The 72089-nt window shown below is 32.9% G+C and overlaps 2 long non-coding RNA genes across 3 annotated transcripts; both read right to left on the bottom strand.

Annotated features, from left to right (window-relative positions):
• Positions 1-31857: 31857 nt before the first annotated feature.
• Positions 31858-47574, bottom strand: LOC133200629 (uncharacterized). Its single transcript, XR_009722973.1, has 6 exons — positions 47437-47574; positions 43063-43132; positions 39544-39686; positions 34715-34824; positions 34332-34497; positions 31858-32225 (listed from the first exon to the last, which is right to left on the bottom strand). It is a non-coding gene; the product is annotated as an uncharacterized LOC133200629 (long non-coding RNA).
• An 8732-nt stretch (positions 47575-56306) lies between these two features.
• LOC133200628 (uncharacterized) lies at positions 56307-60804 on the bottom strand. 2 transcript variants are annotated; one of them, XR_009722972.1, is made up of 7 exons: positions 60108-60804; positions 59805-59919; positions 59603-59701; positions 59322-59504; positions 58576-58659; positions 58349-58483; positions 56307-56739 (listed from the first exon to the last, which is right to left on the bottom strand). It is a non-coding gene; the product is annotated as an uncharacterized LOC133200628 (long non-coding RNA). The 2 variants fall into 2 exon arrangements; XR_009722971.1 differs by having other exon boundaries at positions 59805-59924; positions 60108-60803.
• Between the last annotated feature and the right edge of the window lie 11285 nt (positions 60805-72089).

Below are 72089 nucleotides of genomic sequence, written 5' to 3'. Positions count from 1 at the left end.
TTACTTGGATATTCAATGTATAATAAAGGGATATTGATTAACTTTGAATTATTTTCAACTAGTTAAATATGTATTTAAGCAATGAATCATTATTTTTTGAAAGATATAGTCTCATAACTGCAGCGGTGTGTGCAAACAAATTGAGTAACGCGCGTTAGCGTGTTATGAAAATTTGTTTGCACACACCGTTGCAGTTATGAGTCTTTATCTTTCAAAAAATAATGATTCATTGCTTATATTTACATTTTGTAACTCTCTGTCTTGACTGCAAGTGTGATTTATATTTCAAAACCCACGTTTTACCCTTTGTGTAAGCTACATTAAATGGAAGAGCCAATAGAACAGCTTCTTGTCAAAGTAAGCGTGATTTTTGATTTTCGCTTATGACGTTACACTTCCTCGGCGATCAACGATTGTGTCGTGAAAATAATACGCATGCTTTAACCTTTTGACCCCCCTCCCGTGTTATGGTGTTTTGAATGCCATAGATTTCCACACATTTACATGCAAAATACATATGTAATGTAAATATTGCCAGATAACAATAGAAGTGAAATGAACCAAATTCACATGACTGATAACATACACGAAGCCTGTCATTTTGTACCAACGTCTGTGATGAATAATCTGTCCTTAATGAAGTGAAGAAAATTTTGCCAAACTAATTTGGGTAAATAATTCATTTTAATTTCATATATTTTTTTAGAGAGAGAGAGAGAGAGAGTTTATGCATATCTTAACCAAGAGATTTGAATGAAGTTCATATTATTTTTTACATTATCATAATAAAACAGGCGCTGCCCAAGACTTCAATGTAAAATTCAAGGTGTAATAAATTGGACAATAATAAAAATTTTGTAAATCCCTTATGTGGAGTATTTTAATATATTATACTTCCATATAAATAAGTTAAATCTGATTCGTCAAGAAACATTTGTTAGAAAACACTATTACATTGTACCCGCTGAGTAATAAAGCCACGCCCTCCACGAAGCAACAGTTAACATTGCTTGACGACGGGTGATATTCCAAAAAAATATTGACTTGACAGAATTTATGCGCGCAAGGTATTTGTATAAAACATTCAGTATAATATAACTAATATTGCATGTAGATGAGTGTAACATTAAAAATTTTCACCCAAAGAAAACCATTGTCAATCGAGGCTGCCCCGGTTGATAATGGTTTTGAAAATTGAAAATTTTCAATGTTACACTCAAGTACTGTTTATATATTGATAATACCTTCAAATTGCTACCATGATTAAAAATGACGGTCCATTCATTTATAAGTACAAAATAGGGTCGATATATTTTGAATACCTTAAATGAATAATTATATAGACGAAAAAACCTTCTATCTGAATGCTCATATAAAACGTATTTAATTCAATAGAAATAGGTAAAGTTAATTCCAAACTTCTCTGATGATGAAGTAATGAGAGTTGATAATGTTTCTTTCCTTCCTTTTTCCTTTCAATAAATACAAAGAGATAAATAATCTTGAGGGATGTAAAATTTAAGCCCAAAGATTGATTGATTGATTGGTTGTTGTTTAACGTCCCTCTCGAGAATTTTTCACTCATATATGGAGACGCCACCACTTGCAGGTGAAGAGCTGCAAATTTTGTCCTACACTCGGCACTTACGGCCAATTGAGCCGTGAGAGATCTTTTTCGTGCCAACACCTACTGCGACACGGTACCTCGGTTTATACGGTCTCATCCGAAGGACCGGTCTCCACGTCCCACAGTGGGATTCGAACCCGCGACGTAAGGATCAACTTCCTACTCAACTCTAAAGCAGACGCTCTAACCACTGCGCCACGCGAGCGAATAAGCACAAAGAAATCCAACAGATAAATTCACGATATTAATTATCTACACTTATTTCATAATTAGCTGAAAAACGATTTTTTTTTCTATAAAATATAACAATTTCAAAAAGTATTCATTTTTTAAAAAAAAAAATTCCCTGACATAATCTTTTTCTAAAATAATTTCGAAGACAACCTTTAAAAATACATTTCATTGATTTTTCATGCTGACAAAGTGTATACACAATAAAGAGAGATAGAAGAGGGCATTAAAGCACGAAGATTTTATTGCTGATAAAACGAAAAATAGGATAAAACTAGAAACTCATTGCGAGCAATGAGAGGTCTTCCATCCTATTTTGAAAAAAAAGAAGAAAATTCAAGCTGAAAAAGTGACAAAAAAAATCAGACACTCTGGAGATTTTACCCTGGTCGTCAGCGTGAAAATCCAACGTGCTAACCATTGCGCCATTTCAACTCCCGCTTCAAAGTGAAAATGACGAATATCAAGATTTTGGATTTATCAATTCGAAAACAAATTATATATTTAGTATTTTGAAAAGAGGCCCTCTTAACTCTACAAATATTACAAAAAAATATTGAAGTTGAAAAAATCGATTTTTTTATATTCGCTTCCGGAAGTGACCGGAACTAACGACGACGCATGAAAGGGTCCCTTCGCCAATCTAGAAATCATGTTCTATCATCTCTAACAAAAAGAAAACACTCAACATCACTTATAATGTTGAAAACGTAAATTTAAGCAAACAAATTCGGGATTAAACCCAGATCGCCTTCTTGAAAATTCAATATGGGAGCCACTACACCAGCGCAATTTTACCAGCCATCATCAATGTTTACTTTGTATCATTGCCTTAAGTGACGAGCTTCAGGGATGTTAAAAATTTTATTTATATAGTGAGGAATTATAGAATGAGAGCTAGCTAGCCAAATTTTGTGCAAGCAGATTCACATCGGAATTCGTTTCTTGAGTTTAAACAATAACAGATAATCTATTGCTGATGAACTGATGAAACTGTTTACTTCCTTTATTCTTTGTGTATTCAACTTTTTATTCCATGCAATTCCATATACCTGTTTTTCATACAAACGTGTCCGTGTAATCTTTTTCTGCACTTCTGCATCAGACCATTTTTCTACTATGAAAGAAGATTCACAATACATTACGTCACGATAAATCTTCGCGCCTTTTCTTTGAAATGTATGTTCTATTGAATGGTCTCCATTTTCATATATATATTATTGTATGTACCGTACAAATTACTCATTTTATTGCATTTGGAGGTCAGAGTATTTATGTTTTCAAAGACAGATTATCCATTTCATAATCTGAAAGATCCAACAATTTCTTCATATTTCATTGATCCTTATGGTAGTTTCGTTCAACAAGATGCTCGGCTGTCTCCGTAAACTCCAACCTGCCAATCGGCAATCCTCGACTGACTCCGCTACGCTCCATACAAACCTCGGAAATGATTGGTGGAGAAATATGCATCAAATCGATTACATTTCTCCGCCGGAAATTGCCTTGTAACTCATTTCATATTTTACTCAGCATAAAGTTCTTCAAACATTTTTTTCTCTTGTCTAATTCTCCCTTGGATATTGGTTTTGATCACAACATCATGTAAGTAGTCTTTGAAAGCGAAACATAGTGTTGGGCGTACTTCAAAGTAACTCAGACTTCAAAGGTATAACATTGGAGGAATTTCAAATAAAATCACATGACTGTATCAGCAACATGGTAGAATACCATCTACGTTCGAGGTTAGTGTGCGAGGAAAGAGCCACCCGAGGAGCTCCGAGTGCTGACCTGCTCATCGGAGTTTACGAAGACAGCCGCCATTTTGGACCCGCTTCAAATTTTAAAATGCAAATATCTAGAGTTTAGATTTATCAATTTGAAAACAAATTATATATTAAGCATTTTCAGATGTGCCTCTATTAACACTATTACTATCAAAGAAAAATAATGAAAATCAAAAAAAGTTTAAAAAATCAACTTTTTAAATTCGATGAACGAAAAGTAACATCCCGGCTAGTATTTATCATGATCTATAATCCCTGAAAGTTTCACATTGATATCTTTTATCGTTCTTGAGATTATCCGTGGACAAAATGTCTTTTTAAATTCAGAAAATGGTCCGTAACTTGGCACCGGAAAAGAATTTCCAAAAATTCTCTCGGATAAAATAACTTCAGTTTACAACACATTGTTCCTGCAAATTTCATTAAAATCCATCCAGTAGTATTCGAGAAATCGCTTGCACAAAACTAGATGGTCAGAAAAATAATAATAAGAAGAAGAAACAGTAGAATCACTATAAGGTCTTCCGTGAAAACGGAAGACCTTAAAAAACAGTGGAATCACTGTAAGATCTTCCGTGAAGACGGAAGACCTTAAAAAATCCTGATATTCTAAAAAGTTTTTTTTTTCGATGTGAAGAAGCAAGAGACTGTTTGAAATTTATCCAAAAAATAACTTGTAAAATACTTTAGAAGTTATGTTTTCAAAGATGGCGTGGCCAAAATCAGGAAAGCTGTGTCAATTTAGTCTTTTTCAAAATGATTTTTTTTAAATATTTCTAAGTACAAAGCACTCAATATATTTCCATAGTCTGGTACATTCTCGGTAGAACATTCTTTTTTTAGAAAATTAAAACAAGAAACATTGAAATACACTGTCCATAATACTTCAAATAGGTGTGTATTGGTTGAGCAATTAAAAGGTATTTGGGACTTAAAAGATTTCAGCTCATGCCTCCAACAATTATGATTATAACAATTTTGTTTCTTTTCGCACATTCATGTTTTTCTGCGGAAGGACCATGTATAAAGTAAGTTAAATATTTTGATAACGAAAACGATAATCTTTTTTCAAATAATTTCGGATTCAAATTTCATTGATAAGTTACCATATTCATGTAGGAATGCCTACAAAGGATGTTGTCCCAACACATTTTGGGATTCGGAACTTCAAGAGTGTGTCATTAAAGTTTTTTTAGCATGTTAAGTGCACATTTTCAACACAAAAATGCATTTTGTCATTTTTCCTCTATCCGATAAAACACATTTGTATCGGGTGCAGCATTTTACTATATCTGGTTTAAGTAGGGACTGGTAAATATTCGAAAAATTCTTCTTTGTTGTTTGTTTTCTTGGAGAATGCTTGCCTGGTTTTCTTGGAGAAAATTGTAGTGTCCAGTGTCCATATCCTCACTTCGGAGATAGATGTTAAAGCATCTGTAACTGCAATATTAGTTTGTGCAATTACAATATAGGATGTGTAGGTACGAAAGATTAATTATAAGACGAAGTTCGTTGATATTTTACAACATAAATGTAATTATTTAAAGAACGGGTAGTGCCACTTTTTTTTTTTACTACATTGACACTTCATATGCTTTTGTATGGATTTGTTCTCATAATTAAACATGCAGGTTATAAAGAGCTAAAATAAAAGATATTAATCTGTTAACTACAATGTACACGGTACTTTTCAAAAAAAAAAAAAAAAAGGAATTTCTGAACGCTGAAAACACTTATTTGTTCTTGTCTAACGTACATTACAACTCTTCTTTTTACGGAGATTTCCAAACAAACGCGAGATTTTATTATATTAAACGCGTTCAATTCATACTTATAAACATGGCATAGTCTGACATAAAGTGTGTTGGCATGGTGAAAACTTAGCAGGACAGACATTGTAAGTCAGCAATTACACAATTGAATATTAATTAATATTGTACTATATCAAAATTAACCATTATAACCTAACTGCACATGTTTTCAGACTTTACAAAGCTGCGTAGTGAGATCTTTGAAATCATTTTAAAAAAGAATTGAGAAAAAAAAAAAAAACAAGTCAGTGATCAAAGCATAGAAAATTAAAGTTAGAAAAGGGAGATACAAGTTGTCAATTACTTTAAATGCTAATCAAGGAGAGCACAAGATACCATCTATTCAGAATTTATATTTCCCCTCTATATAAATGTATATTATTTTTTAAAAGTTTGATTATATGCTGTTTATAGCATGATTTCCAGGTAATCTCACTTCACTGACATTACATTGTAAGTTTTCTCGGAAATGAAAACAAAATCACGAGTTATGATAGGACACTTTTCAATTTACGATATATATACGTCCTTGTTTTTTTTTTTTCCTATAGTATTTCAAAGCATCGTGTTTCTAAAAAAAGATTTCTTAAAATGATCACATGTATGCGGTACTATTATATATATATATATATATATATATATATATATATATATATATATATATATATATATATATATATATATATATATATAATTTTAATTTCTGGTGAGAAATTCTACACGGAAAAGAAGTTTTCAGAAAATGATAGGGAAACGGACATTATTATTTAATCAAATAATAAAACAACCATCACGATTCTCAATTCCAATGAAAATTAGTTGATGCCAGTGATAAAGAAAACCTCATAAAATGGTCAGTAGATCAATTGCATTCAGGCTAGTTTTTGTGTTCTCTGTATTGTCGGCAGAAGGTCCATGTACAGGGTAAACCTTTTTTTAATGACAAAATGTCTGTAAAATGTCTGGTATCCTTTGTCTTTTTAAATGCTAGTATGAGACAATTCTATTGCAGAAAAGATTTTCTCAAAGGATGCTGTGTCCATACATTTTGGGATAGTGACAAAGAAGATTGTATTGGTAATTTCATTATTCTTGCTTACAAAAGCCTGAGAAAAAAGCAACGTTTTAAAAACAAGTATTTTATAATGTTTGCTTGTATCTTCTGCAGGATGCCCTCCTGGGTTCATAGGACTAAACTGTAGTATATCTTGTCAATATCCGTATTATGGAGATCTCTGTCGAAGCATATGCCAATGTAACAACAGCTTTTGTAATTTCATGAACGGATGCTTTCCTACAAACGGTAAGATATATTGATTGTGTGTTGTTTTACGTCCCATTTGAGAATTTTTCACTCACGTCACCATATACCGGTGAAGGGCTTCAAATTTTGACCTTTACCCGGCACTCAGGGCCATTGAGCAATAAGGGATATTTATCGTGCTAACGCCTGCAGTGACACGGGGCCTCGGTTTTTTTAGGTCTCATCCGAAGGACCCGCAACTTTCACTTCAAACTGCCGAGAGCATGGCGAAAGAAACAGTTGCTACCCATTTTTTATCGACTTAGGTCAGTCGCGGCCGAGATACGAACTAACGACCTCCCGATCACGCAAACGTAAATATCAACGGGTAAATATCAATCGATGTGTCGGGTTTCAATAGCTCAATATCTGGATGGCTGGTATGGCAGACAAGAGATCCTGGGTTGGAGTCAGTCCAATGCAATTGTAAAATATCTCTAAGTTATTTGGGATTTTTTATGTTTCTGATATCTCAAGCGTGTTTCATTTTCTTTTTTGTTGTATTTCCTACTGAAATTGAAATGAAATAAGGTTGTAATTAAACGTAAGCAGAATCTTTTATTTTTTTTTTTTTTTTATTTTTTTTTTTTATTTATTTATTATTTATTATTTTTTTGTAATAAGATAGTAGATCTTACTTCATAGAATCTTAAATGCCAAAAATGATATTTTTTTTTATTGATTTCTTTCAACATGGGTTATAAAAAAGTCCCATGGGAGGAAATATCCCTCACAGGTTTTTCTTCTCCTTTTGCATTTTGATGGGAGAATAGGTTGGACGATAAATATCAGCATTCTCCCATGGACTTTTTAGATTTGGAAAGAAATTTAAGAAAACTACTACGTTGTACAAGTTAAGGTGACTTGAAGCGATCATAATAAACAAAATGCTATCAATATCCGTTAAATTCATTAAAATTTGTCCTATTGAAAGGAAAGTTGAAAGTCCCGGACTTACGAGCTTAAATGCGGCAGTACGTGTTTATAGTATTTGGAAGAACTTCTGCCTATCTTGATATTCAATGATATAGATGGAAACTCACTATTGATTCTGAAAGTTGTTGTGTAAAACATGCTCTGCTTAGCAAGTTTTAACACGCTGTGCACATCTACATTTATCAGCAGAGCTGTCTGTATTGTGTATATTTCTTAGCACAGCTGTCTGAGATGTATATTAATTTAGTTATACATATTTTGTAGAACTGTTGGCAAAGTTATATACATTTTTATCACAGTTGTCCGAATTATTTATATTTCCTAGCACGGCTGCCCGAGTTATATATATTTCTTAGCACCGTTGCCCGAGTACCTTTGTTAAAGTACCTGTCTGAGTTATATTCTTATGTTAGCGCAGTTGTCTAAGTTTAGTTCATTTGAAAGCACGCCTGTCCGAGTTATTTAAACAATAAAATGTCCGGTACGAAAATTGATGTTGCAGCTGTTGTAGAAAAAAAAATACAGAACCCACGTAAGCGGATTATGATTTATTTCCTCAATAGCTAAAAGTTTAACACATGTATCTGTACTAACAAACAACGATACTTTATTATCTTTATTTATGTCTGTGAAATGAATAAAATAACAAGTAGGATTAAAGCTGAACACGACTCGTAAATAGGCATACGCCATTTTCGATATTACTATCTTAGATATCAGCAACAGGGTATACTCTTCCCATTCGTTACACCTGAATGCTTTATTGTCACGGGTATCGGCGTTGAATGGCGACCCGTGTTCGTGCTGGTTATCTTGCATTCCCTTTGTTTACATTTTATTGCAGTTACGTATATTTGTGTTTGTTTTATACTACACTGACCTGTGCAAGTGTTGTAAGTGTCTTTGGTATCTTACTCTCCTGTATTAGAAGAAGCACACAGTTATTTTTGTCGCTACCAAGTGCTGTATAGCGTACGTCCGTCTATACCGGTGACGATTGATTACACTGAACAGTGACTAAGTGAGCGGCTCTATATATAGGGGCCCTCAGATACAGCTCGAATTCAACCGAATATTGCGGACACATTCTTTTACGAAGCGTGTTCAGCTTTAAGTACGTAAAATATTGTATGGTTGTTATGTTTGTTATTGTATGTCCCATTGATGGAAGAGCTACTGCTCTAGAAATCTTTAAAGGTGGCTTGCTTAGCAGCGATAAAGCATTGATAATCGACCGTGGATTTCATTAGAAATATATGAAATAACAGTCAGTAGATATACATTTAAATAGGACACAAAAGAATGAAAGGAATGTATTTTCATATTTTAAGACTGATTAAGAGACAATACAAGGATAACTTATCTCCATCAATTTATTAAAAGTTATAACACTGCATGAAAAAAAAAAGGGAAAAAAACTCGTATTTTAAATCTGAATAGATTCATTTAATGTAGGTTGATTTACAACATTATGGTTTCAGAAACCGGTGATGAAGCCGATGAGATTAATGATGAAGGAAATACAAATCTCGTACATGTACGTACCCATGTATTGCTATACATATTAATAACTATGTTTGGACTAATGGTGGTGGTGATTTTAGTATCACATCTGGTGCTGCTTATCGTTGAGAAACAGAAGAACAGAAGTGGTGACAATAACGGCCTCATTAATCAAAATGACATGAACGAAATTGTTATACAAGACAATTTACTGGAATAGGATATGTAACTTCATTTGTATGAAATGAAATATACGCCAGAGTCTTATGGTATCGCGGTAGTTAACTAATTTGGTTAAAAAAAAAACAAAAAAAAAAAAAAACAAAAAAAAAAACAAACAAACAAACAAAAAAACACAGGGATATTTCAAGAAACTTTTTTTTTCAGTTTCTGCTAATATATACATGTATCTATATATCTTGTTCTGTTGTTGAATTTCTATTCATTTGTTTATTTACTAGGAGCTATTGAAGTATATGGTGGCCTACCAGTGTTATATTTCATAAAAAAGAAATGGTGTAGTTAAACTATAATCGAACTATAATCTAATGACTCTCATGTAACTAAACTATTATAACATTGTATTTTTAAGGATAATCAGATTATCAACTACTGAAGTATATAGTTGTATACATATTCAACAATGGGGGCACTTAAAATTGTCTCCCCTTCTCAACACTTGCATAGTGAAATGGAGGGATAAATCTTTTCTTTTCTTTCTTTTAGACCAAAGGGATTTTATCCCTTGTTCTATCTCTAAGAGTGGAAGTTAGGAACAGAGAAGATTATAGCTGTTCTGTACACAGACATTCCTCATATACTAGCATTGAATGCCCTCTCCAGATTTGCTCAATCATACTGGAGTTTTTTCTCTTTTTTTTACACTCTAAAATTAAGAAAAGAATAGTAACTAGAAACTCATTGCGAGCAGTGAGAGGTCTTCCGTCCGATTCTGAAAATAAAAACGAAAATTCAAGCTGAAAAAGTAATAAAAGATATTCAGACACTCTGGAGATTTATGCCTGGTCATCAGCGTGAAAATCCAACGTGCTAACCATTAACCATTCACTTTTTTGCATCACTTCCTGTCACCACCGGAAGTAACGGCGACAAACGATTTTCATACGATGCAAATAAACTGATGACGGACTATCAGTCCTGAAAGTTTCAGACTTCAGTCGTTTATTGTTGCCGAGCAATTGTGAGAACAAATTCTAATGTTGAGGACAGGAAAACACGCGACCGGAAGTGAATTTTATAAAAAATCTCTAACGTGTCTCTAGACATTTGCAGTATCTACAACATGTATTAAAACATTTCAATTCTTTTTCTATAAGCGATATTTATGGGAAAGTTAAATATCGAAATAACGTATTTTATCTCCTAAAACCGGAAGTTGTCGTTTTTGTTTCCGGAGGAGTCTAACATATTTCAAAACAGCGAAAGAGATGCAATAAGGTGATGCAAGTTATTTAACAAGAAAGGTTGAATTTTTTGATTTCTTTGATCACTTCCTGTGACGACCGGAAGTGACGGCTGACAGTTTAACCCAAATGATTTTGCCTACTCTTCAATGTCTATTTCTCATATAAGTTTGTTGTCTTAGTCTCTTACCGTTTCTGAGATCTTGCTCAGATATTTTCTCAATTTGAGGACAGAAAAACACGCGACCGGAAGTGAATTTTGCAAAGATATTTGACGTTACTCTAGACATTTGCAATCTGAATAACATATCTAAAAATCTTTTCAAATACTTTACCTATAAAAGATATTTATGGGAAAGTAAAATACTTAAATTATGTAGTTTTTCTCTTATCACCCGAAGTTGTCGTTTTTGTTTCCGGTGGGACCAACATATTTCGAAACTGAGAAAGAATTGCAATAATGTGATGCAAGATTTCATTAAGAAAAAAAGAAAAGTTGAAATTTCGATTTCTTTGAACACTTCCAGTGACGACCGGAAGTATTGACGACGAAAACCAAGGTAATTTCGAACATCTAGAAGTCATGGTCTATCATCTCTAACAAGTCTCCAGTTCACATCTTTAGCCGTTTCAGAGATCCTTCGAGGACAAAATTTCATTTTAAAATCAGGAAATTGTCCATAACTGGAACCGAATTTACCCCCCCCCCCCCAAAAAAAAAAAAAAAAAAAAAAAAAAAAAACGGAATTTCATATAAAATTCATATAAAGACCTTTTATCCCTGAAAATTTCAAAGCAATTCATTGAATAGTTTTCGAGAAAATCGCGTGCACAAAATTTTGTCTAAAAAAAAAAAAAAGATTAATAATAACTAGAAACTCGTTGCGAGCAACGAGAGGTCTTACGTCCGAATAACCATCCTAATATTATTAAAAAATATTGAAAAACAAAAAAGTTGAAAGTTGACTTTTTATATTCTCTTCCGGTAGCAATCGGAATTAATTACGACGCACGAAAAAGTGATTCCGCACATGTAAAAGCCATCATCTATCATCTCTAACAAGTCTCCAGTTCATATCCTTTACCATTTTTGAAAAAAAAGGGCGACAAAATTTCATTTAAAAATCAGAAAACTGTCAATAACTTGGAACCGGAAGCGAATTGTTCAAAAAATCTTCCAAATGTAACAATTGCATTCAATAGCGCATTATCCTTGGAAGTTTTACAGAAAACTATTAAATAGTTCTCGAGATATCGCGTGCACAAAATTCTCTGTCATCAGAAAAGTTGTTTCCTCACTCATAACACTATCTTTATGACGTTGAGCATTCCTTTTATTTTCTTCATACATAATATACTATAACACGTAAATTGTATACAATAACTCGTAATTCAAACAGAAAATAATACCAGATATCATTTCAAAGATACAGTCTTATATTTCAGCTAAAAAAGTATAAACAAATTCAGACATTCTGGGGATTGAGTCCAGGTCGCCCTCGTGAAATTTGAACACGCTAACCATTACGCTAGCGGGACCATTTCTTATGGAGTCTCTATTATCCCTAGTAAAATCATTAAAAAATATTGAGAGACAAAAGTTGAAAAATTAGAATTTTTTAATTCGCTTTTGGTGGCGACCGGAACTATTGACGATGCACAGAAAGGCGATTCCGCAAATCTAGAAGTGATGTTCTATCATCTCTAATAAGTCTCCAGTTCATATCTTTAGCCGTTCTTTATAACTGCCGTGGAAAAAAATTCCATTTAAAAATCAGAAAATTACCCGTAACTTAGAAACCGGAAGTGAATTTTCCAAAATTCTTTCAAATGTAACAATGCCTTTTCAAACCCAGATCACCTTCGTGAAAAATCAATATGGAAACCACTACACCAGTGCAATTTTACCATCCATCATCGATGTTTACTTTGTATCATTCCCTGAAGTAACGAGCGTCGGTGAGGTGAAAAGTTCTTTTATATAGTGCGGAATTATAGAATGAGAGCTAGCTAGCCAAATTTTGTGCAAGCAGAATCACATCGGAATTCGTTACTTGAGTTTAAACAATAACAAAAAAATCTAGTACTGATAAACTGATGATACTGTTTACTTCTTTTATTCTTTTTGTATTCACATTTTTATTCCATGCAATTCCATATACCTGTATTTCCTACAAATGTGTCCATGTAATCTTTTTCTGCACTTTTGCATCAGACCATTTTTCTACTATGAAAGAAGAGTCACGATACATTATTTTGCGCCAATTGTGACGAGTGAATCTTTGCGCCTTTTCTTTGAAATGTATTTTCTATTGAATGGTCTCCATTCTCAAATATATTATTGTATGTACCGTACAATTTACTCATTTTATTGCATTTGGAGGTCAGAGTATTTATGTTTTTAAAATCAGATAATCATTTCATAATCTGCCAGATCCAACAACAATTCCTTCATATTTCATTGATCCTTGTGGTAGTTTCGATCAACAAGACACTCGGCTTTCTCCGTAAGCTCCGACCTGCCAATCGGCAATTTCCGACTGACTCAGCTACGCTCCATACAAACCTCGTAAGTGATTGGTTGAGAAATATGCATCAAATCGATTACATTTCTCCGGAACTGCCTTGTAACACATTTCATATTTTACTCAGCATTAAATTCTACCCTGTATATTGGTTTTGATCACCGCATCATGTAAGTGGTCTTTGAAAGCAAAACATAGCGTTGGGCGTGCTTCAGAGAAACCCAGAGTTCAAAGGTATAACATTTGGAGGAATTTCAAATAAGATCACATGACTTTATCGACAACAAGGTAGAACATTTTTGACGTCCGAGGTTAGTGTGCGAGGAACGAGCCACCCGAGGAGCTCCGATTGCCGACCTGCTCGTCAGAGACAGCCGCCATTTTGGACCCGCTTCAAATTTTAAAATGCGAATATCTAGAGTTTGGATTGATCAATTTTAAAACAAATTGCATACTAAGCATTTATCAAAGAGTCTCTATTAATTTTTTTAAAATTATAAAAAGAAAATTGAAAAACAAAAGAAGTTAAAAAATGCCTTTTTTAAATTCGCTTCCGGTAACAACCGGAAGTAGTTACGACGCACAAAAAGATGATTCTGCAAATGTTAAGGTCATGATCTATCTTCTCCAATAAGTCTCCAGTTCATATCTTTAGCCGTTCTTTAGAATATTCATCGACAAAAGTCCATTTAAAAATCAGGAAATTGTCCATAACTTGGAACCAAAAGAGAATTTACCAAATTTTCCTTGTGATAAACAAAGTTCATTTGATGACTCATTTTTCCTGAAAGTTTCACTGAAAACCACTGAACAGTTTTCGAGAAAACGCCTGCACAAAATTTGGTCAAAAAAAAATAAGAAGAAGAAACAGTAGAATCACTATAAGGTCTTCCGTGAAGACGCAAGACCTTAATAATAATAATAATAAGAAACAATAGAATCACTTTAAGGTCTTCCGTGGAGACGGAAGATCTTAATAATATTGATACAATGTATAATAACCATTCTTTAAAAATAAAAAAAATCTAATAAATAGTAAATTGACAGAGATATTTAAATAGGCAATGAAAAAAAAATGTAAGTTATAATTAAAAGGTAAAATTTTATTAAATTTTTACAAATTTGATTTTTTTTTTTTTTTTTTTTTTTTTTTTTTTTTTTTGCATTAATTAAAAAAAAAATATCTGCTTTATAATTTTTTTAAACGCTGAATGATTTAACTTAATTTCAATTTAGTTTGAAATTAATTTCAATTTATGAATAAATTTGTCTCTCTATTGAACATTACTATTGAATATTAAATTTAAAAGCTATATGTAATAAAGACTTAGTAACGTTTTAAGCCAAACTGAAGTGCGCATATTTTATACCAGCTTAAACAATTCTCATTTTTGGTTAATTTTTTACATGAACTGTTTTTCATACTTTTTAATTTATGGGGCATTTCCTTATAAGAAAATCACGTGATCTTATAGTCTCAGTCGACAGCATATGCCGATTCAACTTTGTAATCTTAGTTTTTATGTGGTATTTATAGTGATATATAACGTAGTATGTGTAAGATTTATCAATGTTGGCCAAAGTGCGAAAGTGTTACAGAAATGAAGTTACTTACCAAATGACGTGAAATTCTGCTAAAAAATCATCAACGAAATTCAACGTGGATATGTTTACAATGCTAAAAATATCGGCTCTTCACGTGCGGTTTTCAGCGCGTGCCATCTCGTAAACAGAAATACCTTCAGATATATTTTCGTCGTTATTCTTAACTTAACTACACTGAAACAAATAATTAGTTGTTTAACGTTCAACCCTGCTAAAGTCACGCATTAATCGATGATAATGTCGAAGAACAATCAAATCAAAGAACAACACTTGTTATTTTCTTACAGAAAAAATCTATTTTATGAAAGGATTTTCATGCTGTCTTGTTTTTTTTTCTACTGTGGATAAACATACATTGAATTTGCTATTCTATCAAGTGCATATTATTAGAATAGACATTATGCACAAAAGGAATACACATTGAACAGTTATACCCAAAAAGAAATTAAAAAACACGAAGGGTACATCATGAGCCGTGGCAACATAAAAAGAAAATCTTTAACAAGTTACACGATGTATGTTTATCAACAATATTTACATACCCCTGAATGACCCCTTATTGTTATATCTATTATTATAAAAAAAATCTACTTCTATCGAGAGAAAAAATGATAGCGAAATCTTTAAGAATAAAACATAAGATGTTAGTTTTATTTGCAGTTCGTATGAAGAGCATTTGTCATTTAAGCAGTGTATCAAAACGGACAAAGCAGAAAAAAATCTTATTATGTCTGAAAAAAATATTCATCATGAAATAAACATATACCTTCTTAAGTCCAGCCGTTTATTCTTCATTATACAAATCAATATATCTATTTCTTCATTATACAAATCTATTTCTTCATTTTACAAATCTATTCCTTCGTTATACAAATCTATTTCTTAATTATACAAATCTATTTCTTCATTATACAAGTCCAGCCGTTTATTCTTCATTATACAAATCAATATATCTATTTCCTCATTATACAAATCTATTTCTTTATTATACAAATCAATATATCTATTTAAACTAAGCCCATGCATTTCTAGACAAAAATCATTTAGGAAATCAAATGAATTTAAGCAAAATAATTCCTTACTATTAAGGAGACAGAACATGACAAGGGCTTGATTTCTATAAATCAACTTTCCGTTCTCATTTTTTTATTCCTCTAAATAGTAATTGACAAGTCCAAGTTTTGGATTTTATCAATAGCACACCATTTCACATAATATCTAACAAATCGGACAATGAATTACCACATATATCGTATGTATCTTTATATGTACGAAAATGGTCTAAAATTCATGAATATTATTCCTAAACTATCTTCCAAAGAACGCATTTGTTGCATGCAAAAGCAATATTGAATGCATAATTTAATTTAAAATTACATGTAAAAATGTCTGCATTTCTTAATTTACAAACACCCATTATAAAGGTCATTCAGGGGAAAACATGCATTACAAAGTTGTGGAACTGCGGAAGAGTAGTAAAAAAAAAGTAAAAACCAATTTCAAGCCTGTTTCCTCAACCATCAAAGCAGAAATGAATAAATTGATATTATTTTGAAGAAGGAATGTATGATACTTGTTTAAGTGCAAAAGAAGATGAAAGAAGACCAACAAAATACAGATGGAAAAAGAAAGGGAAATTGGCCTTGATCTTTCAGCTTTTGTCCTCAATTATGTATTTGCTTTTAGCACTACGTTGTTCCTGATTTTGTTCGGTTTGGAAAGTACGTTCGGGATCATCGTGTGTTGCTCTACCTGAAAAGTATATGACTATTTTTGGAATTGCCAGCACACTGATATTTCCATATATATTCGTGAAAGGAATGAAAATGGTGAATAACAGATTGATAAAATGATCTGACATTTTTTTTGGTTTGTTTTTGTTTGAGGATCCCTGCAACAGAAAATTGAAAACGAATGACAAACGTATACTCTAGTAAGATGCATGTACAAAATAAATAATTGATTTTCTTTTCGTGAAACGCAAATGTACCTTTGAAAACTGAAGACGCTGCACCCATTCCAATTACGACTGATACAGTAAAAGTGACAAACACAATGATAAATCCGCCACCATTCTTTTGACTGATGTAAATAAAAATATAATAACTTCATAGTTTGATTTAATTATATAAAATGACTATACAATATTTTTGAAACATTAAACTTTAATAGCTGTTTAAAATCTCTGAGTCAGATTCGACCTAATTGCCTTATTTAAATTAAGATTCAGTGTTCATAATGTTCTTCTATAGGATACTAATAAGTATTGTTAGTTTACATTTTTGAATGTGAATAAATGTCAGTTAACGTTTTACCAAATTTTTCTTAATATACTCAGACCCAGTTTCTTTTTTCCCAACTGTATGATTGAAATGGATAGTCACGGTTGTTGTTTCATCTGCACAATTAATTATGTCTCGTTTACGTCGTCCTGTGCCAGATCTGCATTTTTTTCTCACTGGTGATATCCTCGAAGAAGCACTTGAGGTTTCAAGAGGAGGTTCATGAGAAGTTAAAACCTTAGAGGTATATTCGTCAATTGACTTTACAGTAATTTGTTGAGCAGCTAGTGATATAATTGACTGGATACACGTTGGATCTAGAAATGCACCAAAATACAAATATATATCAATTATTAATTATAGAATTGAGTTAAGCATATTATGTTAAATAATCGGTTTACGTGGATGAACATAACTGTACATGGAAACAAAGTTTTTGAGATTTCTTTAATTAATGGCGCAATATTCCCTATTTTCAAATAAAACACCAATTCCTCTTAATCCGAACAAGATGAGCTTACAGATCATCGATTCATTGGAATAGTAATGAAATGGACACTCTGAGCAGGAAACACTGTAATCTTCCACAATACGACCTACACCGTCATTGAACTGAGTACAACATTTTCCTGCAACGTAAATATTTTAAATGAAGCAATGACAGAAATCTTGTTTTTCTTAATTCATAGAATGTATTTGTATATTAAAGAGGTTTGTTATGGCACTGATTCAAAAACTCGATTATGATAATATAATACCTGAGATAAAATTTCGCGGAGCACACACTTCTATGAGCTTGTTTCCAGACCGCACACAGTGATACACTAACGGATCCTGAGAACAAGAATCGTGCATATCTTCACATTTTGTTTCCTTTGACCTTTTTCTCGCAGAGTCAATATCCAATGGACAAACATGAACTGTTCTTCTTGTTTTCACTGTTTCTTTGCAAACATCTTCCTGTATGTAAAAACATTTCAGAATAAATTTAGTCTTGAGTAAAACAAAGTGCAACTCCATTTCCTCTGTTTTAATTACTTGGATGTTAAATACTTTGAATAATTACTTTTCAAAGCAGCACAGTTAAGGCTACAAAAAGGAGGTGGGGCGTAATTTTACGGGAAATATTAACTATGACACGCGAAACTAACAGATCTTAAAAATACCACAAGATTAAGTGATTTGCGATTTTAAATTGTAGGAGATAATTAAACTACATCAAAATTTACTATAACATGCGTTTTTGTCGTTAGTTAAATCCCATAGAGCAAGGTTTAGACAAGTTACTGATCGCACTGCACTTGTCGATATGACGTCATTCCATAAAACTGTCCATGTCCATGTACTATACACACATGTACATGTCTTTTTCATAACTGGTATGTATTTATCCAATGCAACTGAAAATTTCTGTTCAAAATAATATACTTACATAGGTTAAATATGAATCATTTTCGTAAGGCTCTTGCATCTTTTCTCTCCCGTGCAACCAAATCGTCAAACATTACGATTTGGGGAGTGAATGGGTCAGAACAAGTTCAGCCCAATTTAATGATTTACCATTTTTCTTGAAAGACCTTTTATACTGTCGAAGTATTTTTAAGTTTTCGAATTCCGCAATTCATGTGTTAATTTTCAATTTGTGATTAGTAAATGTACGAAGTGGATCAGTGGGTAAAGTCCTGTAACGCCCGAAGGGCGTCATAGTAGACTTGATCACGTACTGACTTCATAACATAACCCAATGAAACTCCAAAAAATGATATCTTATTTCTTATATTTATGTTTTACTTTTTTATTCGTGTTACAAAGAAATATATACACTATTTAGACTTTGCAATGGAAATGCAACATAACGTACCTACGAAGGTATGTGACGTCACAATCGGAACTTTCCAAATGAATCGTGCAGTTGCGTTCCAAACGCAAGAAAGTCTGATCATGTGACCAACTGCATGTCATTGAAAATTGAATTTCAATTTAATTAGTATTGTTATATAAGGAAAGACATTGGCAAATGTAAATATTGAAATTTCATGTATGGAAGCTGAAAGTTCAATTCTTTTCATGAACGTTCAAAAAGTGTTTATTTCCAAAATAATTAGAAATTTTTATTTTTTAAAATTAAATCTACATATTTTGAGATTTGTTTTTTGAGATTTTTTTTCTGTGTTTAGCAGTCTTTTTTATGAGAATGGCTAATGTCTTTAACAAGATGTTGCAGAAATACAAATCCAGGAACTACTAGAAAATCAATCCTTAGTTGTATGTTATTTTAGCGGTAATGTTTTAGGTTGTTCTTAAAGACCGGAAAGGTTTTTGGGAAAAAATAAAAATAAAGAGGTTACATGTGCGTCATCTCCGCGTTAGCAACGCACAAAGCCCAAAGTTTGCCTGTAAATATCATACCATCGTAAATCTCCTCTGTTTCCTATAATTCTTTGATTCAAAACTGCTAAACTGCAGTCCAATAAAAAGGAAAAATGTAATGACTGTACTGCAGTTACAGCAACCTGACATCTTTGGAGTTTGAGAGATGTTTCTAGCGTCTCTTGGAATTCCTGGGCGCGCTGTCGTCAGAGGTCTGCCTAAGTATGAACCTTAAAAAAGAAATATTTCACATTAAAATTAATGAAGCCACGAACGACTCAAATGAATTTTATGAAAAAAAAAAAACATTGACAAGACTTTTACTACACTGTAAATTGTTTCAGTCTGTCCGCTTACATCATTTCACCTAGATAAATATAAAACATCAAAGACACTTAATTGTGATAAAAGTTATTTCATTGTTTTGTTCGGGAGTAGGACGTTCAGGATAAATTGAAGTGCAGATTGAGGATTTTACGAAATTCGAGTACATGCTACACGTAAAATATGAGTGTTTTCTTTGTTTGTATGTTTTTTCACGTCCCTCTCGAGAATTTTTCACTCATATGGAGACACCACTACTTGCCGGTGGAGAGCTGCAAATTTTGTCCTATACTCGACACTTACGGCCATTGAGCAGTGAGGAATCTTTTTCGTGCCAGCACCTACTGCGACTCGGGACCTCGGTTTATACGGTCTCATCCGAAGGACCGGACTCCACGTCCCACAGTAGGAATCGAACCCGCGACGTAAGGATCAACTCCTTACTCCGCGACTCTAGAGCCGACTAAAATATGAGTGAAACAATTATGTAAATAGGCTTTCTCAAAATGCACTATGAAGAAGACAGCGCAAAATTTATGTGCCCTACTTTACATACTTTCAGTAACAACTAGAGCAAAATTTACGTCCTAAAAGAAACCCTGTGCTTATAAGTAGAGACAGTGATGTATTCAAACCACACTTTCTTAGTCTTGTTCAAATGGAAAGTATTAAGAAAATTCGAAAAAGGAGGTTTGTTCGGAACAGTGTGTTCTTGTATACTTTGAAGCATTCACGATGAAAATTGCAGCAAATGTAATAGGCCTTATATCATCTATGAATACAATTATATGCATAACACACACACACACACCCTCTCTCACACACACACACACACACACCCTCACATGCATCACCGACCATTCGAGGACTATGACACCCCACCTTCCTCCGAGGACTATACTTTCTAATTGAGATATTTTTTCAAGATTTGGTATATTTATAAGGTTTGGCACTAGTTACACGATGGGGGGTTGCATTATGTTGTATTTTGAAAATTAAAGCATGATTTTTTCACTATGCTTTAGAGGACGTTGTGTTAACGTGAGAGGACGGTGTGTTAACGTGAGAGGACGGTGTGTTAACCTTGCGAGGACGGTGTGTTAGCCGTGAGAGGACGGTGTGTTAACCTTGCGAGGACGGTGTGTTAACCTTGAGAGGACGGTGTGTTAACCGTGAGAGGACGGTGTGTTAAGCTTGAGAGGCCGCTGTGTTAACCTTGCGAGGACGATGTGTTATCCGATAGAGGACGTTTTGCTTATCCCCCACAAAAGAGATGTAAACAAAGTTAGGAAACATTTTTTGTTTTCAATCATTCTTACGGTGCGCTGTAAGAATGTGCGCCATGTGTGTTGACATAAGGGTCATCATTCGTCATACACAGGCGGGGGGGGGGGGGGAGGGGGTTGATAGCGTTGGACATAAATCTTAATTTATATAGTTTTAATCAAGACCTTCTTCGACCCTTCAAACACATAAAATATTCATGTAGACCTCAACATTGTTCCAACCGGCAAAAGTACCGACTTTGTACGGTAGACCCCCCTCCCCCCTCAAGTATTTCCCGGGAAAATGGTTTTAGAGGGGGAGTCCCCCGGAAAAACTGGATCTAGAGAAGGATTTCTACTAAAGAAAGCCAATATTTTCGAGAGATCATACACAGCTTAAAAGCTATAAAGTGTGACTACCCCTCAAGCCAATTTTCTCTCCACCTAAAATTTAGTTTTCGGCTTTTGTTTTATATTTTTCATAATTTTCGCCGATTAAGGAAAATAATAAAAGAACTTCAACACCCTTTTTTATCACTGCCGTTCCTTGATACATGTAGTACTACTTTAATAATAAGTGAACTTACAAAGGCTGATGATTTTAATGGCATTTGGCCCAACAAAAAGCATTATAGAACAGATATAAAGTGCTAGGTTTCCATAGTGTTCTTTTTCTTCCTTTATTTACATTCATGAAAATAGATATTATTAGATATTATAATTCATTACATGCATTTTATAATACAAAAGCAAATCTTTGAAAAGAAAATATAAATCTTTTATGGACATACACTGCCATGTTTATCCTCGCAACAAAAGTCCATACACAACTCCCCATGGCAGTACATTTTGTCATTACAAAAAGTACTGTATAACAATAACATAGGTTTCCATAGTTGAATGTATTTACAATATGGAATTGTCATATAATTTAATGCGTTATATTTTCTCCTTTTCTATATAGATTACAAACCTTTCTACGCATAATTAAGAGAAATCATGTAAAACTGATTTATTAATTACTGGTTATCAAGTGACATGGATTGATTTTTACTCAAACTACACGTATACTTTGGCCCCATGTTTTTTGAGAATTTTCCATCTTTTAAGTTAGGATGAACTTTCCCTCAAAATGAATAAATTATAGTTAAATAAATAAAAAAAAAAAAACACCAAGGAAAGAAAGAAATAAAAATTAACCCCCACCCACCCTAAAAAAGTCTTTCTTAATATTACATTATAGAAATTGATCATGTGATGATAAGAAGCGATGCGTAATAAACTTGTAATAGGCGTCGGAACCGGAGGGAGGGCTAGAGGGGGCAGCCTACCAAACATATTTTTTCAAAGATAGACATAATATAGGCTTTGAAAATTGGGGCATAGTCCCCAAACGTTTTTTGGGGGGTTGGGGTTGGTTTAGCCCCCCTTTTCAATTTTTCAGTAAATATACTATTATTCTAATCTTAGTTTATTTTTCTTCATTGAAAAAAAAGAACAAGGTTTCAGTAAATATATTCTGAAATTAATATATGTATATATAATTTAGTATACAAATGATATAGAATGCTGTATATCACAGTACAGAACTATACATGTACATGAATGTGGGGGTAATGTGGGCGTCAATATTCAAAATTACGTTCATTCATGCAGTTGCTACATATAAGAGATATTTCCATGCAGGTGCTAGATGCTAATTCCATGCAGGTGCTATGTGCTATTCTGAGTGCATATGCTACACTAACTTTAAAAAAAATCCAAAGATTAACAAATAAAACATGTGAATAAGTGCAAGCAAGGATGCATATTTATAAAATATGCCAAAGAAGATGCAAAAAAAAAAAAAATAAAATAATAATAAATAAATACATACTTTTGGAAGAAAGCCCTACATGTAGGTGTGAAATCATGTACCCCATAAAATTAGACAGAGCGCCTCTTTCAAGGAAACTGAAATTTTAGCTTAAACTCAAAAAAATTCATGTGACTGTATATTGAGTGTATATATGTAGAAAGAATAAGTAAAAATGACAAATGGTTAACAGAAATTAAGAATGCATTTGATCAACCTTGTTTATTTTTTTTTTCAAAACTCCTATAGATTATGCTTTAATCAAGCAAAGATTTTTTTTAATGTGTACAGTCAAAACTCTTTAATAGTATCAAGCAAAAATGTTTCTGGCAGATTGAATTCTAAGAGAAATGTTATCCACCCGTCGTCACATACATGTACAGTATTCCTGGATCGAAAGTAAAACAAACAGAATCTGATGAAAGAGGAGGGAGGAAGAGTAAAGAAGTAGCCAAAGGCAGATCCAGCACATACTGGCGCGCGTCGGGCATCACCCCCCCCCCCCCCCAACTTTGAGTTGTTTTTTTTTTCTTTTTGGCTTTCGTAAATTGTGTTTGCTTAACTTGTATACACTTTTAATTTAACCACACGTAACGACCAGGCACATAGTTTCAGGACTAATGATGAGCTAGTATCCCTAACCCAGGAAATACGATTTTAGAGTTTGGACAATTTTTTTTCTTTTCTTTATTTTGTCAAAGAAAACTATCCGTGAACTGCTCTCCTCCTCCTTCCTTTCTAAAATTTTGGATCCGCCGCTGTTCACTTCTATCCTAAATTCATCTAAAATTTTGAGTAAATACGTAACAGCGCTGTCATGTAATTTGAAAGATTCATACAGCTTTCCATCATCGCTAAAATTAAACAGTTCTGTATTGTTAATATTTTGTAGTTATTGTACAGTTTCTGCTCATTTACAAAATGAAACGACCACGAAGTGTTTGTATCGCAGTTATTGTATGTTACTTCAAAGGAAAACTCACTGAGTAATGTCAAAAGTCTATTATAATTATCATACATTATTGCTCATGTTGTGCAATTAAATTAAAAAATAACATCTCAAACGTTTTATTTTATTATACCTCTACTGATTTTTCCCTATATAACATTAGATCATTCGATGTGACCAATTCCCTGGAAATCGTTATGAATGGACTAATTCCCGTGCGTTAGTCAAATGAGCTAATCCCTCTTTCGAAAGCTAATTCCCGGTTATCCGAAATGATTTTACTTTTACATTGGTATGATATGTGAATTGACTAATCCCCGTGTGTTAGTTCAGTGAGCTAATCCCTGCTTTGAAATCACACCATCCGAATCCTCTAAATTTTACGTTTGTATCGGTATAATAAAAAAGTTAAAAGTATATCATTGAGGGAGTTAACAAGATCCAGTTCCCCTCGACCAGGACTATTTCCCTCGGCTTCGCCTCGGGAAATAGTCCTGGCCTTGGGGAACTGGAATCTTGCTAACTCTTTCAATGATGTACTTTAACAGGAATTTAACAACCGTGGCAGCATACTAATACTTACAGATTCAGTACTCACTAGGCAAAGGTGATTGGTGCATGCGGTGCATGCTACTTTGGATTGGTTAGCAAAAATTACAAGATGTTGCGCTTAACAACCCAAATCTTAATATAAATCAAACTATTTTTAAATACATTGATTTGATATAAACTGGGACAAGGACTGAGATATAAGCGCAACAATTTGAAAAATCTCCAAATTTAGTATTTAGAATTTCCTTATTTACTACGAAATATTAATTGCCGGCAGAACTTTAACACTTTTATTAATGTTCTGAACTAGATGTTTTTTTCCAATATCAAGCGATGCATGCAGTGCACATGTAATAAAAAAGGAAACATCATACAAGACTTGGAATATTATACATGCATCTAAAAAGAATTGGGCATAAATCAAATGAATGATACAAAATTAACTAGAAAAGGGGTTACACTGACAGACCCCTTTCCTTCTTGTAAATGCATGTACATTTTATGAATTCCGAAAGCTCTGCATTTCCTCTCCTTAGGGGGTTGGGGGGAAGGTTATTGGACTCTATAAAGCTTAAGACTGAAAATCCCAGGGGTAGGTGTACGGATTCCCTCATCAGCTCTAAATCCTAACTGACTATTGATCAACTAACTGATAACTAATTACAATGTAATTCCGAAACCAAAAGTAGATATAGTTGAACAGGAAGAAAAGAATTAATTTAGGTACGTGAAGATGAGTCAAAAATGAGATACTTAGCCCCCTCCATTTCCCGGATTTCATACAGGTATAAACTTTCATGTAATTTAATTTAGTCATTGAATATTTTTCAAGAATTAGATGAATTGTATGCTGTTAAGGGGTTGAGATGATGAAAACCTCAGTGCATGTATGCCGTAATGAACATTCGAAATTTGCAACCCACATAATTATATTGAGTGCAAAAATTAAAATTTTACATGCATTTAAGCAGATTCTCTTTCGCATTCCCCAAAATCATGTAACAACCACTATTATAATGACGTATATTATTATTACATTTTATTCCATGCCTTTATATAATAAATACAGCATAGTTAATAAATCAAAACTACACTATGTGAACACTTGGCTTATATAGTTGCAGACTCACATCCCTAATCTCCTCCCTTCCTCCAAACATTTTGAATCTGTCGTAAAGCAGAGAGAGATCTAGAAGGAGAGAGATGTTGGTCAATTGGTGACAAATGATGGAGAAAAAAAACCTCCCCCCCCCCTTCTCTATTCTTCGAAGATATAAATTGAATTATTATGTTAATTCAATGTTAATTTAACGAAATGCTTAGCAAAATAGGTGTCTCATTCCTCCTAGTTAGTCTTTTAGGGTAGGCTTTACTCTCAAATTCCCCTCACCGCGGAAAACTGGCTCTAGAGTAGGAATCTCCCAAGAAAAAAATGACTATAGAGTTGTAGGATTTTCTCCACTGAAATAACTAGAATGGTAGGAATTCCTACACAGGATTCAATTTGCCACTCCTTCAACCTATTAAAATATTCATCTAACCAAAAGCGCATTATTGGCTAATTGAAATTTTAAAAATGCCACCTACAAATAATTTCGCTTTAAAAGTTCAATATTTTTTTTCTAATTTTGTTTTTGATCAATCAGAGAGTTTAATTATTTTAGTCACTATATCTTCGAAGTTCTAATAGCTATCAAATGAATTTATCACACTTCATTTATAAAATCAATGTTATTGTAACATGATATCGACATATATACAATAATGTTGATACATGTAACAATAATTGATTTATTGTCTTTCCTAGAGTTTTTTTTTTTATTTTTATTTTTTTTTTATTTTAAATAAGTAAATGGGTTCCTATTACATGTAACTGAATGCCTGTAGGAACCTATCTATATTTGCAATTAAGAATAAAATTTTAAAATAGATATTTCCGATATATATATATATATATATATATATATATATATATATATATATATATATATATATATATATATATATATATATATATATATATATATATATATATAATATATATACATGTATATTCCTTGCACTTGGCGTCATAAATTTCTCTCTCTCTCTCTCTCTCTCTTTGTCAAAGAATGGTATGTTTTTCTAGAGTTGCGGGCATGCTTTTGAAGCTTTCCTGGGACGAGCTTACGGCATTTCATAGGGAGGAGAGAGATGGGGGGGGGGGGGGGCAACGAAGCTATCCTATCTTAGGAGACTTCCTTATCTTTGCCCTAACTTCAAGACGACGATGTGCTTATCCTAAGACATATCTAAATGATATCAGAAGCGCTGTTGCCAGGAAAACAACTAGAATATTTTGAATTTACAGAGCTTATATAATTTAATCCAATAGTTTTTGTAAAAATATTAATTTCTTTTATGAATTAAATCAATTAAGTAGACACTGTGCCGTGTCACTGTATATGTATGCATTTAACCGTACAAATAGAAAAAGAGAAAGTGATAAATGAAATTACATTTATTAATTGATGAATGAAACATGTAGCAGGTTAAAACGTTTACAAGCGTGACTACGGCGCGGATGCAGACGGGCACTACCTCCAACCTTTCTACAGAGAGGGGGGGGGGGGGGGGGGGTCTGTTACATCTGGGGACGAACAACCACAAGAAGTGATATTTTGAAAATAAATCTTATTACTAATCTCAATTGTTCTTTATATGTGAATTATAAATATATCATAATGTTAATTTTTATTGTTTATCAAAAAGGGAATGCTTCAATTTTTTTTTTTTTCAAATTGACTTATCCATTAATATAAATGTTTTTAAAAAAATGCATATAGATTTTCTTTTCTGTTTTTTAATTTTATTATATCTGTTACAGCTCAATACATGAAAACGGGATAAGAATGGACAAACCTGATAAAAAATTTGACAAAAAAAAAAAATCGAGGAATAGCGATTATTTATAAAATTTCTGAAACATTTTATTATTACCAATACATATCAAGCGCGGATACAGGCATTTTCCGGGGGGGGGGGGGGGAAGGAGGGTACACAGCCGCACACTCAAAAAAAGAGGACTCAGACATTATTGTCAAGCAAGGATAAAAAACCATAAACTTATCCATACCTTATATAGCTATTTCGTTTTAGAGGGGGAGGGGGTGTTAAATCGCTTTGCCTTTATAGATATACAGACGATGTATAAATGTATGTGACTTTCTATGCCATTGTAACAGGGGTCCGTGTTTTCTAGAGGGATTGGGTTTACTATTAATATCATTTCAACAACTCTAAAAATCCCAAGGGGAACTGATCCCATGACCACGCCCCCCCCCCTCCCCAATTACGACATCTTAACTAAAGATATTCCTAAGATGCTTTTGTTTTACATCCAAAGACGTATCTTAAGATAGTCCTAAGATATGTACAAAGTATGCTGCTGATTCTGAGTTGGTTGGGGAAAAGCCGCATATGATTTGGTGATAGAAAACGAATTCGTGTCGGACGTCTGAGAAAAAATTGATTGAAATTCTAGCTTGAAGTTAATTTTCAATCCAAATTTGCTTTTCTCATACGCTTGATGCAGAAGACAAATAATAATTTCAATTTCCGAATAGTTTGCATTTAATTCAGATTAGAAACTTCTATCCAATCTATTCTTTTAAAGAAATCATCAATATCTTTTAGGGCACGACAATTTTCATTCTATGGGGGGGGGGGGGTAATTAAGAGGGGGACAGATTTTGGAAATAAAGAATCTGTTCTTGAAAATACATGTATAAAAAATCTCTCCTCCAGTGACCGAAATCAGTGGTATTAAGCCGATATCCGTACCAGTAGGTACGCATACATGTATCCTCAGATGTCGAAAAGCTCCACAGCTTCGAGAGTTTACATCTATAGATATACTTATATACCCCTTCAATCTGTTGGTGAATTAAAATGATTTGAATATATATACATATAGTCTTTAAACATAGCTTTATGCAGATTAATCCAGAAATGCAGAATAGATATTTAACGCGTAAATGGAAACCCTGATGAAAAAAAGATATATATGTACCATGTCATTTTCTGATCGAGTTACTGGATATGCGTTACATGAAATATGATCTCTCTCTCTCTCTCTTTCTCCAGAAAATAGAAATAATTGTTATCCGATTTGATGAGGAAACATTTTTTTCTATAAAGCAGAGAGAAATTTGCAACATATACCTTTATACGATACATTAAATCAAAGGAAATGATTATAGCGCTGAAAATCTGAATAATCACCGAAGAAAACCCAAAATTTCAAGAAAAAGAATATGGGTCACAATGTAATTGAATATTGGGACTTTATCAAAGATTTAAGCATACACTTCGATATTGTGGTAGGCGAAATAATGTACGGTCGAATCTCCAAATATGTTACGGCTCCTCGAATATATCTGTTTTTGCATCTCTTCGTAGCATACAAAAATGTATATAATTATTATTTTTGCCTCATTTCTAAACTGTTTTTACAATGTATGGATTATTTCCGTACTATATAGGGTGGAGACCGGTCCTTAGGATAAGACCGTATAAACCGAAGTCCCTTGTCGCAGTAGATGCTGGCACGAAAAATGTCTCTCTCTGCTCAAAAGCCGCAAGTGTCGAGTACAGGTCTAAGTTTGCAGCCCCCCACCAGCAAGTGTTGGCGTCTCAATATGATTGAAACATTCTCGAAGGGACGTTAAACAACTAAGCAAACAAACAAACAAACATTTTTATACATTGTATTTACCGGTACATGTAAAAGTATATGTATTCTTTCTCTACATAAGATTTGGATTTGGACCCATCCGTCTTTTGCAGATACACCTGTATGCATGGTATTATTTAAACTGAGACCCCCCCCCCCCCCAAACACACACTTTCCACACTTTTCTGTGGTAGCGTTGAACCACTTGCACCGTATTGTACAGAATATATTTCGTGCAGAAAAGAAAATGAGAGTATTACAACATCCCCTCCCCCTCCTTTCTCAGTTTTAAGAATTTAAGTTTTGTAAAATAGTCAACAGCCTATTTCCCTTTATTGCTTGTAAACATTTTGCTTTTTTAACATTTAAAAAAAATCCTGAATGTTTTCCTGTGGCTCAACCCCTCTCCACCTTAAAAAAACATTGTTACAGACTTGAAACTACAAACTTTACTTTTCGCGATTGAAAAGGTTCATTGTCGACGGATTTTTCCATATTTCACGATCATGACAAGGAGCACACGGCGGGTATGACCTGTCGGCAGGGGATGCTTGCTCCTCCATGGCATCTGATCCCACCTCTGACATTTTAGAGGTGCGTGTTTGCTCTGCTCCCGATTTGTATTGTTTAATGGACATTTGAGCTTGAATACCGTTCGTTATCTACATATATTTCATTCATTGAAAGGGCAGCTCCCCCTTTTTTGTTGCAGTATAGTCAATTCAGGGTAATGTATTAATAAAATTTGGTACTGAAAGATGAAACACCTACCCTCCCCCACTTACACCTCCCACGAAATAGGATTTTCGAGTATGTTGAATTTTTTCTCTTGCTGCCCCCCCCCCCCTTTTTTCAAAAACGATGCTACGTTCCTGTGAAATATTTGACAGATACATTTATGCGCAAATTGTTAAAATGCAAAAAAAAAAAAATAAAAAAAAAATAAAACTAGCAGGTACCGATATCATTTACACATGGTTTTTATGTCCAAAACATCAAGGTACGCTTATCACCTTCATACGAGATATATGATTTATTTGTAGGTTTTATTCAACTCTGCTTGTCGCTAGCTAATTGTTAAGACTCAATAAATCTACAATTCACTTTGATTCATTTAATGAAATATGACAAAAATAACAAAATCAAGCGGTGTAAACTCATGAAAGTGTCAAGCTGGACGTCATCTTGGGATATGCGTACCTACTGGTACAGATATCGGCTTAATACCAGTGAATATTAAAAAAAAAATAATCCGACAATGACTGGTGCGCCTCTCGCATGAAATGCATCTTTGCTGACCAAAAACTTTTACACATGTAGTTCTTGGAAAGCTTTTTTTTTTTTTTTTTTACAAATATTTTTGATATAAACAACAAATTTAAGCATTTGCTGTTAATGTATATATAATATGAATCTGTAATAAAATATCTAAAGAAAACCTGGATAGACATTTAAATATTTTAAGTAAAAAATTTATTTATGAAAATAAAACACATTATTTGTGAATATTTTTTTAAGCCTATGGATAAAATCTTCATAAAGCTAGTCAGAACTATGGAGAACATGTTAGTCAGCCATATTTTAAAAAAGAAATTGAAATTGCAAAATTTTAGGGAAACTATTTTTTTCAATATTTAGACCAATCCCGATCAAAATTAACACAAAATAAATAAGATGAAATTATTGCCTTCTTTAAGTATTTACCACTAAGAAATTTATTTATTTATCAAGTTCAATTACTTTTTAACGCGTATTACACCTAAACAAACTTGTATTCCTTGTGAAAATATTATCTATTATCAATTATAATAAAATTCTGGTTGGGATCAGTTTAATTTCGATCGGGATCGGCTAAAATTTGTAAAAAAATAATTTCTCTAAAATTTCGCAATTTCCTTTCAATTTCTTTTTCAAATATGATTGTCTAACATATCCTTTGTAGCTGTGACTTGTTTTTTGAATATATTATCCATATGTTTTGAAGATATTCACAAATAATGTACTTTTTCGAAAAAAAAAAAAATTTTAGTAAAAGAATTAAAATGTCTATCTGGCTTTTCTTCACATATTTTATGAGATATTTACATTATGCATTCATTAACATCAAATTTTTAACTATAAAGCATCTTATTTGCAAATAAAACATTTTTTTTTTCATTTTCTATGAAAAATTGGAGAAAATTCTTATAAAATAATTAAGAGCTAGGCCTTTCAATGCTGAAACCATGACTTAAGGAAGCTCTAAACACTGCACACTAAAGAGTTCTATTCGTAGGGTATTTTTATTGAGTGATTTGCCCTTAGAAGAAAAATAGTATAAATGGGAATCTACAGTTAATGACACAATTTCTTATGAATTAAAGTATTCTTAATGTTATGTTAGACCAAGATTAAGTAATTGAATACATTATTTTCATTAATTTTCCTGATGCTAGTAAACAACAGTGATTTCTGTTCACAAATAGTTCATTGTCTTTGAACATTTTTTTCTACAGAAATAAGGCAGGCACCCTATGTTGAAAATGAACTTGATACACTGAATATGTGCACCTTTATACGATATATTTTTCTCAAAGCCCAAAAAGCATTTTTCATTAGTGTTTAGAGCTTCCTTAACATGGATGTCTTAAGACCAATGGAATAAAATTTTGGTGTGGCATTCCTCCTTAAGAAAGTAATTATGGGTCCAGTTCCTAATGAATAGAAAGCCTCATTTGCGGTTTGTATAAACAAGAGCATAAATTATCGATATAAAATTTTATTCAGAAGATAAATATCATCAATGTTCCTTTTTGCATACTTAAACATACATCAATAAAAAGAATTGTTATTACTTTAAAAATATATAACTATATAAATCAATACTAAAAAAGTCTAACATTTCCAATGTTTTACTGAGCGTTCATAAAAATATGATGTTTGACTGCAGAGTGAGATATTGGACATTGGACCGCTTATGTCACAATGTTGGCAGGATCAGCTAAATCTTATTTTCATCTGTTGGTGAGCGACAGTAACAGAATTGACCAAGTTTAACGCAGTGCAGGTAAAGGAAATTAACATCATAAAAGCCAGCACGAGTACAGTCATAACTGAGGTAATGTGTAGTAGGCCTCTCGGAGCAAATAGAGAACAAGTATCAGCTGTCAACATGCAGTAGACCTGAAACAAAGTGAGAAAAATTATTACATCACTTATGTCAGCTAAAGGTGCTGTGAGCGATCTCACAAAATAATAAGGTTATAACCCTGCTGCAATTCTTTTATTTAGAATGTGTAAATGTGACCTTGAACTTACCAAAATGACTTTGGTTAAAAAATGACAGATCTTTGGACATGAGTAATCTAAGAGTGAAATATGGACATCCAATTTTTCTCCATTAATACAAAATAATAGACTTGCATTTTTTTCTGCCAGAGACCTTGAACTTGTCACAATGACCTTCAGGTCAAAAAAAATTTTTGTAGCAAATTAAAGCTCAGTAACAAAGTTATTGACTGGACAGGAATGTTATCTCTTATCTGCCAGTGACTTTGAACTTGCCAGAATGACCTTGGTCAAAGTCAAGACAAACTTCCAGGTCATAAACAATCTTTGTAGCAAGTAAGAGCTTCCAATGATTCTCCATTACAAAGTTACAGCCTACACAAGTGTTTTATACCTTTTTAAGCCAGTGACCTTGAACTTGCCAGAATTGCCATGGGCCAAGGTCATGACACACTCTCAGGTCTTCAATAATCTTTGTACCAAGAATGAGCCTCAATGATTCTCCATTGCTAACTGATATCCTGGACAAGAAGTTTATATCTTTTCTGTCAGTGACCTTGAATTTTGACAGACTGTTTGATGGGATCCTGCCAATCAAGTCGGGTTCATCAGGACATTTGAGCAATATGAGCCCTAAAGATTCAACAAACTTTCATAAAATAATTATCGTTAATATTAATAAATTAGTTTAAAACTATACTAAACATAACTATTTACATCATATTGAAACATTGTACTGAACAAAAGTAGTTTTGACCTCGACTTGTTAATAACAGCTGTGGCTAAAAATAGTGATTGGGTCATGTGGGGATTTTTTTTTTACACAGCAATGACTGTTTACAATCTAACATATAAGAAAGGATAAGATAGGCTAAGATCCCTTTTTGGCCCCTGGTTTGGGGTGTCTTTTAGAATGTTGCAACAGTTTTTCAGTTAAAAACCTGACGTCACCCCTGCCATAAATTGAGTATTGTTTCTAAGTTATGGGATACACAGAGGCCACAGGAAGGTCAGGAAATATGTCAGTTTCCGAATTTTCTCATTTTATGCAAATTTTCATTGATTTTACAGCACATTTTGGTTCAGAAAACATAGAGCACAAGCTTGCCTATCTACCAAATTTATATATTTCATACACTAGTATCAGATGCATCTTATGTATAAAAATCTCAGATAGGCAGCCTTGTGCTCTATATTTCCCAAAGTGAAAAGTATCTCAAATTTGACAAAATGCGACCAGAATTGAGAAAATTCTGAAAAATAACCTACAGTACTTCTACACCCTCTTGTGGCCTCCATGTAAGCTTTGAATCAAAATTAGTGCTGGTTTTAAAACAAGCATTATTTTTAATTCTTACCTACAAACTATCACAATTTTAACTGTGTTCTGATTTTTACATCAAATAAGGGGCCAGATTCGGCCATTACCATACCTTGTCCTTTCTTTGAAAGTTTTTAGATTATTTATTTGAAGGACTGAAATGGGGGATCAACAGTTATTTTATCAATACGACCAATTGGTCTTTTACACGACTGGACCACTCATTTACTAGACTGGGTCAAACATGCCTTAGTGTCAAACCCTGTTGAACTAGCCGGAATGACCTTGGGTCAAGATCTTGACACACCAACAGGTCATAAACATTCTTTGTACCAAGTTTGAGCTTCCAATGACCAACAAGTTGGCACTGATAGACTGACAAGGTGATTCTTATATATTCCCCCAACCTTTATTGTGGGGGTAGAAGACCAGCATGATGAATATAAGACAGAACATTCAGGATCTAAATGAAAAATGGGGACTCCTGATACACGTATCAGAGTGGAAGGAGATGCTCAATACAAAAATGCCACCTTCAGTGCCACTGGGAAAACCCAATTCTAAGGTGCTACCCAAGTGACATATACTGTGTTCTTAGAGGAAGAATATTGTAGCAGTGTTCTATGGAAATAAATTTTGTAAGAAAGGTGAAAGCTGAGAAATAAAGGAAAGGAAGTTACCTGCCCAGCCATGAGGACTGCACTGTCACCATTCCTCCAAAGACAATGATTGTGGATGAGAAGAGATAGGCTGCAGAAAGTGAAAGTGAGCTGCAAAGTGATGACCATCCACTAGTCATCTTCTATTTCACCAGTGATGGTTAAGGTGCCACTCTATACGGATTATCTGAAAAACAAGGAAATTTCATTGAAAACCTAAAAGACTTGCTGCAATTCTTTGATTCTCAAAGAAAACAGACAGCTATGGCTTAATTAGCAGCCACACATTTCTGAGAAGAATAAAAGAATCCACACAAAGAAAATTTGCCGTTGACCTAAAGCTTCAATGCAAAACAGAGTAAAAAAAAATATCAGTACTATTAGCACTATTCCATGAGATTTACCTTTGATTAAGTGGGCCATGTCTTCTACCATCAATTCAATCATAAGCTGCTACCAGAAACAGTGTGGAAAGTCCTGTCAACTTACCGGTAATTCCTTTTCCTGTCGATGACTGAAAAGCAATGAGTGGAAATTTCAGTGTTGCCTAGTGACTATGAATTAAACATGACAGAAGAAAATGTTTGTTAGAAGATTATTGACTTGACTTTTAAGTCCAAATAATCTTGCTAGCTAAAATTAAAAGACTGTTCCAAGGAACACATGTGTCGCCTGATGAACAGCATCATTATTTAAGATTAAAAGAAAATCTAAGGGTGGTCAAATATTATTTGATACAAGCATTATGAGGGTTGTTAAGAGATTATTAGTACATAGTGTTTATTTTTCTTTCCAAGTAATGCCTTTTGGTGAAAAATGGCATATACGTTTGACAAACACTAAGAATTAATAAAAGCAACAAATATTTTACAAATATTTTATTTCTTCTTTTCAATGGTATATTAATGGGTACATAGAAGGGGTACCCGGTGCCGTCACGAAATCATATATTGAAATATGTTATACCTATGTTCCAACTCCCAGTGGACCCATATACAGCAAGAGCGAAAATAATTCAAATTATATATCGGTATTTATTTTTTCAATTTCATTTCAATTCATTTTGTGCAAGCTTCTTAGAATTTCAATCAGAAATACGGAGATCATAAAAAAATCTAAGCTTGGTATAGATATCTGATTACATCAATAAAATAGATTTTGATGTCAACACGACACAGCAAGCATACCTAGAATTTTACGAAGCTCTGTGGAGAACTCTTTTCCAGACTAAAAGATCTTCTAAAACAATAACAACTAGTGCTAACTGTAAAGGGAACTGTTTCAGATGTTCCCCAAACACTTCCCCATTCTCTTATGGGCCCCATTCATTACAGGCTTCATTTCATTTACAATTCTTTTGTTTAATAAATCTATACTTTATTTTCAGTAGTATTTATTTGAAAAACAACACTGGTATAGTTCTTCGAGTATTAACCAACTGGATTTCAGCGCATGCTAGGCCTGAGTATCGCAAACTACCTAACGATATGATACATATCATGATACGGTCATGTGATATACAACATGTACCATGATACAGCGGTCACCAATTGAATTAAGCTTTATCTAAACATATAATTCTTTGCTAACTCCACAGTTATAGAAAATATACAAAGAATATCTTGATAACCCTTATCAAAGTTAATAAAAGGTGGATTTATAGTCTTGATATTGTATTTTTTCTTTGCTACCTTTTTTTTAGCCATTTTAAAACATTAAAATTTGTTAGGTTGAATGTAGAAGTTACAAACAAAACAATGAAAATTATCTTCTACTGTATCACAATACATACATGGCAATACAATACGCGTATCGTCAGCCCTTGCGATCAATACGATCGATGTATTGCTGTATCGTTACACCTCTAGCGCATGCACATGCCCATATTTTCTAAATATTTCATATTCCTTCCTCGTGAAGAGACTCACAATAAATAGCTATGTAAGAAATCTAAAGATTTTCATTGAAAACTATGAGAGATACAGCCATATAAGTATTAGCAAATCAGAATCCACGTTCTTGCATTCAATTTTCATAGTAGCACAATGTAGGAACCCATTACACCTATCTATATTCTGAATTCCATCCAGTTTTGTTAAAAACTAAGAAAGTTACTACTGTAACAGCCATTTAAAGTTTAAGCCAATCAAATTGCAGCACACTTGCATGAGCGTGTTTTCACAATATCTCATATATTATATCAAAATGTAGAGCCTTGTTGTGTATGACTATGTTTTAAATTTCAAAGCATTTCATCAAAAAACACAAAGGTTATTGAGATTTTTTGTGTCAGTCAAACAGAGCAAAGCACACATGCATGCACATGCTTTCTTGCTAATTCAACCACCTCTTCTTGTCTACACCACTAATATAAGTCTATAAAATGAAGTTCAAAGCATATCATAAAAAAACAGGAAGGTTAATGGTGTTTCAATTGCTTCAGTCATTTCACTCCTTGCACGCGCACGCATGTGCATGTAAGTGTGGGTAAAATGACCTTCCTTCTGCACATCTACACAACATGCCTGTTAACCCTAAAAAGGTTTCATCTCAATCAGTTGATTAGTTTCTGTGATGACAGAGAAAGAAGCATTAAAGCTTCCAGACTGTCTCAACATGGTAAAGATCTATGGCTGGCATGAGATGAAAATGAAGAAGCAATGCTGCTTTAGGTCAATAGACATATGCAAGTTTATAATTCCAATGGGACATGTCTAATTATCCTATCAATTAGAAATTTTGCATAGCTGTTTTATTTGTTCTTGTTAAAATGTTGACAAATTTTCATGAATTTATGTCTTTCTTTTATAGAGTAAAAGTAAATGTCTCATTAATTTCAAAATAGCCCTTATATAGCAAAGAAAAAAAAATCCACAAATAGTAAGACCCATACAGAATAGCATTTATCATATAAAATCTGACAATAGATATATGATTCCCCACCCTTCAAAGCTAAAGTGAATTATAAAATTGAAATTAACAAGAAGTCTGTGAGCCAATGTTCACTAGTAATACCCCTGCTTTGATGTGAATATACATTCTGATGTGAATATACACAAGTTCAGTTATGGGTGAACAAGAAGTTGACATCGGATTCGTACAAAAATGAATCCCACCATATGACATGCCTAAACAAAGAAAGTGCTAAAATTTCAAGCATCTGCAATCAGTAGTTGCTGAGAAAATTGGGACCAAAATTTGTTACGTATGGTACGGACAGACACACGGATAAACAGGAAGTTGACATCGGATTCGTACAAAAATGAATCCCAACATATGACATGCCTAAACAAAGAGTGTGCTAAAATTTCAAGCATCTGCAATCAGTAGTTGCTGAGAAAACTGTGACAAAAATTTGTTATGTATGGTACGGACAGATGCACGGATAAACAAGAAGTTGACATCGGATTCGTACAAATATAAATCCTACCATATGGCATGCCTAAACAAAGAATGTGCTAAAATTTCAAACATCTGCAATTAGTAGTTGCTGAGAAAACTGCAACCAAAATTTGTTATGTATGGTACAGACAGATGCACGGATAAACAGGAAGTTGAAATCAGATTCGTACAAAAAATGAATCCCACCATATGGCATACCTCAACAAAGTGTGTGCTAAAATTTCAAGCATCTGCGATGAGTAGTTGCTGAGAAAACTGTGACGAAATATTTGTTACGGACAGACAGACAGACACACAGACAGACAGACACACAAGGGTAAAACAGCATACCCCCCTCTCCTTCGGAGTGGGGGTATAATTAAAATAATTATTTTTAATAAATATATCTTTATCCCAGATATCTTCCAAAAGAGATTTCAGTCTCTCTTCAGTCTGTATCGATACTTTTGGTATACCCATCCTGATGTCTTTTCATTGTATTTAAATTTCAGTTTGTGTGGTTATATTGCATACAGTTTCAAAGTACAGTGTCATGAGCTCATATACAGTAACATGTGATATAAATGCTAATTATCAAAATCCTGCCTCTCAAAATCAAAAAAAAAAAAAATAATAATAATAATAATAATGATTCAATCAACCACCAGAGTGATTTTATAAAGCCAAAGGTCAAGGTCAACTGAATTGTAATGTAACGAACTCACTTGCATTGAACTCTCTTTGTTTGAAAAATCAGTTTGTTTGAAATGAATTTGGTTTCTCCTAAAATGCTGGTGCAGTTTCTTTGCAATAAATACTCGTTTAGATTGAAATCGGTTAACTTGAAAAACTCTGTTAATTTGAAGTGATTTTGGGGTCCGCTGAACACAAAGCTTATAGCAGTTTTGATAACGGGTACATTGAAGTTGCCAATTGCGACAAGTGGACTCAGGTGACTAACTATATACGACTAGCACGTGTTAATTTTTCAAAGGTGATTTGATGTTGGTGGACCTGTACAAATTTAATTATGTGTTCTATAGATAAAACAATAATCATTGAGCATTTCTCACCGGAACATATTAGTCGCCATTTTTATTTTCTAACTACGGCATTAAGACTGACATGGATAAAATATGTAGGGGTGCCATGTGTAAATTGGTGTGTGGAGAATAGGGTTGTGTATTGACCAAAATATTTCGATAAGATATTTTATAAAGCAATACTTTTTTCGTGTATAAATAGTCTTGATAGTTTTCTAACACAAATCAAAAAAAAAAATAAAACAGTAAGAAAAATTTAGGACTCTTTTGAAAAATAGAGATAAGTACATTTCTGAAACACTGCATGTAATGTTATGTAAAAATATGAATTCTCACATGTATATTTTTTTTACTGTACAGTCAAGCCTCGTTACCTCGAACTTGAAGGGACCGAGAAAAAACTTAGAGATATCTGAGGATTCGAGATATTGAAGTTAAAATATTTAAAGAATAAGTGGTTGGGACAGCAAATCACTTTGACATATCCATGGTATTCAAGATATCAGTGTTCCAGATAACGAAGTTCAACTGTATCTACATTTTTTATGTAATTCATAGCACACAGATATAATGAAATTCGGTTAATTTGAAATAAATCTCAAGGTCCCTTAAATTTCAATGTAAACGAGTTTGACTGTATATGGTATTTTACAAAAGCCTAATTGCCAAGCAATGCAAGTGCAAAGTATCAAATCCATTCCTCTTACAGTTCTCAGGATCTAGGGTATGACAGACAGACAGACACCATGTAAAGTGATGTCTAAGTGTCGCTTTTACCAAAATTTTTTTTTCATAATTTGTTTTCTTACCTCTCTGAAGATCATGACAAAGATTACATAGGTGATAGGTAGAAATACAAGCATGGGATGTATTGGTGTAATCTTTTTAGTGAGTAGATTGCATCATGCATTGTTTATCTGCCATTGCTGATCTTTAACAAGGGAGACTTCTCCTGAAATAAGAAAAATTCAAAAGTGAAATTACCTGTTACTCTTAAAGGGACATAGACACAGATTCGACATTTTGAAATATTTTCTCAAATTGTCTGTATTATATCATGACATATATGTTGCTATAGCATTTCACATGGAAATATAATAAAAAACTTATTTTATCTGTGAATTATTGAAACTATGAATTTCGGGATGCGTTTGATTGACATATCACATAAGGATGAAGTTTACTAACGCCATTTTCACAGTATTTGTGTTTTTTCATACTCACTTATGTTATAATGCACTCTGCATCAAAATATATGATTAAACCCTTAACAATTATGACCAAATTATGACAAAATGGTACCCCTAACAAGTTAAATGATATATAACACTCCCATGTTCTAAACAATAAAAATATCAAAGATTTACTACCTAAAATATGGGGTATATTTTGCGTTATGCTGTTGCAGCTGAAAAATGGCTTTGTTTTCCAGTTTTTGTTTCAGGAGATTTACAATAGAAACTCTTAGTCATAGATGTCAAATCATTGTGAAATTATCCCTCTTTTATATGCAATTTACTGTGTGTAAATCAACAAAATATTAGCGAAATAATATTTAAATATGTGAAAATCCAGATACGTTATGAAATTTAATATAATTCTACTGTTTGAACTTGCAGTTTAAAAAAATATATGTTAATGCATTACTCTTACTTTAGATTCATTTTAAAATTAGAGTTAAATGATAAATGAAACAATAAAGAAAAGTTTGAGTGGATTCTTGAAAACTTTAGAAAATGACACACTTTCTTCTTACTGGCATAAAAATGTCCCAAAATTCTGTAGTGTCCGCAACATGTGCTTATTCAATGCATTATGAATTATATTTCTTTTATTTTACATGTAAGAGGCCAGTACAGCTACTAATCCATCTACCAAAAAATATCAGACTTTAGCTCAGTGTAGCTTGGAATTCTGGCAAATATATTGTGTTTTGTAGAGTCCGCAACGCTGTAGAGTCCGCAACAGCTTTTTAAATTCACAGTTTCTTCAAAGAAATGCAACATGATTTCAATTGATCATCACTATAATTGTCCAAATATTCAATACAAATATGTAAGGTTACAAAACTTAGTGGAACTATAACTTCATACTTTGAATAACACCTATAACGACTTGTTTATACATAATATTCAAAATCTTTCAATTGTCAGTCTTATGTTATATATTGAAAAATAATTTTCATGTGGTATTTAAAACTGAATAAGTGGAAACTAAAGAATATATCAAGATGTTAATTGTTAATTAATAAGAGTAGTTCTAATTAATACAGTTGTGTTGCGGACACTACAGTAATAACTATATACCACATTCATTTATTATTTTCACTTTTTTATTTCATTAAGTATTTTTGAAATGTAAAACATTTCTCTGATATTTTGCTCCTTTGATAATACAATTAGTTAACTGGATTATGATAACAAATGGTGATTTTTGTACAAGATAACACTTCAATCTTATTGGTATATATATGGGTTTTATTTTCCAGGCCGGAAAGCCATTTTCGACTAGCCTTTTTTATTTCCCTATAATATAACACCATTTACTGTACATATAGAACTAGTTAGAGATTAAAATTTTCAGTTTACTCCATTAAAACCAAATATGGTGTCATATAGCAATATTTCAATATATTGTAGTGTCTAGGAGTGAAACGGTTCACCGCGGTATTTTTTCTCGGTTTGATACACGGTGCAAAATCTCTATTTTTTGGGTCGGTTCAATTTTCGGTAGGAATCGTTATTCAGTCGGGTTTGGCATAAAGTAAAACACGTTACTCAGTATAAATAAGTAGAGAAAACGTAAAATTTTTGATGACTGATAGCTTGTAAAATAATTTTGACAGTCAAATAATTTTGATCAATTTCTTCTAGTCAATTTGCAAATAAAATTCGTAAAATATGTGACTAGATTTAGAAAAAGAAAGCATAAAACCATGTTGAATTTGTTTCTTTCTATCAAAATGTATCGTATCGAAAAAAAAAACCGAACCGAGACAAAATTATACAATACGTATTGAACCGTGAAGGAGGTGTATCGTTTCACCCCTAGTAGTGTCCGCAACAATTTCAATACTGAAAAAAAAATTATGGATGCCTCAGTAAATTCTTTAATTCATTGAATTTATCTATAAAACTATTTGTTATAACTTTTTTAATTGTATTAAAATAAGTAAAATCATAGACATTTTTTAAAACTGCAGAACAATTATACATCAAGAAATAATTAATGGTCCTTGTTATGTGGTTATTTTCATCTCAGTAAACCACATTCTGCATCTTTTTATATGATACGTTTTCAAGAGTTGATCCTGTGGTATATAATTCAGCCTAGAAATGAACATTTATCAACAATTATTTTTATAAAAATGACAAAAGATTATTCTTATGGTTACTTGTAGTGTCCGCAACAAAAATGCTATGCATTTTCAAAGCTAGACAAGATACAAACAAAGATATCCAGGGTGTTATGACAAATGTATTTGAAATTCAGAAGTATTCAATTTAATTTTCACATGATAATTATATAGGTCTTATGTGTGATTGTAAAGGTAGATAAACTTAAGGAAGGGAGATAAATTAGGCAAAAAAATTAGCAAGTCATTAATGTGAGTAAAATTTTTGTTTTCAAAGAGAACCACGAGATTTTTCTTTTATTTCACTGCAATTAGGCACATAATCAAAACGCGCAAGAAGTTTGGAATATATAAATATCTTTCATATTTTATTTTAGACATAACAGGTGTAATGTAGTGTCCGCAACACAAGGTCTCGCCCAAAATTTGACTTCGCATAACTTTTTTCTTAAGAATGCTTATATAAAAAAAATTTGGGACTCATTTGCATAGGTATTGTACTTTCTAGAAAACATGTCAATAATGTGCTGTTTGACTTTTTATTTTTTGGTCCAAGTGCAACACAATTAGCACAAATACTGTGAAAATGGCGTTTGTGAAAGCGCAAGGATGTGTCAATCAAATGCCTCCCTAAATTCGTAGTTTCAATAATTTCCAGGTAAAATAAGTTTTTTTATGATATTTCCCTGTGAAATACTATAGCCACACATATGTCATAATCTAGTCGAAAATTTGAGAAAATATTAACTTAAAATCTGAGTCTATGCCCCTTTAAAGGTCATACACAAGGAAATAATTTCACTTCATTTTACAATAAAGCCTTGATTAAATTAATCAATTAATATGACCCTCACTAGATAAAAGATGAAGAAAAAATGAATGATGCTTGGACAAAAATTTGAGATAAGAAATAAAATATATTCCTTATGCAGCTTTTAACAGAGAAAATTGATATTATTGATAGGTAAGATACCTTCAATCATGTTGATTTCACATGCTGATAAACAGTTTACACACCATCCAGGAAGTTGCATCATGAACACCTAAAAAAAAAGAGTATTCTTTGAATTCATTGATTGCCCACAAGTATAATATTCCTAATATTTGAGTCAAAAATAAATACTGTAGGCCTAAAATGAGAAACCGGAAAAGAACCTGAAAAGAAATTGTCTCTTTCTACAAACAAGAACAACTGACTAAGTTCATTTTGATTTGCTATTCCTGGCTCTAAGCTAAGCATGGCATAACAAGGGTCTACTGGAAAGAAAGGGTAAATTATTCATATGGTAAAAAATTAACAAATCAAACTTTGTAAATAAATACCCAAGCATTTCGTTTTGTCTTTGATTTCGACAAAATGTTATTGATCTCCAAAAATTTCTGTTTATGTGTGCTGAGCCACAGTAAAATTTTAAGTGTTGTAGAACTGTACATGTATATCCATATCTAGATTCAGTAAGAAATTTCTAGTCATTTGACAAGTTAATTTCACAGTTATACCGAAGTTTGATTAACAATGTTATGGTTAATAAAATATTATCCAATTTATGCTTATAATTATATTATTAAAGTGCAATTTGTCAAAGTAAAAAATGCCTGTAAAAAGAACAAGTGGCCATGGGCAACAATGCTCACCTGAGTCACTATGGCCTTGCTGTTCTACTTTTCTTTTTACTACACATGATGATGTATATTTATTCATATGTAAAAATTTGATTGTCCATTGTGGCCCCACCCTACCCTGGGGGGTCATGATTTAAACAAACCTGAATGTACACTAAGTAATGAAGCTTTCAAAGAATTTTCATTTTCTGGCCCACAGTAATGAAGCTTTAAAATTCACAGAAATTTCCTTTTCTGGTCCACTGATTCTTGAGAAGAATTTTTTTTAAAGATGCCATTAAATTTACAACAATTCTTAATTATTTCCCCTTGAAAGAGGGTGTAGCCCTTCATATGAACAAACTTGAATTTCCTTTACCCAAGGATGCTCTGTGGCAAGTTTGGTTTAAATTGGCAAAGTGGTTCTAGAGAAAAAGATGAAAATGTGAAAAGTTTATGTCGCCGCCTCCAACAACAACAGTGACAGACAACAGACAAATTTTGATCAGAAAACCTCTCTTAAGCCTTTGGCTCAGGTGCGCTAAAATAAAAGATGGAGAAATAAAATTTATTGTTAATGACAGTTTTACTTATGTATTTTAAAACTCTTTCTCAAATACCATGGATATGTCTAAGTGCTCAAGTTCAGTGAGTTTATGAACTTTACCCTCTATTCTTGAAACCTCAATTATCTGTTTCTCAAAGGGGTTTTTTTTTCCAGTCCCATCTATTGCCATAATAGGCTTATCTCCAGGGGTCCTCATGACTAGCAATTACATAAGCAATAAGGTTTTTGGATATAAATATATTAAAATAAATAAAACTGAATAATTAAATGACAAGATATGCATTCGACATTGGGTGACACAATTGGGGAAAATATTCTGGCATGTTACCCTCGAAGTAAGTGACTGTGAAATTTACTTGTCTGAACATAACTTTTACTTGTATGAAAATACACTGTATTTCATAAAAGACCTATTTAACAATTTGAAAAAATATTGTACATTACAATAGTATAAAATAATACATTCATGGAGTCTGTTTTTGAGATTTTGAGTGGACACATCTATTGCAAATTACTAAACTGTATCATCCTATCCTAAAGTAGATGTAAATCTTGTTATATAATTACATGTATGAAAGAAAAATAGTAACAACAAGAAATAGCTGACTATATGACTTCAAATTTTTCTTTGCCTTCTTTTGCTTATCCTTTGTAGCGTAAATTGTCTTTTGCTAAAGCTCTCCTGCCAGATAATAAAAACCCAAATTTCCTTCAGTAAAAGTACACATTTCAAAGTTACTGTAGTTCTAAGTAGTCAACTTCATGGTACTTTAAATATTAAAATTAAAATTGTGACAAATGCCTGAAAAACATCAGATATTTCAGACAAGTTTCATAGTAACATTGTTCCTGATCAAGTTTGACAACCAGGGCCATCATTATTACAAGCAGGATCAACATTTAACTATTTACAAACCGCATGCATGGCATGTTTTCATTTTGAACCTCCGATAAAAAGTTGACAACAAATTTTAATTCTTTAAGTTTTCATGCTCAGCTATAAAAAATTCTTCCTAGAAAAATATCCCTTGTCAAATCGGACAAGTGGTCAGCAATTATCACTTGTTCATGAAAAATTTTACTGGTACATGTACTGGACAAGTGGATGAGCGTACAATGTCAAGCCCTGGAACTATGCCCCATTTTTTGTTTACATTTGCTTAGCAACCAACAGCATTAAATCTTGAACCCGAGCTATTATAATATATAGCATAAAAGCACACGAGGATGATCAAGAGGGTGTTACAACTGTTTCTGTTTTGTTGTATTTGTTTCTGGCATTTGTTATTAACTGTTTCTGATGTGATGTGAATTCTTCATGGTATATATATTGAAACTATATTTGTGATAAAAACATGATAAAAAAAATTATTAAAAAATGTATTTCAAAAATGTAAATGATACTAGTAGTATAAAAAATCATTTTTAAGCATTTCAGTGTAGATTATAAACATCGCACCTAATGGGTCCTAGAAAAAACTTTGTGATATCCTACAATTCAAGATACTGAAGTTAAAATATGTACTTGAAGCATAGCATAAATTTTCCATCTTTAACGCTCAGTTATACCTCGATAAATATTGCTAATGAGAGGAGGAGTGCAATTAATATTTCTATCTTCATGATAACACAAATCTAAATAAGTCAGTTAATTTTATAGCTAATTTAGCCTTCATTAAGTTCAACAAATTTCTTTAAATCTGTTCAGAATCAGGCAAGTAAAAAATATTTATGCATTCGGACACAGGGTTTAACATTTATAAGGCATGTCTGATCGACACTGACTAGTAAAAGTTTGGTCCTGTCTTAAAATTGAGTGTACATCTGACATGTAAATATAACAAGTGTGCAGCATGTGTGTTTTATTCATCTGCTCTCATGTACCCACAGGATTCGAAATACCCCAAACTGTAGGGGTCTACAAATACAGTCATGACTTTAATGATTTTGGGTTAAAATCAAAAACAAGTAATTGTAATTGGAAGTATTCTATCAATACTAATATGTCAAGTTTCATCCACCAGTATAATGCTACGACATTGACGAGAAAATACCATGCATTTTCTACATGGGCATTTCTTCAATCAATTTGTTTATGTACCAGTATAAATTTATAAGAATCTTCTTGGGTTTTAATGTGATGGAGGAGGGTGCATTTAGTCACCAGGATGTTGTAACACGGTCTTAAAACTCTTTAATAGCTTTGGGGCATGAACTACTTTTAAATTAGTTAAATAATCTAACTGCATCTCCAGACGAGCCCTCACCACACCTCTCTTAAACCGGGTCTGAAGCACATTATTATTTTAATGATTAGAAAATTCTATCTACAACTACTTCCTCTTCCAGATGACTCCAGTCTATTGCAGTGCAAACAAAAAATGAGTTTTTATATTTTTTGGTTTTGGTGTTTGGTATCTCCACTGCTTTACTGTTGTTACAAGGATTACAGCAAGTTAAACTATGAATTTAATTTTTTATTTTATACATACATGTGTACCATGCATGTTCATGACTTGTTGGTTGTCAAATGTGTGGATATGTCATGCGAGGAACAGACGTAACTGTGCAAGGTAAAATACCATGAGTCGTGAAGCGCGGGTTTGTGACATTCGGAATACAGATGTATTTCTGCTGTTTGAGTAACCATAAACCACTTTGTGTGCGGTTAGGTATGGATAAGTATGATTACTTCACATTGTGCTGAATAATTACCAATCGATTATCAAGTTTACCTGAACTGATCTTCTTTGTTAATCCATTCAAGAAGTAACTGTTTGGTCACAAATTAACTGAGCGTTGTATATAGCCCTAAAACTTTTATAACTTTGAGTGCAATTGCGCAGAGAAAGACACATTTTCAAGAGAAATTTTTTTCATGAACATGATGAATTGTTTTCAGATGAGCTAAAAGTTGAAAATTATCACTGCACGAAAGTGCGATTTTCTGCACATCTTGAGAAAAAAGCTAATTAAAGAAATAAGTTTGATTTAGTAGTTAAATAAAACTATTTCAGGTAGGTAAATAAAGCTATATAGGTAATTCAAGCTACGTAGCTTAAACTAGTGATTGTACCAGCTAAATGACTGTGTATCAGTGTATCGTCCAAGTGTAGAATTGTAGATATCTTTTTACTAAAACTTTGAATTTGATAGATTTGAACTTAGGCGACTAACCGTATGTTTCTTACACATTCTTCTAATACTTCCACAACAAAACACTCGCCGCAACCATTCTTATTAGTCATCCTAAGCTTCCTCAGTCCTCGGTCGGAGCCTGTACTGCCATTTTGGTTGGCTAAATAACCCGACCCACTATTGTTTCGTAAATTGCCAACCCGTTTTTTTTTTAAAATACAGAACATTTAATTCTAATAAATCAGATCTTATTTCCTCTGGTAATCCATCACATTTTTTCAGACCAGCTGTACAGCATTTGAAGACAGAATAAAAAGATAAATATTTATTTGTAATTGCCATGTCGAACCTCGTATTAGTCGATGCTGAAGAAAGATGGTGATGAGGACGGAAATGCACAATTCATTTATTTTATTGATTAATCCTATTGCAAGTAATTTATGATAGTATCGTCATGATTTTTTCATAAATATGCAATACAGAATTAAAAAGTTTTGAAATTATTGGTAAATAAACATGATAAATGGCAATATTTATAATGTATTTTTTATCACCCTGTACACATACTGAGTGTAGGGCACTGTATTACAGTATATCTGGTAGAGTTTGAAATGACATTTGTTTAATCATAAAATATGCTCTTAAATTGAAGAAATTGCATGCGTCTAATTAAATAAACGAGTAAACTGTATGCATGGGTCCCAACTTGCATTTCATTCTATGTTAGGGGTCTCTTAGCAATACCCAGAGACCTTATATATAGTAATATACTAACAAAATATTACATAATTTATTCGATATATACGCACCATCTTGTAAAATATTGTATCGTGTCATAGGAGTTGTTCTATTGCACACCTTAAACATACACATAGCCCAATCACCCTGTTGTATGTGTTAAATGTTTATGCATATTTATGTGTTATGTGATTTACATTTGTTGTGCAGTACTTATACATTGTTTAAAAGAATTTTTAATTATTTTAAAGATAAAGTCTTGGGTCCCTGTATTTATTTTGGGGCAGACAATAGTCACTAGTTTAATTTAGGGTACATGTACATCAGAAATTCAATTTGTGTCTGTTGATTTAGTTGCTTTCAAATTGGCTTTTATATCAGTCTCTACTCCAGTGGAGAGGATGATTCCTCTTGATTCTGGAGTCAAAAGGTCAAAGTTATGATTGCGGGGTATGGATATGGAAGAAAAAGAGAAGATAATGAACAGTGATCTATTTCATAAAAATTATAAACAATACAAATCTTTGAACACTGCATAAACACAGACCCCCTGAAATTCCAGAGGTCGGATCACGTGCCAAGGAGGATTATATAAGCATCCCCTGTTGACCGGCCACACCCACTGTGAGCCCTATATATTGATCAAGTAGATGGAACATTTGATAGTCAAATTTAGCATATAAACAAAGGCCTAACAATTGGTATGAAGCAAGTCAGCCAAAATACAACCCAGTGATAGGTTATATTTGCTAACAGGTAAATCTTTGTACACCCTTGATTAAACCTGGATAACAAATCTTTATTTCCTATATAACCTAATAATTTCTCTGTAAACTCAATTCCACTAATATTTTAAACTATTGATTTACTACATGCTTCAATACATCGTGACATCATGTTGTATGGTGTTTATTTGATATAGAAACTATTCTTTTTGATGTCACATTATTTAACCCCATCCCAGCTTTAGCTGGGTGTAAGGAAATTTACACCCCGCTTGCTAACCAATCAGATCTCGTTTTTTAAGATACATAGGAAATAATTAAGGACTTTTATTGAAGGATATATAAAGATTTTTCAATCCAAAGAAACATGAATTATATCAATTGAGGCAATGAAATTATAATTATTTTACCAAACTTTTTCATTATTTCATAAATATCTCTAAAGCTTTTGAATATGATCCATGTATACTGCCTTACTCATCTGCAAAAATGGGTACAAAACTGGTTGTTGCAAAGAAACTTGGAAGAACTTGCACATGGACTACTTGGGAGCTACTTCACAGTTAGATTACTTTTTCTGTTTAACACGACAAAATGCTATAATGGTTACAACCAAGAGATTTAATTGAAATGCTTCACTTATATAGTAGCATTTATTATCTTGATACATCAGCTTTGTATATTTATTAGTATGATTGCAAATAGATGAACAGGCAGACACATATGCTAAAGTGTTCCTTCACTTTGATTTTTTAATTATTTTAATAGATACTACATATTTTTGAAACATATTTTCTGATCTGTTCCTAGAACGAATCATAAAATTTATAAATGAATGAACTTCTTTTCTACAATTTCAGTACTGTCCAGTAAATGAAGCCAGGTTTCTCAAACTTTCCATTTTGACATTTCTGATCAATTTAAATTTATTTAAATTATGTATATAATATCTTGTAGTTGAATACATAAAAAGAGTTGGTAAAATGTATATAATTATGAACTTTTAACTAATTGTTAATTTATTTTATTTAAATTATATGTAGTAATTGATTAATGAGTGGTTGGTTGTTTAGAACTATAAAAGTTTGCATCAAAATGTGAAAACTTGTTGGTGATTCATATGAAATTCATCAAATGCTAAATAAGAAACATGCACAGTCAAACCTATTATCTTTAAATAGATGGAACTGAAAAAACTTAGAGATATAGGAGTATTCAAGATATCGAGTGTTAATTTCTTAAAAAATAAGTGGTTCGGACTTCCAGTTAACTTTGACATATCCATGGCATTCAAGTTATCAGTGCTTGAGATACCAAAGTTCAACTGTATTTAAATTTTCAGTGACTGAACACTTTTGGAATGCATCTGATACACCTGCACAAAGAAAAGTTTCTAGAAAATAAACACTTATTTAAAATTGCAGTGCTTTCTCCTGAGAAATATTAGGATTCAAGGAGACTCATTTATAACTATGAATGACTAAAAAGGGTCAATAGTTCAATGCTGTAGTTCCTTATTCTAGCTTGACATTTGATTTTTGTTGTTGTTGTTTAACATCCCTCTCGAGAATTTTTCACTCATATGGAAATGCTACCACTTGCCGGTGGAAAGTTGCAAATTTTGACTTGTACTCGGCACTCAGGACCATTGAGCAGTGAGGGATCTTTTTCGTGCCAGCACCTACTGGACACTGGACCTCGATATATATGGTCTCATCTGAAGGACCGCTCTCTATGTCCTACAGTGGGATTCGAACCCACGACATAAGGATCAACTCCTTACTCCGCGACTCTAGAGCAAATGCTCTAACCACTGCGCCACACAGGTGACGCTTGACATTTGAAATTCAAAGTAAAAACATTAATGTTTTATACACAATTTATAATACTCTAATGCTTCATATATGGGCAAAATGTAACATGAAAAAGTATAATATTTTATCATCTATGGGATTATAGTCATATGTTGTTACCTACCATAAAGCCCTTTGGATTCCATGGGATTTGATCACATGACCAACCTGTATCTATAGCCCCCTGGTAATTTTAAAGGGGATAGAATAAATGTGTCAGAAATACTTAAGCTTGTCCCTTAATAACCAGTCCTTTGGCTATAATATGTAAGTTTTCTTAGCTTTAAATCAAAAGGAATTTAACTTAAAAATCCAGCTGTTTTACAAAAATTATACAGTCATGTATCTTTATAACCAAGTTGATTTGTAAAGGCAAAAAAATCAAAAATGTGCAGATAGTGAAAACAATTACAGGGTATGTGATATATGGTATAGGTCTAATTGGCGACTAATTAAGTCGCCATAGCACCTAAAAATTATGATTGATGCCTAAAAATTTTCTAGAATTCGCCAAATTGGCGACCATTTTAAATTGGCTTGGTGATCATCAAATTACTGAACTATAAACATTTTCAATTTTTTTTTATAAAGAGCCGAAAAGAAGCAATAGACATGTCTCTAATATTGACTAATATCAGTTTTTAGATTTGTGCCTAAGAAAAATTTACCTGGCGGCTGAAAATTTGCATTTGTGACTAAATTTTTTTTTCATAAGGAGCCAGTTGGTGCCTAAATTTTAGAGGTCACATAGAGACCTGTGGTAGAGTCAACATATTTAGTGCATGTTTATCAATTTACCAGTCGCCACGTGGCATAGAGTATAGAGCTTTTGCTCCAGAGTTGCAAAGTAAGGAGTTGATCCTTACTTCATGGGTTTTAATCCCATTGTGGGACCTGAAAACCGGTCCTTTGGATGAAACCGTATAAAGCAGGTTCTTTGTTGCAGTAGGTGTTTGCACAAAATATCCCTTACTGCTAATATAAATGGCCATAAGTGCTGAGTTCAGGTCTAATTTTGCAGCCCTCCACAGGGAAGTGGTGGCTTCTTAACATGAGTAAAAAATTCTCGAAGGGACGTTAAATAAACAGTAAAAAATCATTTTACCAAGGAGAGAAATCAATTGTTAATAAAGAGAATATCATGTTTGACATAAACAGAATAAAATATGAAATCTAATTCAATTTGAGCAATATTTTTCAAATCTAAGAATTGTCGAAACTTCCTGAGGTATTGATTTTTTTTAACTCTTTGAATGAATGGGATGTTTGAAATTGGAATCTTGACTTATTTTAAGTGCATTATAGAAGACTTATAAACTATGTCTCAAAGAGCAGCAGTATTTGGTTTATGTGACTACATAGATAGTGCATACAGCCAGTGACAATTACTCCTATAAGAGGCTATCAAGTCATTTCCTCTGAGGCATGGAGATCAAAGTCACCTGCATGGTGCAATGGTTAGAGCATTTGCTTTAGAGTCAAGGAGTAAGATGATCCTTACATTGTGGATTCAAATAGCAGAACATGGAGACCGGTCTTTGGAGGAGACCTTATAAACTGAGGTCCTGTGTCGCAGTAAGTGCTGGCATGAAAAAGATCCCTCAGTGCTCAAAAGCCATAAGTACTGAGTACAGTTTTAAATTTGCAGCCCTCCACCAGCAAGTGGTGGCCTTTTAATATGAGTGAAAAAACATGGAGATCAGTTTTGTGTTTTGAAGATGAAAGGTAAGGAACATTAAATGAATTGAAGTGTGCAAAAGTATTTATACTAATCTCGAGTTTTACAACAACAAACATAAACAAAATCCATTACCTTAATATTCCATTTATATGTTTCTGAAAGTTTGTTAAGTTATAAATACTGAGTACGGTTGGTCTTGTTTTCTTGATCACCACTGCTTTTCAGACCCATAAAACCTAACCATGATTTTCCAAAAGAATAGAATTTTTTTTTTTAAATTTTGCTTTTCCATAAATTAAAGATTTGCATGCATGCTACTTTTTTAACAAGTTAATCTACTGCTCCATTTCTGAAAACTATGTCAAAGGAACTATACATTGTTTTCGATTCCAAATAAAAAGTCTCTACAATGAAAAAGTGAGGAATCTAAGATTGTCATGTGAAGATAAATGATCGAAATTTTAGTTTCCATTTTCAGTAATTTTGGCTCTTCCCTCTGTAAATTCTAAATTTACAAACAGCCATTTTTAATAATCCTACCTTAATTCGTGTGAATTAATTTAACCAGTGCCACGTATCATTGCTTGTACAAGTGTTTTGTCATCAAAAAAAACCTTGGGGGGGGGGGGGGGGTTTAATTATAAGCAAGCGTTTTGTCAACAAGTTAATGTCACCTAAAAACCTGAAAGGCTCATAGAAATGAACATGGTATAAACATATGTTTTTCGTACTTATCATTTCCCCTTCTTCATTGACAGTTCTCCTCAATTACACGATTTTAAGTAGTCAAATGAGATCTATCATTTATCTGTTTATGTCTTTTCCTATTAATGTTTGTATATGTCCTATCTGTTTACATCTACATGTAAGTACAGATACTAGCATTAAAATTCTTTGTTAAATGTCTTTTTTTTATCTAAGATTATTTATTTTTCATTAATGAAAACAACGTTTAGTAAATATACTGTGAATACTTACATATTGAGACGTAAAAGTCAAGACCCTTCATCATTTCCGCCATTCCTATGCGCATGCATCAGTGCGCATCGGAAATATCCTGTTTGGATGCGCGCGCATCAGCGCGCATCTAAAATATCAAATGTGTGTTATGGCAGACGATAAAAGTGTGTGATGGTGTAACACAATTTCACATCTTACTATTCTTCTGAGGACTTTCATCAAATTTCACCACGTGATGTAGTTCGATATTTTGTGACGGTACAAGCAATTTTTTTCCGAGGACGTGGAAAAAGTCCTCGGAAGAAATTTACGTCCTCGGAGTAAAGGTGTTTTTTCACACCATAGTCCTCGGGAGATAGGTGAAACCAACACACCCTTACACACACACACATACGTGTACAACCGCAATTCTCACTACACGAGGTTTTACACCTGAAAGTCACTACACTATGTTCCAGCAATGCTAACAAGATAAACAGACCATAACTGTGATTCTATGGGTCTTTGTATATGCAAATGAGGTTCAGAAAGATGAAAATTCAAATAATGAAAAAATGATTTTTCACCTAAAAGTCACTACATTTGGTCACGTGATTTTGCTCAATCACACTGGAAGTTGACAAGTCACTACATGGCTTTACCAGGACACACACAGGAAACTCAGTACATAAACACTCTTGTAAGATATTATACAAGAAAATCACTACATTCAGTAAATTTTGAATGCGTTTCCCGTAAAAACACCAATTTTTCCAAAAAATTGTCGAAAATACATGACAATATCTGCATGAAATCTGTATGCTATAGAAAAAAAAATTGTCAAAGGATATCCGATAAAGTTAAAAGATAAAAAAATGGCTTTCAACATCTGTATATAGATTAAAATAAAGCAAATGAAATGAGAAGAATAAATTAACAGTCATGACAAAGATTTAAAAGTATTAACGGCCAGGCACGTAACATCGTTTTTGAAAGTCGGGGGGGGGGGGGGGGGGGGGGCAGAAAATACAACTTAATACCCGAAAATCTTTGGCAAGCAAGAGAAATAGGTTAACTTCAAAAAGTCGAAAATCCTATTGGTGGGTTGAACTTTTGTGAACCCTCCAAAAAATTTCTTTACAATAAAATGACCGCATTTAAATACATAACAAAACAGTGTGTGTATGGGGGTGGGGGGGAGGGGGGGTTAATGAACACTTTCACAGTAAATTAAAAATAAAACTTTTAAGTTTGAAAAAAGGAGGGGCCAAGCTACCCCTCCCCTCTGCTTTTACGTCGCTGACGGCCGAGTGTGCGTTGATTCAAGACTTGCTTCGTCAAGAATATTCGTTTTGGGTTTTTTTTTTCTGTTGCATTGGGTAAGACAAGTAGGAATTGAAAGTCGTTCCCCAATTTTAAATGCAATCATTATGTTTTTTATGATCTTAAAGAGTTTATTTTTTTCTTAACAAGAATTTTATAGGATTACAAATTACTTAACTACTGTTCATGTAATAACATCTCGTTCTTTTTTATGTGGATGACACCACAACCAGCATTCAAAGGAAAATTTACAATAGTAATATAGTAAATATAGTATATTCAGAAAAGGGGGGGGGGGGATAGCCTCCGCGTTCTACGGACCTGAAATAAGGGGAAAAATAATGATCCCTCTTATTTATTCTTGCAATTTAATGGCTACAAAAAACTGAAATTACTTTGGTGGGGAAAGTCCACTTCATTGTTTTTTTATGCATAACATTCTATCATTTCATATTCATCATTTCATTTTCCAATTCAGCATTTAAAAATCCCATTGCTCAAATATGTTGGTCTCTAAAACCATGATTTTTTACGAAATGCAGTTCATACAGCACCCTTTAGTTTTCTTATCCCTTTGCTCAAATGTTTTACAACATTTTGAAAGATCAAACAAAAAAGACGGTTTGTTTGCATGAAACAATTTAATTGCATCAACTATACAAAAAAGTACATAAAAAGAAGGCTGACATGAAATAAGATACACATGTATAAGCCAAGTGTTAATAGATAATTCTTGCTGTTAATTTTTAAGGTATCCAAAATAAGTTTATTTTCACAGAACAACCAAGGACAATCAGTCAGTATTTGTGCAAAATATAGTGGCATTTTCTTAGTGCATTAAACAACATACAAGTTTCGAAATAAAAAAAAAACTCTTCAAGCTTAAAGCTGACAACCAAGCAAGAAATATAAATATCATGCAGTAAATAACTTCCTGTGTTTAAAATGCAACAAAAGGCCCTAGGCTTTGACTATTACCTGAGTATTATGAATTTCTCAGGCTGTGGTCATTTCAAAACCGCCTGGATCTAGAAATCTAGACCCATGCAACAAAAATCGTAAATTTTCACAAGAATTCTATATTTATTATCATATTGATGCAGCTGAACTCCTAGAAGTTCAAAAGTAAAGAGGATAAGGTATACTGGCTAATACTGTATAAAACATTCTAATTTATGACTAACTCTGCCTTTTCATGTGCCTGAAACATGAAGAAGCCTTCAATTAGAGGGCTAAGCATTAATTAAGATTAATTTTAGAGGTCCATGTTTGCTCTGCTACGAATATGGATTATTCTAATGGACTTTTGAGTTTGATTACTATTCATAATCTTCATATTTAATTTTATGCCTGCTAGTTTGCCTGCTAGATCTTCACCAGTAAAGAATTTTTTAAAACTTCAATTTACAGCCCATAGCAAGGGTTTCAAAAGTAGGGGGGACTTCAAAAAATATCTGACAAGCAAAAAAAAACATTATTTACTGAACTGACCTTATTGCAACAAAAAGGGGGGGGAGGGGAGGGGCAACCAGGATATAAAGGATACTTTACTATAGCAAAATACTATACTCAGAAAAAGTGGGGGGGGGGTTCTGGGCCTGTTGCAGTGTCAATATAAATAGGTAAACCTTGCATGAACAATGTGTCATGAGCGATAAATTTCACAAATTTTGGTTAAAAAATAATTACTTGCTTAAATTATGCAAACAGCTGTCTGCTACATGTCCATGAAAAAAAATTTATAGGATATATTTTTTCAATATTCAGCTCCATCCTGAACCTATATGCAAAAATGAATCTCACAATTTTTTGTACTTAAAGAGCTATGGGCTTATATGATATGCATACCATCAACTGCCTGCTGGCAAAACTTCTCACAAAAGAGACATGAATGTTTTTTATTATTATAGTTCCCAGACGATGTTTTTGGCCTCTAAAAACCTGGTCTTTCGCTTCTCTGACTGTGGTAAAACTTTGCCGACATCATCATGATCATCTTCACATTCACTGTCCTTTTCGCTGTCACTTGCAAGTGCAGCTTGTTTCTGCTGCATTTCAGATTTGAGAGGCTTACTGGGCATATCTGAAATTATTATATATGTACATGTATTGGCAAAAGGGATTCATCTTTATTTTTATAGAAGAGGCCAATGGGCCACATGGCTCACCCAAGTCACAATGGCCCTGCACACCCCCCCCCCCCCCCATATATCCCTATGTAAAGCTTTGATTGCCTATTATGGCCTCATCTTACCCATTCAAACCTAATGAAGAGGGTATGAAAGTTGTTTTCAATACTTTAATCTGTTAGGCATGATTGAAACACTCTATATATGTAAGCTCCTTATGGAGATATTTATAATTTATAATGCTGGCTAATGAACATCATGTTAATGTGATGCAAAGGAATGTAATTTATTTAAAATGAATTTTGTCAATTTATCAGACTGTGATCATGTCTGGAGAAAAATCAACTTATGGAATTAATCCTTAACTGTAATAAAGAAACAGTCATACTTAAAATTCAAGACAGAAATTCTGCCAGAATTTTAATTCACTTTAAACAATCTACATATTGTACAATGTAATACATAACACCTTATACAAGAGGCCCATGGTCCATGACACCTGAGCCCTTTTGCAAGAGAAAAGCAGAAATCAGTTCAGTATTGGAAAGTTTGAGTAATTATACAATTGGTGCCACCCTATGCCCTGTGGGTGATGATTTGAACAAACCTGAAACTACTTCTCCCATCCTACCCCTTGATGTTACGATTTGAATAAATTTGAATGTACACTACCTGAAAAATACTCCTGTATTAATATAACAAATCATGGCTTTGCTGTTCTTGAGAAGAAGGCCTTTAAAGACATTTTCTATATAATTCCATGTAAAAGTCTTATGCCCCATTGTGTCCCCACCCTTCTTCAAGCTACATTACCTGAGTATGCTTCTGTATTAATATGATTTGTCATGGCTTTGCTGTTCTGGAGAATAATTTTTCTGGCCCACTCAGACCTGTTTAACTTTTCTAACTGATGTCAGTATTCTAGAAGTTGTCAGTATTTTGAGCAGTTTGTCAGTAAAAATGCAACTCAGCTTATTAGACATTTTTATATGAAGAACCCCTTGTTATACAAATACTAAGCACTAACTACGCAAGTCACCGTATGCTGTCTACTGTTGCTTACATATTTTACATTTGCCGTAATTATATTGTTTTTAGATCATTTTTGATAAGACCACTTCAATCAACAAGCTTCTTTATCAAACTGATTGGCAAATTTCGGGAACGACTCTGATTTTTTCCGTCTTTAGGGAAAATCTGTATATTTTCAACATGAATCTGTAGAGCACTTTTTTACTCGAAGATTCATGGAAAATACTAAAAAGCTGTACAAGTAAACAACTCTGCCCATTGTTTCTGGAGAAGATTTTTTTAAAGATGCCATCAAATTTGCACTTATTTTTGATTATATCCCCTTAAAATAGGGTGATGCCTTTCATGTGAACAAACTTGAATCCCCCACCGAAGAATACTTTGTGGCAAGTTTGGTTGAAATTGACGCAGTGGTTCTTGAGAAGGAGCTGAAAATTTGAAACAACAGTGACGCTGGAGATGGACAATGGACAAACTTTGATCAGAAAAGCTTACTTGAGCTTAAGAAAGTTCTGTTTTCAGCTTTATTACCAAGATCATTAATGGTATCTTCATCACAGCTTTTTTCATCGCTTGAAGGATGGTATGATTCATCATCATTACCATCATCATACTCGTCTGCTTCATCACTTAAAAGTGGCCCTGTATCATGTCCTATTTAAAATTCTAAAAAAGAAATTATCATTTTAAGACTGTTCATTTTTATGGTGTTAACTTTTAATTTGTAACATCCAAACAACATCATAAATATAGATTACCATTCTCATTGACAACATCATGACTGCTGCTTTCATTTACAAATGATTGGTGTGATTCCTCATCCTGCTCAATTGCAAAAGACTCTGTCAAAACATTCAAATTAGATATTAAATTGGAAAATAACACTTTTCTTAAAAAGTAAGATTCAAATTTATGAATACAATAGGGGTTATCTATTTTTTTTCTTTTTGCCTTTACTATGCATGCAAAGAAGAGTCCCATAGGCTACAACATTTCCCATGTAAAAGAAGCTTTTCTTAATGTTTATAAAGAGTTTTTCTCCTTAATTTTCTCATGCAAAATTTTGAACTCATATTATGACCCTATCCAAACTCTAAAGGGTCTCTGAATCCACTATCCCCCCCCCCCCCCCGCTTCCTTCCTCCCTTTGGCCATGATTTGAACAAAAAGGAAGCTACAAGAAGGTTTAAAAATACTTTTTGTGGTCCAGTTGTTCTTAAGAGGATTCGTAAAGATTTTAACCAGTACATAAATGTATGTATATATTTCAAGGTAAATCTTTGATCCCCTATTGTGGCCCCATCTACCTCAAAGGCCATTTTTTGAACAATTTAAAATCTTTATTACATCAGGAAGCTTTCACATAAATTTCAGCTCCTGACCAGTAAAGTGAGAGTATTATGGGCTTTGAGAAGAAAATACACATTATGGTTTAATTTGACCTCCAAATCTTTTTTCTAGTACCATAATAGTGTACGATACATTTATTAACTTGACAACATACCAATCTTCTCCTGGATTTTGTATGCTGGTGAGCACAGACTGTGCTCACAGTTTCCAGCAAAGTTATCAGCTGTAACTCTAAACTCTCACTCTGAGTCCTGAGGAAGATCGGTGACAGTAAAGAGGGGTCAGTGCAGGGGTACTCATTTCTCTGTTCCCTTAAACCTCTCTTCTACAAGGTAGTCTACAAAGATAATCAATATTATCAACTGCTACAGTGTTTATGTGGTTTTGAACAGAGATCATCATTTCCCTTTTTTTATTCTACTTTTAAATTAGTACCTGTAATTTTACAGCCACCATTATGTTTAGGTGGTTCCCATTTCAGATAAGTTATAGAATTGTTGACAGCCTCTGGTACACCAGGTGGCAAAACCTTGGCTAAAATAAAAGTTTAAAAACGTGAAAGAAAAAATAATTGAAAATAAAGTACAATATGGTAATTGTTTTTTAAAATGTTATAATTTTTTTCAAATATACTTACTGTATTTGGGCTTGGGAGTTATGGGACCAATCACATCACTAGACTCACTAATTTAAAAACCTTCAAGATTCTTGGCCTGTATGTGGAAGTTGTATTCCTTGTCCTTTTTTAATCCCTTCACTGATGAAAAAACTCTCAAATTCAAGTTTTGTAAACAAAACAAATTTCAAGAATCACTTTTGTAAAACATCTTTTTACAGTTTTCAGCCATAATATACTAATTACATGCAACAAAAGGACATGTAAATCCACTTACTAGTTCATAAGAAAGATACATGTGTCAACAAGTAATCAGTTACTCACCCTCATAAACACACTCATCTACTGGGTAGTCATTAGCCTGCCTCCAGTGGTGGGGTCTTCGTATTCTATGACATATCCTATAATCTTCTTAAAACCATCATTTCTTGGTTTGGTCCAAGAGAGAGATTGACAAAATCTTCATCAATGTCGAAAACACTTGGATGTCCAGGAGGATCACAACAAGCTGAGGGAAACATTTAATATTTTCAAAATTTTTCAACCCAGTTCATCATGCAAGCACAAAGACATTCTTTTAATTGTATACACCAATCAATGCTCGAATCTTAACATATCCCTTCATATTGAAACGAAGTCTTAAAGTTTGGAATTCATTTGATATCTAACAATTCATGTTCAACAGAATTATCACTTCACTTCAGCTTAGCTTCAGGGGAGAGATCAAAATTCATACACATCTACAAAAACTAATCAATCACCTGAAAATGAATTTCTTTGGCTACCACTTAAATATTTAGATGACTTGCAAAATAAAGTGGACAGACAGGACAGTATATATAGCTTGAACGAATAGGGATATACTAAAATACTTAACTAAATGTGCATTCTCAACCAAATTTGTGCACAGTGCACTATTTAAAGAATGTCCATACAAAGTAGTCAAAATACCAATCCCAAAGATCTTGAACTTAGCATTTTACAATTTTTTCCTCATAAAAATAGACGAATTCAAAATTTGATGAAAAATATTAATGCTCTCAAACTAGGAATAATTAACATTTTTGGTGGAATGACTCTGTTCAATGGTACCAGTTATGGAAGAAAAAAATGCTGTTGTTTGTTCTTTATCACAGAATACATTGTATTTAAAAAAAAAATTCCATTTCTTTTTTATTTTAAACATTTTTTCCTTTATATTCCCACAGAAAACTTTAATCCACTATTGTTGTGCCACTCTACGGGTACCTCTAGGAACCATGATTGGGAAAAAAATTGTACAGCACTTTCTGAGGATAACAGCTAGGACATTAATATCACTAATCAATGTCCTGTTGTGACATACATTCCAATGAAAAACTTCAATCCTTCATTGTAGCCCTATCCTACCCCACTGTAGATGCACTTCATTTATTTATTTTTAATTACAAAAAGACAATTGAACAAACTACCATGTTATGACCGCATCTTATTATGACATTTTTTTTTATATGTTGATGTAAAAAAAATATTGATTCCATACTGGTTCCACCTACCCCATTAAGTCAGATTTGAACATGCAAACTTGAATCTATACCATGTCAGGACACTTGACTTCCACATAAGTTTCAATGGTTTATAAAAAGGAGATTTTTATATGAATCAAATTTTCACTGTTTCATAGCTACTTCTCCTTGAAAAGTTGGTCACCATTCATTTAAACAAATTAAAATTGCTAAGTGGTTCTCCAGAAGTAAAATGCTCCTGAGCTTTTGAGTAGATTTTTGTCTTAACCTATATTTCCACTTTTGCATAATGTTTTAGTTCTTACAATAAATTTGGATTCTACAATACCAATTAAAATATATTCAGTTAAAACTCCATGATTAAATTCCATACCAAAAGCATTAAGTGAGGAACTACTGTATGTGTACTTAAAAAAGCAGGCTTCATATTTTAGGGGGCCCTTGGCGCAGACAACAATGCCCTAATTCATGAATACCACTAAGAAATCATTTATAAATACAATATATGGTACAGACATTTATAGCGCTAATTCATGATGTCGCCAACACCTCAGAACCCAGTGATTTCGCTAAATTTTGAATACACTATTTTATGGACACATACAGTATATTTTGTGGCGGAAGGTTTTTTTTTTTAGAAGAAAATGATCATTTCTTTCTCTTTCAAAGTATTTAAAGTATGCTAAGTTTGGATTCCTATTTTTCCATGCAGCCTACACACAGAGTTATTCTGAGCCATGAATTGTTTTATGCTGGTCCTAAATTATATATCAAATAAAATATCATGAATTCTATCATTATATTTGATAAGTATAGCAAATATATTGTGAAAATCCAGGAAAAAATAGCCGTAATTTAAATTAAGCTTAAAATTAGCACTATTTTGGTAATATCTAAAAATTAACATCACAGACCCCCACTTTTAATTTTCTTTTCTGAATATATAAAATACTTTTAACCATTCTTCTTAAATTCAGTAAAATGTCATTACTTTCAAGATATATTATTGCTTGATAAATTTTTTAATGCCAGAAAAATATTTTCTGAGTGCAAAAAGGTCAAATAATTGAACTTGCGAAGTAATTTGAAAATTTTTTGTTGTCACAAATTTTAATATACCTATATATTCAAGGTGAAATAAGACTGTGTTTGTTCCCATAATTTATTTGAAAAAAATATTGGAGGAAAAACTTTAAAAATTGATTTATGTGTAAGACGTATTTACAGTGCAAAAAAGTCAAACTAAATGCTCAATAGCGCCAAGAGAAGCACATTAACCCCTATTTTTTGTTTTGATTTTTAATTAAGCTAGGTGTGTAGATTCTAAAAATATACTTGATAAAAGATTCTCATTACTTTTGAATTTAAAATTTCAAAATTATGCTTTGTAAAGTAGAAATCTGGTGTCTGATTATAATCGATAACATTGAAACACTAGAAGCTGATTCCAAACATTGATCGAAAATGAAAATAAACCAATGCAATGAAACTCACAACATCTGTGTGATAAATGTATACAGACAGGGAAACTCACTACATGTGGGTAAATAATGCACTCTGGCAAGGAAACTCACTACATGTGTGTTAATAATGTACTCTGGCATGGAAACTCACTACATGTGTGTTAATAATGTACTCTGGCATGGAAACTCACTACATGTGTGTAAATAATGTACTCTGGCAAGGAAACTAACTACATGTGTGCAAATAATGTACTCTGGCAAGGAAACTCACTACATGTGTATGATAATTTTAAACAGACAAGGAAACTCACTACATCTGTGTAAATAATATACTCTGGCAAGGAAACTCACTACATATGTGTAAATAATGTACTCTGGCAAGGAAACTCACTACATGTGTGCAAATAATGTACTTTGGCAAGGAAACTCACTACATCTGTGTAAATAATGTACTCTGGCAAGGAAATTCACTACATGTGTGTGATAATTTTAAACAGACAAGGAAACTCACTACATCTGTGTAAATAATATACTCTGGCAAGGAAACTCACTACATATGTGTAAATAATGTACTCTGGCAAGGAAACTCACTACATGTGTGTGTAAATAATATACTCTGGGAAGGAAAATCACTACGTGTGCAATTATTGTCCTCTGACATGGAAATTCACTACATCTGCGTGATAAATTTTAAAGTTAAAGATAGAAACTCAAAACGTCGACACAAATATTGAGGTATGTGACTAATGCAGAGATTATTAGATACTGTACGTAGCATGAAAAAAATTGCTGGCTTCACATCAATGTTGCTATGGAATGAAGGAAAAAATATACTACATGTTTTGTCTTTGATGAAAAAAGAAAAAAAAAATAAAAAAGATAGAAATAATGTTATATTGTAATATATTTCAATACAAAATTTAATATTGCAATGTATCCAAGGTATTGTAATAGGATTTTTAATTTGCAATACCTAGCACTTAACTATGAACACGATGAGTGATTTGGCAATGTTAAAACAAACTACATTTCCTTTGAAGTAAATTCATCATCAACTTGTTCCTACTATGGATAAATTATATATGGCTCAACTAGTATTATAAACAATGAAAGTATATCCCTGAATAGAAAATAGCAAAATTTATATTTTTTTTCCCTAAAAATGTATGTCTGTAACATGAATATATTTCATTCAGAATGAAAGTTATAATGAAGAAATAATCCTTGAAATATTATGTTTTTACGTTATGTCAAAAATCTTGACGCGAGCCCATTGCAGAGGTCTGAGAGAGGAACGAACGACTACTCTGCATAGGAGATTGGTAAACAGCAACCCCCCCCCCCCCCCCCGCCAAACAAACAAACAAACAAAACAAAAAACACGATATAATATCTAATCATAATATTTAACCTCCTGGGGTAGTGAACTCTATAAAACATGTTTAGTAGACTTATCTATAATGCATATCACAGAAGAAATATGGAATAAAAATAATCATCCCAAATTAAACATACATGTATTAACCATTAGAGAGAATCTAGGTATGTCACTCCAGTTTGTTTACTTTGTACCCCATTGGTTTTTCTGAGTTGAAATCATGTTTTTATTTCAAAATGAAATGCCATTTCACATTCTTTTGACATATAATTCAGTCTGTCTTTAATTTGATGAAGCTTTTAAATTGGATTTGCATCTCATAAGAATCCTACAATTTATTCTCAAATACAAATCAATCAGTGTTTTGGAAAATCCTTAAGTAAAAGCAAGAGGCCACTCAATCTCATTCATAACAGTATGTCACTTCTTTTCATATCCATGCTCAATACATTTCACTCTGATTCTTATTCTTCATAATTTCAATACTTTGCCGATGCTTCATTGTGTTAGCAATGTATACCAGTTCTTCTTACTTTTATACTAATTCCAGTTCTTAACTACTGTAACATTATTTTTAAATTTGCAAATTAAATCTCTGTTACAAATATCAATTTAAATATTTTTGTTGTAGGCAACCAAGAATTCAAGTAATGTGAGAAAAACAAAATGCCAGTAATATGTCTTCAATTATGTCATAAAAATGACTCTGGCCATCCGAACCGAGCAGCATCCAATCTTATAATTATGTGTTGATACTTATAAGTGTTGTCAAATCGGACAATTTTTAGTAACCGGTTACTCGCTTACTTTTCCGATCAAGTAAACGTTTACACGGATGGATTTTTTTTTAGACCTTTAAACATCCTTGCTCATGGTATGTATTCAATAATAACTGTAATATATGTAACGTCATTACAATATCCATGTTTAACATTTACATACTGGCCAATATCAAACGCAAATGCACTGTAGATGCATTTCATTTATTTATTTTTAATTACACAAAGACAAATTAAAGCTTCTAAATGAATTTGTTCTTGAATATCCTGTAATAGTTGGCAATTTTTGCGGATGTCCTAAATATAAACTTACTTTAGTTTCGTTTCTGTGTATGTTAATTTCATTTTACATATTTTACACCTTTCGGATTTAAATTCTTTTAAACATTTCGGAATCTATGCTTTTGATGGCTGTGGAGGCATCTTTTTTAAAATTAATTCTGTACTGCGGACTAGCACAGTATAAGTGAGGTAATTATAATTAACCCAGGTTTTCTACATTGTATACTGCTTGGCAATCAAAGCCATCGATTAGATAAACTGTGAAAACTATGTGTTATCAAAACAAATCGGTCATGTTTGTGAAACGCTAGATCAAGTCTTACGTTAAATAACGGTAAATACAAGAGGCCCAAGGTACTTAACGGTCACCTGAGTATAATACAACAATTTAGAAGTTAAATACACTGACAGATGAAGCTTTGTTGCCCTAAAGCAAGAGAAGTAGGAAGATCAGGATCAACAAAATAATTAGTCTAGTATTCAGTATCAACTCATAACTTAAGTTCTAATCTGTCCCCCATTTAATATTATCACCATGCAGACTATTAACAAACTATTAGTGCTTCTGTACTATTTTTAAACCCATATTAAGACCTCTAGCATTGACCTCTCTTATGGTCTTTGAAGAACTTTTAATAAGATAAGTTATTTTTGTCTCGTTTTTATTTATCTATTACTTACAGGTCTACCTGATTATTAAAACTAAGAAAGTACTTTTTGAATTATACAATAAACATTCTTGCATAATTATCTTATTCTATTAACCTTTCAAAAACATTATTTACAGTGATTAATTATCAAAGATGAATGGAAAAGGGGAATAACTTCTCTCAGTAGAATACAAATTAATAGAACCCTGCCCAGGACCAGAATGCTTAGACGAATTGTCCAGATGTTCAAAAATCTGGTAGAAATACGCTTACGTATATCATTTAAACTTTTACTCAGTTTGCTTTCTATATGCCCAGAAGCAGAGAAGAATTTCACAGGTACAATGCATTTTCACTACAGATTCAACAAAGCCTTACCCTAACACAAGAACCCAAGACCAAAGGTCAAGAAATTTACAAATTTGGAAGAGTTACCCTCATCATCATAACTATGGACTTCAAAGAATTAACACTTTTCCACTATATTATCAAAACCCCCCTCCCTTCCTCGTTATGCCAGAACCCCTGACCCTTGGACCACAAGATTTAAAAATTCTGTTCGAAGCTCCCATCTTCATCATAGCTAAGCAATTTATTTATCAGCTCAACACTAGGGAGCATACAGGATTAGTTAATGATTAATTAATAGAATTAATGCATTTTCACTATATAATCAATAGAGCCCCCCTCCCCCCCCCCTCCTCAAGAACCCCAAAAACTGAGGCCATGTATTTAAAAATTTTGGAAGAGGCATCCTTGCCTATCATAACCATGCACTTAGTTTGGTTAAATAATCTCCAGTAGCAGAGAAGAAGATTTTCATAGAATCAATGCATTTTCACTATATAATCAATAGAGCCCCGCCCTAACACCGGAACCCCTGACCCTGGGGCCATGAAATTCACAATTTCTAAAAGGGCATCCTTATGCATCATAACCATGCACTTAGTTTGTTTAAATAATCTCCAGTAGCAGAGAAGAAGATTTTCATAGAATCAATGCATTTTCACTATATAATCAATAGAGCCCTGTCCTAACACCGGAACCCCTGACCCTGGGGCCATGAATTTCACAATTTTGAAAAGGCATCCTTATGCATCATAACCATGCACTTAGTTTGTTTAAATAATACCCAGGAGCAGAGAAGAAGATTTTCAAAGAATTAATACATTTTCACTATATAATCGATAGAGCCCTGTCCTAACACCAGAACCCCTGACCCAGGGGCCATGGCTTTCACAATTCTGGAAGGGGCCCACCTCCTCATCATAACTATGTACTTAGTTTATCACCTTAATGCCCAGGAGCAGAGAAGAAGATTTTCAAAGAATTAATGCATTTTCACTATATAATCGATAGAGCCCCGCCCTAACACCAGAACCCCTGACCCTGGGGCCATGAATTTCACAATTTTGAAAGAGGCTCTCTTGCTCATCATAACTATGTACTTAGTTACTTAATTTAATACCCAGGAGCAGAGAAGATTTTCAAAGAATTAATGCATTTTCTTTAGATAGTTGATAGAGCCCCGCCCTAACACCAGAACCCCTGACCCTGGGGCCATGACATTCACAATTTTGGAAGAGCCACTCTTGCTCATCATAACTATGTACTTATTTACTTTACTTAATACCCAGGGGCAGAGAAGAAGATTTTCAAAGAATTAATGCTTTTTCACTATATAATCTATAGAGCCCCGCCCTTACACCAGAACCCCTAACCCCGGGGCCATGAATTTCACAATTTTGGAAGAGGCACTCTTGCTCATCATAACTATGTACTTAGTTACCTTATTTAATACCCAGGAGCAGAGAAGAAGATTTTCAAAGAAATAATGCACTTTCACTATATGATCTATATAGCCCCACCCTGGGGCCAGAACCCCTGACCCTGGGGCCATGAATTTCACAATTTTGGTAGAGGGCTCAATGCTTATTACAACGATGCCAACAGTTTGACTGCTTGATGTCCAGGAGTAAAGAAGAAGATTTTTAAATATTGCATTATTTTTGGTGGTTTTAGCCCCACCCCTCAGGCCCCAGGGGGGCAGGGACCATGAAATTCACAATTTTTGTTCCCCTTCATCCATAGATACTATATGCCAAATTTGGTTGAAATTGGTTAAGCGGTTTCAGAGAAGAAGCTAAAAATGTTCAAATGTTAACGCACGACGCACGCCGACGGACGAGAACGGATAGCAATAGGTCACCTGAGTGACTCAGGTGACCTAAAAATGGTAGAGGTGTACATTCATTTCTGAACAAAATAACATTTCTTTTCTACTTTTGTCTATATATCCGAGTAACTGAGTAGCAGTTTTACTATCTGATACTCGCATTGTTTGCCGATTAACCGGTTAACCAGGTACTCGTTGACAACACTAGTAGAAATGGTTAAAATGGCATCACACAAAATAAATATAAATTAATTATTCAAACAACAGGGAGTAATACAGTAAAACATGCTTACAATAGCAAAGAGCCGGGGACCAAAATATTTAATTCTTTATAAACATAAACTAAATCCATTTACAACACTTTTAAATCTATGGGGAAGGAAATCACTTCAATGTAAGCATATAAATTCATTTTAAGCATGTTTGCTATAACAATGTTCTGGCTGATTGATTTGAAAATTTTATAAATGGTTCTTCAATGATGTGCACAATTTAGGAGACACTGCAACAAATGGAAGCTAGACCACTGCTCCTTGATGAAAATATATCCTTGTTCGTAACCTTATTATAAATCTAGCTTAATAGTCAGACTGGGTGAAGCCTATCTTTATGAAGTATTGATACTGATGGTGGCATTACATAAAATCAAAGGCCTGAAGGCCTGAGAGACGCATCGCACTGAAGGTAGAAAACTCAAATTTTTTTACTCAGAAAAATTCGACATACATCTTGAGGGAACGAAAAAAAATCAGGAATAAAAATAAAAATTAAAAATATCATTTCTTTGAGGTTAAAAAAAGATTTTGAGTCATGGCATTTTTTTAGTCGGTCGGAAGAGAGCAAACAAACATTTTTTTAAAGATAGTCTGATATATCAATTATAATTCATTGATATTTAAATTAATCTATAATTGATTTTAATTATACTTTTATTTTTTTTTATTCTTTCATTATAAACATAGTAAAAAGATGAAATAATGAACGAGAATTTAGAAATGAATGATTATTGAATAATTCTATATAATTTCATATCTGAATTTTTTCCGTTTCTTTCATTATGAGCATTTTTTTTTAAATATCAATACTTTGTCTTAGACTAGTTTTATCAATCAAAATGACATAATACGTAAACCATAGTGGGATACATGAAATGTTCATATAATTCGGACTGAAAAAAAAACAATCGGGAGTGGTATACGGTATACTATGAAACACGTTTCCTCCGATATTTTCGATAAAATTAACTCAAAAAGTCTATGTTTATACGGTATTAGTAAACCTATAAATTGAAATCCACTGTCATTGCAATTTTTTATCAGATATTTTATCATACTCAACTGACATTTTACCAAAAACTGATCATTTCACCGTTTCGTGTCACCCTTCCTCGTGGAATTTTTTTCCCAAAACAGTCTAGACGAACTCCAAAAACAGCTTTGCTTTTCCGGAAGTAAGAAATTGAGACTGAAAAAGACTCCGAAAATAGAGTCCGCGCATGTGCACACGCACAAAAAATAGCGATTTTTCGGCAAAAATTATGGGTCTACAAAAACTGTCTGTGCAAAGTTTTGGAAAGTATGGCAATTATGCCAGTACTCAGAAATGCTAAATAAAAGACTTCGGAGGAGATCGTATTTGTCAGATTTTTGATTTTATTTGCAAAAAAGGAGATATTTACTTTCAAAGGTGACGTTTGAAGTCAGGTCAATTACAGAGAAAATGATACGTTTTAGAAGTAAATATGCATAATAAAAGGGATATATATGCAAAATGGGACAATACATATTGTAACTGTTAAAAACTTGACTGAATTTTACACATATATTAGCATTCCGGTATTTTTATTTGTGTACGACATCTGAATTGAACGCGTAAGTTCTTACCATGGTTATTTACCGATTTTTTTTTATCACATACGAACAGATATTATTATGAAAACATTTTTAAAACTATTAGCTATCAAAATGAAATCTTTAAAAACCACTCTTCTAGAAATTAAGGTAACAACATGTCTTCTAAATATAAACCTGTGAATATGTTTGCTCCGTAGTGAAAAATGCGCATTTTCTAATTAAAATACATACAAGCTGGGTGTCTTCAAAAACAAGTAAAAGCACCTAGATATCGTAGGAACAACATAAAATTAAATCAAGGAGACAATAAATCAAATAAGAAAATAATTCTTACCGGCAGTATTGAATTCGATGTCGTATAATCCAATTTACTACTATGCAAGAGTTTGAAGCAATAAATAAGTCAATATCCACAAAATAATTTCATAAATATAATTATCCATTCAACAAAAATTAAAGTAAAGTCACAATGCACTAAATACAGCCATTATGCAGCCGTATATATGAAGAAAGCGAACGACAATCCATCGTTTGTTTACATCGGACGCCATTTTGCCGCAATGCATGATGGAGCCAAAGACTTTTTCGGAGTTCATGCCGTTTTTAGAGTTTGTCTTGACTGCGAAAGGTGGCCCTTGTTGCAAAAATTTATTCAGTTGAACATCTTACTATTCGTTATATCAAGTGAAAAAATAATGATATCCCTTCTATTTCTATAAAAACAACCATCTTGTTCCTACTGTTAGTGATGTTTTATAAAATAAAATTATTGTATATTTTTCTCAGATATTCGTACAAGCAATGTCGTATTACAAGGCCTAATAATTTATGGCAAGAGCTGTTGCGATGTAAATAGATCTTACTCCGCGTAGCATGTTTGTTTGTTGTTGTTTTCTCTCTTTCTCTATTTTTGTTTTGTTTTGTAATTGTTTCTTTTTTGTTATCTTTGTTGCTTTCAAAGTATAAACAACATATATATGTGAGATTTTATGTTATTTGGTATTTAAAATAGACAATGAATATCACCAACTTGTCAATATACATTTGCTCTATTTTCAATGGCGTATTTAGAATCAATATTGTGGAGTCCTTTGTCGCCGCAGTAATTGAAAAGAAAGAAATGGGGGTCAACTGCAATGAGGCCACATCGCTGTTAGGGATGCGCCTCAAAAAATAGTTTGTGTCCAAAAACATGTGAATAAACATGATAAATATTAAATCCCTCTTTATGACATTATGATATCATGAAATTAGCTTAACAGCAGACTGGGTAGTGCAACTTGTATAATTATATTTATATATATTACCTGAATAAATCTCATCATCATCATCACTGTCAAATGAATTTCCATTGAATTCCCAACTAAAAGGGTCCGATTCCACTTCCACATCTGAGCTAGCCATTTGGATGTCTAAAACATCAAAGCATTTAGATTCAACATCACCTTTTAAAAATTAAAACTGTCTTCAAACAAGAGGCCCATGGGCCAGGATGCTCACTTTGGTCAAATAGGTTCAATAAAAGACTTACTTATAGACACAAAATATTACAAAAAAATTTATCAATTCAGATTCTGAGATCTTATTTTCCAGGTATAAGTCTTCTGCTAAATGTTTCTTTGTGTGACATCATATTGTAACTAGGGGATTGCTCTAAAATCAGCCCCAGTATTTCCAATTTGTTTAAACATCATTTATGTTAAAAATTATACAAAAAATATTTTTTGGAAAAAAATATACAAACTTAAATTTAAATACAGATCAATCTGGATTTTAACTTTTTTGCACAAAACTATAAATTAAGAGCTGTATTATGAAATTGATGCATATGGAAAATATTACCTTAGGCCATTCCAAGTTTTTTTCTATGTTTAGCATCCACCCATCTTTCAAATACTTCCCTACCTATTCGCAAAAAACACACAAACCAAAAAGTAAAACACAAGTCATTATAGCCATAAAAATGATGTCATTCAAAGAATATGATTCCATTAATCTATTTTTCTCGTAGAAATATTTATTCTTCAGCAAAATCAAGGTATTAAATGCTTAAAATATTCCAAATATGGCATATTGTAGACAAATACTTAGAGAAATTGACAGAATTCAGTGAATCGACCAGAATAAACAATTTCAGGACTCCTGATTTTGTTTGTTTGTTTGTTTGTTTTTTTTTTTTGTTTTTTTTAAGGGATGTCAAAAAATCCAAGGCACACGCGG

Source organism: Saccostrea echinata, unplaced genomic scaffold (assembly GCF_033153115.1).
Source record: "Saccostrea echinata isolate AGI-Se365-2 ecotype Australia unplaced genomic scaffold, CSIRO_AGI_Sech_v1 ptg000040l, whole genome shotgun sequence".
Taxonomy (NCBI): Eukaryota; Metazoa; Mollusca; class Bivalvia; order Ostreida; family Ostreidae; genus Saccostrea; species Saccostrea echinata.
The sequence above is the reverse complement of the archived record's forward strand: the minus strand, read 5'-3'. Positions and strand labels throughout refer to the sequence as shown.